Here is a 72,089-nt window from a genome sequence, read left to right on the forward strand (position 1 = left end):
TATGATGTCAGCTACCAGCCTCCGATTGGCTGGTATTGTGGTAAAGAGCTGGTCTCTGCGCCGCAATACATTTCAATTGAATGTGAGTCCAAGGACAACCATTCGGCTGTAAAGTAGCGCTGGCGACGGATGCCCCCTGGGCAGGCTGCAGTTGACTCTGGGGCTCCGATGTCTGTGGGTTACAGCCTCAGGGACTGCATGCATTAAGCATATTTGAGACCCCTGCTCTAATAACTCACATAATGCACTCCTATATCTATCTCTGACAGAGTAAAACTGATAGACAGCCTAATCAGCTTTAGTACATGGCACACGTGGGGGAGCTAAAACTGGTGAAAGTGTATTATTTGTATGGAATCTTACTATATGGGACTAGCTCAGCTTGCACATATACCTCAAGCTAATGTTTGTCAGCAGCACCACAGTTGCAGAAAAGTTTGCAAAAAAAAAAAAAAATTACATCACAACAAAGACCATGGCAAAGAAGTAGTGCCAGAATTTCAACCAGTGTGCAAATAATGGCAGGTAATGTATGTTGAGTTATTAACCCCTTTAAAGCCCAGGACATACTAATACGTATCTGCGCCCTGGGACTTAAGAGCCTGATACGTATTAGTACGTCATGGCGATAGCCGCTGGATGTCAGCTGATTGTCACAACTGACACCCGATACTATGTGCAGGGAGCGGTCCCGCACCGCTCCTGGCACCTTAACCCCCGCAATGCATGCTGTGATCGAAGTCGATCGCAACATTGTGGTGGCAAGGGGAGGTGATCAGGATACTCACCTCTCCTGCCGGCGTCCAACGCTGTCTGCCGCGGCTTCCTGGATGTTGCCATGATGACCCGATGTTATCATGACAACATCCGGGTCACCAGACAGCAGGAAGATACGCAGTGCATGACCAAATTATCTTCTGCATCTGCAGCGCATACAGCCTGTATAGCACAGGGATGGTGCTCCATCCCTATGCTATACAGGAGATCAGAATAAAAAAAAGTGAAAGTACCATAGTGGGACAAAGAACAAAGAATAAAAGTAAAAAAGCGTGTTTAAGAATGAAAAAAAAAAATTGTAAAAATATCTAAAAAAAAAATTAAAAAAATAATCCACCAAAAATAAAAATATAATGTACCCATCAATAAATATTATTATAAAACAAAACAAAAAAACAATAAAAGTATACATATTTGGTATCGCCGCGTCCAGGACGACCTGACCTATAAAACTGTCCAACTAGTTAACCCCTTTAGTGAACACGGTAAAAATAATAGGTAAAAAACAATGCTTTATCATCATACCGCCAAACAAAAATTGGAATAATACGTGATCAAAAAGACGAATATAAATAAAAATGGTACCGCTGAAAACGTCATCTTGTCCCACAACAAACAAGCCACCATCAGCCGAAAAATAAAAGTTATAGCTCTCAGAATAAAGCGATGCAAAAAAAATAATTTTTTCTATAAAATAGCTTTTATTGTGCAAAAGCACCAAAACATAGAAAAACTATATAAATGTGGTAATGCTGTAAACGTACTGACCCGAAGAATAAAGCTGCCTTATCAATTTTACCACACGCGGAACAGCATAAAAAAAAACAATTCCTGAATTGTTGGTTTTGGTTTATTCTGCCTCAAATAAATCGGAATAGAAAGCGATCAAAAAATGTCACGTGCCTGAAAATGGCACCAATAAAAACGACAATTCATCCCACAAAAAACAAGCCGTCACATGACTCTGTCGGCCAAAATATGCTAAAATTATACCTCTCAAAATATGGCTATGCAAAAACTAGTTTTTACAAAAAAAAAAAGCGTCTTTTAGTGTGTGGCAGCTGTCAATCATAAAAACCTGATACGATGCTGTAATCGCACCGACCCGAAGAATAAAGTCGTCTAATCGCTTATACCGAACGAGGAACGGCGTAAAAAATAGACTCTAGGGTTAGGGTTCTGCTAGGGTTAGGGTTTGGTTTGGGTTGGGCTAGGGTTAGTGTTGGAGTTAGGGTTGGGCTAGGGTTGAGGTTGGGATTTTTTTCAAAAAAAAAAAAAAAAATGGACGATATATCAACTAGGTTGAGCGCAAGTGCTCGCTACTTGAGTTTGCATCGGGTGCTCGGGTATGCACTGAGTATCGCAGGTGCTCAAGTGACATGCTCCAGTCTCCACCCCATATGCTTCATGGCCAAAAAAAAACCTTGCGGGAATTGCCTGCCATGCACGAGTGATCCCCGCTTGTTTTTTTTTTGCGTGTGTAATAACCGTGAAACATGTGGGTGGGGATTCGAGCATGTCACTTGAGCACTGGCGATACATGGTGCATACCCGAGTACCCGATGCAAACTCAAGTAGCGACATGTAATTAATATATAGAAAACTATATATTCTTAAGTTCTTTTAGGAACAATATATTCATAATCTTTCTATTTGATCCAATGCAGACCTTAAAGGGAATCTGTCATCAGGTTTTTACTACTCTATCTGACAGCAGCATAATGTAGGGGGCAGAGAACCTGATTCCAGCGATGTGTCAATTACTGGGCTGCTTTGAGCAGTTTTGATAAAATCACTGATTTATCTGCTGCAGATCTAGCAGTTCTCTGAACATTGTGCCCTGAATAACCCCACGCACACCACTTATTGGCAGCTTTCTGCCCATGCAGTGTCCACAGAAAGCTGCCAATCAGTAGTTGGCGGCAGAATTCATGACTATGGAGGATTACATGGCAGCAGGTTTACCAGTCCTCTAGTGATGATCTCCTGCTGATAACACAATGATTTTATCAAAATTATAGCAGCCCAATAAGTGATTCAGGGTTACTAGAATCAAGGTCTCTGTCCCTATAATATGCTGCTCTCAGATTATGTGGTAAAAACCTGGAAAATTACATTTAAAGTGTCTCTGGCAGGTATCTTATGGCATCTTAATATATTTGTTGAAGGAGTACAGGTTCAGCAAATCTATATCTGCAGTTTAAAGGGAATCTATCACCCCCTGTGAGATATCAGACTGCTACTATGGGCATACAGGGTATAGAAAAGTAAATCTATACTTACCTGTATGGCCCATGATAGAGGTCTGATTGCAGAGAAAAGTAGTTTTATCTTTTTGCTTTTCAACAGGCTTGGTGTCCGGGAGACGCCAAGCAATGCCCGCCTATCTGATTATTATTCCCCTAAATCGCCGCCTATCAGCCTAGTTACCATTTTCCCTCCCCCGCACGTCACAGGGCTCTGTAACGTGCACTTTCCCTCACCTCCTGGCGCATGTGCAAAGCGCGGCTCTTATAGAGCACGCTTTGTTTCCTCCCAGACGGGTTTGTATAAGCACAGTGCCGCAGTGCTCTATTGCGCAGGCGCCAGGGAGTCGCTGTGACTTCCGGCGCATAACAAGGTTTTCTGCGGCACTGTGCTCATACAAACCCGGCCAGGAGGAAACAAAGCGTGCTCTATAAGAGCTGCGCTTTGCGCATGCGCCAGGAGGTGAGGGAAAGCGCACGTCACAGCGCCCTGTGACGGGCGGGGGATGGAGGGAATAATAATAAGATCGGCAGGCATTGCTTGGCCTCACCGGACGCCAAGCCTGTTGAACACCAAAAAGATAGAGAAAATTTAAAAAAATAAAAGGACTGAATTGGGCTGTTTTTTTTACAACTGAAAAAAGTAACTGTCAAACACTATATAATGGACCAAATTAATCTTTTGAGCCTAAATAAAATAGGAATGTATTTTTATCTATTGTGAAACAGCACTGGCTCTCATACTTGCTGGAGAGGAATGCATGACATTTACTTGTGGTTAAAGAATGGTCGTTTCTCAGTTTAATAGAATTATTGAGCCTTTCAAGTATCTTCATAATCCACTTGTGTTGTATGTTTTTCTAAATATGGTTACACATTTAGAACGTTCAAACCCAATACGTCGTAATAAGAATACTATAGAAGGACTGTGTTTTCCTTACTACTATGGGTACTTTCTCAGACTTGATAGTTTATGAAGTCTAAGAAATGCTATAAAGCCAAGGCTAGATGCAACATTACCAGATGCAAGATTAGAGGGGTTGTTCAGTCTTTGATGAAATTCTGCTCTCTGTGTGACTGCCGACTTCTTAATTCTTACAGCGTGTGCACTGTATCCTGTCAGGATTCTCTGGTGCTGCCAGTCACATGACCGCAAGTATGTGATTTGTATAAATATGGTCAGGTGCCAACTAAACATGCTCAGCCTCACTCAATACCAGAAAATTGAGCACTAGTGATGAGCGAGTATGTTCTATTAACCCTTTTGCTGAGTATGCTCGGGCCGAGCTCCGAGTATTTATAGCTGCTCGGTGATATGGTTGAATCGCTCCCGTGTGCATGATTTGCAACTGTTTGACAGTTTTATTACATGTGTGGAATGTGTAAGAAATAAACATTCCTCACATGTATTAAAACTGTCATACAGTTGCAAATCATGCACAGGGAGTGATTCAACCATATCACCGAGCAGCTGTAAATACTCGGAGCACGGCCTGAGCATACTCGGTGAAAGGGTTAACAGAACATACTCGCTCATCACTACCGAGCACCTCTAGTTGGAAAATGGCTGGAATTATGCAAATCGCATATTTGCAGTCATGTGATCTCCGGCAACACCGGATAATCCTGACAGTCCGCAGTGCGTGTGCAGGGAGCATTCAGAAGACTACAGAACAGCTTCATAGAGCCAAATTGAAAACAAGCAGTTGTGAAGGTGCAGTTAATTGTTTGGCCCCATGGTGCACCATGGTCACTCTGTGCAGAGTCCATTTAAAGTCATATACTTGTATGCAGGACTTTGGGCTGTTGCCGTTGACTCAAAACATCCCACTGGCACCAGAGCTACAGGGAGCAGTTAGGCTGCGTTCACACATTGCGTATTTCCCTGCATTTTTTTACGCTGCGTATTTTCCTGCGTTTTTTTAAGCAGGTAAAAAAAGCACCTCCATTCACACACTGCGTAAAAAAGCGCAGCAAAAAACGCAGCGTGAAAATGAAGGGTGACATGTGTACTGTCTGTGTCGTGTGTGTACTGTCTGTGTCTATGTGTCCTGTGTGTCCCTAGCAGTGTATGTACAGACTATGGATACTCACCTACCCGATGCATGAGAGACGCGTCTGGTCCGTCCCGCGCTTGCAGCATCTGCCGTGAAGAGATCAGCTGACTGTCAGCTGACCGGCTTGTAATCAGCTGACCGGCCGATTACAAGCCGGTTAGCTAACAGCTGATCGGCTCACCGGCAGATGCTGGAAGCGCGGGATTGGAGCGGACCGGACGCCTCTCCCCTGACATCGGGTAGATGAGTATCCATCCTGCGCCTCCGTAAAAAAGCGATGGAATTACGCAGTGTGTGAATACCGCTGCGTAATTCCATCACTTATAATGGGCACAATAGAGAGAAAGCGCAGGACGCAGCTGCGTAAAGAATTGACATGCCAATTCTTTACGCAGCTGCGCTTTCCCGCTGCGTAAAATTACACAGTGTCTGAACGGCAAAGTGAATTTGCCATTCACTTTGCTGGCAGACACAAAGCACATTGCGTATTTTCAAAAAGCGCGCGCAAAAATACGCAATGTGTGAACGCAGCCTTACAGTGCAGGAAAGGTGGACATACATATAGGTTATACAAATGAACAGAGCGAAGTACAAAAGTTATGTATTTGAGGATTTTAGCACCGAGAAATATGCATCAAGGTTCTTTATAAAGAATGAGATTAGGCTTACAAAACTTGCTTAATTTAGCGAAGGCTACAAATTCACAAAGGTACTGCAGTGTTTGAGAGCTACAGAATTGATTCTAAGAGAATTATGTCGGCATAAAGTTTCCACTCCATTTCCAGAGCTCCCAAAAATAAAAGTAAACAAAAAAAAATATCTAACTTGGTAAGAATTTCAATGACCAGATCCACTGCTATATTTCTCACTTTAAGTGCTGTCATCAGTGTGAATAAGTTTTAACAGTATTAAAAGGTTATTCCCACAATGCGGTTCACTGACTCAAAAGTATACAACTAATTTGCCAAAAAATGACTTGAGTAAGATTTCACACAATTTTATTCGCTTTTACGGTATAAGTATGTTTATACTTCATTGCTTATATACCCACTGCTTCCATGTAAATAGAATAAGAAGACTGCAGCCAATCACAGACTGCTGATCAGCTGCAGAGGTCACGTGATGCTCCCAGAATAGCAAGGGGCTCAGTAGTATGGAGGAGAGACATCTTTCTGGGAAGTGTATTTCTTTTTCATTTTTATTACCCCACCCTAGACTATTTGAAAATAAGGCCATGTTCACACCTCATGTTTTTTTCAGGGGCTTTGATATTTTTTTTTTTCATGCAAATTTTCAGCTGCGTTTTGCAGCTGGGTAGTGAAAAAATGCCCAGTATGAACATAGCTATCAGGTTTTGCTGTGTTTTTAGTGAAAATAAGCAAGTACAGCAGTATGTGAAACACATTTATTTTTGTGATTTTACCATTTTGTCTTAGTCACTGAGAGAGTAGTTTGTATTAGTACAGTGTAATTAAATTAGTGATATGTACTGTGTAAACATTAGCTGAGCTACTTGTGAGATTGAACAATACCTGTGACTCAGGGAGGTGTGAAATTGAATAATGCCCTGACCAACTCAATAGCATTCCCCATAGTGTGAAAGTAAATAGTGTCATACAAACTCAATGGGCTGCCAGTCTCTTAGGTACACTATTCCTAAACAATTCACCTCCCACACTGTACATTTGAAATTCTGGTTAATATGGTTTCACATAGGTCTTGCATTGGTGACCTGTGTTCATGCTTCTGTGGTGGAAGCAAAGCTGAACTTTGGCTATGTTCACATATCATGTTTTTTTCAGTGTTTTTTGTGCCTAAACTAGAATGAGTTTTTTTTTCCACTGAACTATATATGTACATTGCATAAGAGACAAAAGGACAGTGAGAAAAACGCTGAAAAAATGCACCGCAAAAACGGCAACAAAAATTCTGAACAACCTACTGATGAGAGATCAGGTTTTGCTGCAGAAAATGAGCGCTGAAAAAACCATGATGTGTGAACATAGCCTAACTCTTAAATCATGCAAAACCTCAAGTGATTAGTGGTAAACTAATGCGTTCTTCACTATGCTACAATGTACATGAGGTATAGGGATCAATATTTATATGGGGAAAGTAGTTCAACTAGTGGCAGACATTGTTGCCCATATCTATATTACAAAAGCTTGCCTTTCAGCAGATGGCAACTCTTAAAGTTAAAGGTTAATTCTCATCTTCATGGCTGGGTAGTGCTTGTAAAAACAAGCTCTTTTGCAATTTACTGTTTATTACAATATTCAGGTATTTATTTAACTCCCTTATTTTTATTTAGAACCATTAAATCCACACAGCGCTTGATATATTAACTTTTCTATACAGCTCACTGCCTAGGCAGCTGACCACCTCTTGCTGTATATCTTGTAAGCACTGCACCAAAGCTGGTGGTATTAGGAGCTAACATTCCAGCCATTGGGGCCAGCTTCAAAGCAATAATTGTAAGGGGTTGTAAGCACTGAGAATGCTTGGCCACTGCTGTTAAATTGTAGTGGTGATCGGTCTCCTAAGAATCGAGCTGTAAACAAAAGTGTTACTATCTCAAGAATGACTGAAAATTTTACCAAATTGCAATACATTGTTTTTACAAGCACTATCCGACAAAACTTTGAAGTTCGGAATACTACTTTAAAATATTAATATTGTGAAGTGGGGAGGCTCAATCTCACAGAAGCAAAAACATGTTATACCACAAGATAATACATTGTACAATAGGTTTAGTATATACTAAGCAGACATGTGTCATGTAAGCTAATGTTTATACTTGTGTAGTCTCTATAGACGTATCGTGCAACAATTAGATGTAAATACTTTTATGCCCAAAAATGGCAAAAGTATACTAGAGGTGAGTGATAATTTTTCTGGTTAGCCAATAAAGGTATATTTGCAAGCTTTCAGAGCACAGTGGCTCCTTCTTCAGGCAAGTTTACAAATTCATTCATAACTACATTGCGATCATACCTCCACAATGTTAGAAGTGGGCCACCAATACAACCAGGTGTACTATAAGGCTGTACCTCAGGCTTTATTCACACCACACTTGATAATAATCTTTATATACAGTATTTGTCTGGGTAGTTTGTTTTATAATAAAGCCTTTCAGAACACACAAATTGCAGAAAAGAACATGCCAAAACATCTAGCTACATCCTTTCTGCAATATACTTTTTCTATTCTCAATTAACGCCTTTAGATTTTTTTTTTTGCCAATTCCTCATTTTAGCAACTTTAGCTGCTGATATGCTATCTTTATATGTTACGCGGTACAAATACGATCAGCTAAACATAATGCATAAGTTAAAGATACTGTCACATGTAAAAAAAAAAAAAAAAAAAAAAAAAAAAAAAACATCTAAGTGCACACTGTTTTTGAATTACAGCACAGGCTAACAGATTATGTGGATTCATTTTTTTTTTTGCGTAATGAATGCGGAATTTGATCAGAAAGCAGATGTCCTTTAAAAGCTGGGGGTCAGCTCTAACTATAGCACCTCTTATACCGCGTTCCAAATTAATATGCAGATAGGATTTAAGGGTCATAAATATGTATTTTTTTGTTTTTCAAATAAGCTCATGAATGGTATATATAGTCTCAGGGCTCTTTGGATTACAAACACCTGTGATCATTAGTTTGCCAGTTGAGCCCAATTAAAGGTAAACAACTTAAGTAGGATGTTCCACATTATTAAGCAGGCCACAGGTTTCAATCAGTATGGGAAAGAAAAAGGATCTCTCTGCTGCCGCAAAGAATCAAATAGTGTAAAGCAATAGATATTTAATGAAAATTTAACAGTGAGCATCATACTGTTAGAGACTTGTGGCTAATAAGAGAGCACAGATGGATTCGTGCAGATAAAGACATAATGAGGAAGGTTTCTGACAGACCAATTCATCAGTTTAAGAGAGCAGCTGCTAAAATACCATTACAAAGCAGCAAAAAGATATTGGAAGCTGCTGGTGATTCTGGAGTCCCACAAAACTCAAGGTATAGCATCCTCTAGGGACTTGAAGTTGTCCACAAACCTACTATTCGGATACCCCTAAACAGAGCTCAGAAGCAGACATCATTGCAGGGGGCCCAGACACGCATGAAGACTAGTTTACCAATGAGGGCAATGCAACCTGGATTGTGCAGGTGGATGGAGTAGTGCATGGTTGATAGATGGCACTATGTCCCAAGGCTGCAACATCAGCAAGGTGGTGCCGGAGTCATGTTTTGGGCCAGAATCATAAAGAGAGAGAGCGGGTAGGTCACTTTAAAGTCCCCGAAGGTGTGAAAATAACCAAAGCATGTAGTTTGAGGGACCACTTTTTTCCATGGTACAAAAACAACTCTGCTATCTGGAGAAAAATAAATAATCTTCATGCATGACAATGCACCATCTCAGACTGAAAAAACAAAGTCCTTCTCGCCAGTAATGCCTGAATCCAGTTCTGTCCAGAGCACAGAAAGTGTGACTGCAAAAAAAAAACCCATCTCATGCTGCAAAGAATACCTCAGAGACACTGGCTACTATGGGTACAAAAGGAGAAAAACTCATGGTGTGACTACCATCCTCTACTAACCTCAACCCTATTGAGCACCTTTGGAGTGTCCGCAAGTGAAAGATCTACGCGGATGGGAGGCAGTTCACATCAAAACAGCAGCTCTGGGAGGCTACGGAGCCATCCTGCAAATAAATTCAAGCAGAACCTATCCAAAAACTCAATTTCAAAAGGATGCAAGAATTGTGATATCAAGGAAAGGGTCCTATGTTAAAGGGACTCTTGTCAGCACAGAATGACTATTCAAGACGTCACACTGCTCAGTATTTCCCAGCGGGGCAATGATGTAAAAACGCCATCCCAATTTCTGGTTTTCCCTTAATCTCCACCCCCTCTTTGATTGACAGCTATGGCTTCATAGGGCCAGACAGGGGTGGAGGTAGATGGAAACCAAGCAGTTGGGAAGATGTACATAAATGATTGGCCCCGCACTGAAGCACCGAGTGCATGTACTTTGTTTCAACAGTTATTCTGTACTGACAGTCCCTTTAACAAGCAACATTGCCTGTAATTATGTTTTTGACCCAAAAAAGCTTTTGATTTCAGTAAATGCGAATGCTCAATGCTGCAAATTCAACAAAAGACCATTTTCAGTTATTTACAATCTATAAAGTGTGTGGAAACTGTTGTGCATATTTTGGAAGAGTGCATTTTAAGGTGTATTTTTTGAAAAAGATTGTTCTCATTGGGAGGTTTGGTCAATAAAATTTTATTTAAACTCTTAACAGTTGATGATTTTAACATTTTACTGACTCACTGGCATCAACCATTTAAGAAAATCAGAAAAATAGCATTTGCATAATAATTTGGAACACGGTCTAAAATCACTTCATGAAAAACATCATCTGAAAGATTAAAGAGTTTGTTCTTGCATTATACCCTTTAACCCCTTAGTGACCAGGCCAAAATGTTCAAATCTGATGTGTAACTTTATATGGCAACAATTCTGGAATGTTTCAACATAGCCCCGTAATTGAGACTTTTTTTGTGACACATTGTACTGTATATTAAATGGTAAATGCAAATCATATCAGAAAATGTGGCAAATTAAAAAAAAAAAAAAAAAAAAAGTCTTACGACTTAATTTGTACATTACACCCCTTCAACAAAGTACAAAACTGACCCGATCGTAAGGCCAAGTTAATAAATATGAGGATGCCAATGATTTTCAAACAAGAAAAACAAAACCAAATACAGTTTACAATTGCAAAAAGAACTTCGGCACTCCATACATGAATATATAAGAAATATTGTATCTAGACTAATGTCACTTTGAAAAATGAAGGTTTTTTGCGCATAATTTGGCCAATTTATGTGTGCCCATCAACCACAACAACGTCACCTTCGTATGATGGGTAACTACGCTACGCTACCACTGGATATGCCACTCTTGGGCTGTAAGCCTGTATAGACAATATGTCTCTGCTTGGGCTTTTAACCTACAATGTATGGGCTGGTAGAGCTAGTTAAAACCACCTGTGACTGAATGGGAGGGACACATGGTCAGAAAAAAAAAAGTGTCAAACTTCTAATAGAGTGAACACGTACCTGCTGCAATGTTTCAGGAGCAGGATCCCAAAAATGATTAATAGAAAAAAAGAAAGGGGGTCGCCCACTGGTCTATTCAGGTTCTCTGAAGAAAAAAGTAATCTCAATTGCAAAAAGAACTTCGGGACTCCATACATGAATATGTAAGAAATATTGTATCTAGACTAATGTCACTTTGAAAATTTATGTGTGCCCATCAACCATGACAAGGTCACCTTCATATGATGGGAAACTACGCTACCACTACGCGTCCATACAGGCTTACAGCCCAAGAGTGGCATATCCAGTGGTAGCGTAGCGTAGTTTCCCATCATACGAAGGAGACCTTGTAGTGGTTGATGGGCACACATAAATTGGCCAAATTATGCGCAAAAAAACTTCATTTTTCAAAGTGACATTAGTCTAGATACAATTATTCATGTATGGAGTGCCGAAGTTCTTTTTGCAATTGAGATTACTTTTTTCTTCAGAGCAACCGAATAGACCAGTGAGCGACCCCTCTCCAAATACAGTTTACATTCATAAATGCAATATATAGTTGATCTATATGGGATTGGTTTTGGTTTGCGCAGCCTTAGACTTGAGTAGGCAAGTTTCATCTGAAATATGGAAAAGATTACTGCATGCTGCAGGGTTTTTTTTTTGGGGGGGGGGGGTTATCACGAGGACATGGTCGGTGAAATAAAATAAAACCAGTCACTTGAACAGCCCTATTTGTACAATATAGGTCTGAGTACTGTCAGTCTGTTTTTTTCACAGACAGCGCTGGGAACTGAAAATACTGAAGTTTAACAGCATTGCTCTGCTATGAAATACATTAAGAAAATCAGAATTACACAAAAAAACAAAACGCTGATTAGATATATATTTTTAGAATTCTATTTCCTGTACATAAATATTGTCTGAGCTACTGTCAGCATTTAAAAACATAAGAATTTGGGCCATAAACAGGACAAGCGCCAATGCCGACTTCTATAGAACTGTTCTAGGCATGCTCTGTGACCTGGGTAAGGAAGGAGTAAGAGTTAAACTTGACATCAGGTATACATGTTTCATGGTCACACCGACCCTTTTGTCATGCACACAATCAATAAGAAATCAAATTTTTTGGACCTCCTCATTTTGCATGAACAAGCTAAAATCACCACAAAAAAAAGTGGCGACAAATGGCTTAATTTTCTCATCTCGATTTGGAATCATTACACAGACCAACCAGTGCTGGCAGAGGGGATACCAGCGCAACGGTCACAAGATGTGTTCTCAACACAACTACCCCATGGGAAGGGATGAAGGGATACAGGATACTGCTCAGAATAATGTTAAAATCAGAATTTTTGCTCTATGAAGCTTTTTTTTTCCCCTTTAAATAGAAGTGCTGAAACCCGTTGCAATTTCTAGTTAAAACAATCTTTTGTAATAAAAATGAACTGCTGTAGGTTGTATATTAACACTTTTTTTACCCCATTTTGCCAAAATAGGAACAGTTCATAAAGTGAAGATGTTTACTGAAACTGAGCAAACAAAACTTCACCATAAACACCCCCCACACCTCAAGCGTTACAATTGATCCTTTTAAATTCATGGCACTAGGCAAGGAACATTGAGAAACTGAAATAACTTGCTAAAAATAAAAAACAGACTTGCCATTTTTTTTGACAGAAGTAGGCCGAGCAGTAACGTGGTTTAAAAATGTGACATGGCCAATTAATTCAAGCCGGGCCATACATATCCAATAATAGCAGACAAGCTTTCTGGAAATGCAATTTCAAAGCTTTAACTGCATAGCCACTTTCCCATAAGACAGTAGTTTGCATACACAATTATTAAACAGTGATTGTTTGAAAACTTCTGTTTTTTAGCTATTGTTTATGGCCCATTTACACTCCAGTCAGTGTGAGGTCACAAATATACGTCACACGGGAGGTAGTGAAGGCATGATCCAGAGCAATTCTCAGAATGAGGCATGCCTCAATGATGAATATCCTTGTTGGTGCGATGTAGCCCTCAAGGAAGTAACATTCACAGAATTACAAACCACTTTCTAGCTGCAGTAAAAAGCACTTGCCCTTTAAAAGAATTAGGTACATCTCACTGGCATGCGTCTTTGGCAGAACATTATCCAGTCATGGACTAGAGTAACTCCAGAAATGTAAAACAAAATTGGTGTAACTTCTGCAGGATTTGTTGGGTGAATTTCACCATGCTCTATACTTTGGTATTTTCACACCATTGCACCTATTCAGTGTTCTCCGCCAGAAATCTTTCAGAAACACTTTGATGAAGCGTGGGCCTAGTGCCCAAAATATGCTTGGTTGTGGGTACATTCGCTGTGGCAAGTCAAGGCATTTAAACAGACTGGCTGAAGACAAAGGCCAGATCTGCTGTGAAACTACAGTTAGGACAGTCACATTATGCAAATAAACGTATTCTTAGGGTATGTGCATACGGTCAGGAGTCACTGTAGGTTTAAAGCTGCATGTTATGCGCTAAACCTGCAGCAGCCAGATGTTACAGCATAGTGGACATTGCCCAATGAGCAGAAGCCGCGCGGCTATTCCGCAGTGTCAGGCTCCTGGCCGTATGCACATACCCTTAGATTTCTGCTGAGGTTTTACTCTGATGCGAGTAGAGTTTCAGAAACTTCAATTGCACTGGACAGTGTGATGCCTGATAACTTTCAAAGCTCCTTCAGAGTCTTCTCCCCAGTGTAGTTTAGCTTAAGTTAGCTAGAAGACTGCCTGTATACTGGATGACTTTACATATAGTCATTGCAGGTATATACAAAATCCATAAAGGATTAATGTGCATTAAAAAGATGTCCCATCTAAGAACTATAAAACAGCAAGTGCCAAATACAATTCCCAGGATGTAGCTCAAAGAGGTCCTGGCTGACAATGCAGATGTGAACACAACATGCCTGGTGCTCATTTCTATAGGAAACCTGAACATTCAACAATTTTAGGAGCTCCTATAAAAAGAAATGTAGCATCCTTACATGTAGCCACTGCTCCATTCCTGTTGGCTCGTGATAAGGGTCCCAGTAGTGAGACCTACATCACAGCATATCCCATCAGTGTGCTAAGGCTACAGCTCCTATGCAGATCTATTTTGAGATTAGAAACAGACTAAGTGTTATCCTGGCACTGTAGTATCCTGGCACTGTAGTATTAAAAACCCAGCTGTTAAAATTTAGCAAGAATGATCAAGATGTGCCCACGTAGCATTTTACAAGCTTATTTGATGCGGAAATTCCACAGCGGAAATGCTTGTAAACCCGCACCCCATGGTCCCAAATGAGAATCTGCAAGTTCTATGCCCATGCTGAGATTTTTCCGCAGCGTTTTTGATGCGCACAAAAATCCGCAGCATGTCAATTAATTTTGCGTTTCCGCATGCAGAATAGCCTTTGCAATGCAATAAACACAAGGCAATTCTGCTTGTGCAAAACACATGTGAAATTCCGCATGCGTTTTTTCCAGGAAAGGACATGCAGAAATGAAGAGCAAATTTTCCGCTTCATTTCCGCAACGTGGGCACATAGCCTTAGGCAGGTTAAGAGATTGAAGTACAACTGCTCAGTAGCGGTCATGCAGATATTGGTCCATGTGCAACAAGGTGGTTTTGTCCAGGACCATTTTAGCTTTTCCTCTTGGCATAAAAACTGACAGGCAGGTGCTGTTTTACTCCCTATCTGTCCACCCTTGGCTCAGTGGTCACAGACCACTTCTGCTGCTTCATGTCAACAGAACAGCTTACTTTTCGGGACTGCTCTGTTGGTAGTGTGTGACTGCTGGAATCATGCTGATTGACAGCCGGCTCTCCTTCAGAGCCCCCAACTGAGCAGAAGTGTCGCAGCTGCTCTGTCAAAGTGACTGGAAGCTGCAGAATTGCTGGCTGGAAGGGTCCATGACTTCTGAGCCAGCAGAGATATGTGCTGGGCACAACAGCCAGGCAAGGTGTGGGTGTGTAAACGTTTGCACCATTTTGTATGAACACTCCATGAACAATGGCAAGCTGACAATTCAAATAAACTAACAGGACATAGTGAAATGCCTTCTTCCACAGACAGAAAAAAAAAAAAAGTTTAAGCAAGGTAATATTAAATGCAGTTCTCTGTTAACATAGAGAAAGTAGAACATTCATAATTTACCATTTCAAATTTACTGCCCCTTCACACACATTCCATAGAGTTAGACCATACGGCAGAACATTTAAAGAAAATAAGATTTTCCAGAGAAATGATGCTTCTGTTCAGACTAGACACATCTGAATTTAAAAATAACTTTACTTTGTGCATTCCATTTACAAACATATAGGTTCGTTCCTCAAGACCACAGAAACCCATTCCACATGGACTTGCTTAAAATAACGTGACACAGTAGAATGCATTAAAAGTCCACTTTAATTCTTCTGAGCCATTTCATGATCTCTTTTCATTAAGCATCTGTGGCCTCAGTACATAACTTTGGGATAAAAGGCAACTGGTAAACTGTCCATTACAGGTTCCAAATAAGTTCTTACTGGCCCCTACCCAGACATATCCCAGATAAAAGCTTTGATCAAAAATCGATCCACCTGCTTATTTTAAGCATATTAAAAGTAAACTATTTGGACCATTTCTATTTGTCTATGTTTTATACAAAAAGGCTACACAATGTTCCACTTTATTCAGGATACAATTAGAGTGATTATGAATTAGTGTTCTACACTTACTTGATCCTTAAAAATTAGAAACCGCTTTAGCAATATGCACTAACTGAACACTACAGAGACTTAAAATGTTACCGCAGAAAGGGAAAAGAAATCTAAATACTAAGAAAAGCAAGCTAGGTCAGTACCATTACAGAGATAACTTTTTTTATTTTATTTTTTTTATTTAAACAAGCAAGGCTAGTTTTTGAGAAGTTCCAGCTTGCAATCAATTCTTGTGCATTCTTGATGTACAAGTCACTTCCAAAATCCATTGGTATTGTTCCTCCGACCAAAAAAAAAGGACCAGAACATAAAGTTAGCTTCCATTGTTCCCATAGGAAACTCAGCTTGGTTAGTGTGTCAGGCACTTTGAGATAACCAGTCCACCCCTTGAGCCCTCTCTCAGCAACTCTACAGGCCAATCACAATGCAAATTCATTCTGACAATAACTGCAGGGGGAAACAGAAATGAAGCCAGGTTACCATTAAATATAGACTGACATAACAGATGTTGCATTACCAATAAGTGACAACGCACTTACCGAAAATAGATATATTTACAGGTCAGTGTCAAACCAGGCCAACTGATTGCTGTCACCTGGGGGCAGGCCATCCATAAGATCCTGAGCATGGCCTAAATCTGGCAAGCCATCTACTGGGTATTCAGCGCCGGGATGATGTCCTCCCATATCATGGTCCATCATTGGGTCCATTCCCATTGCATCTTGTCCATATCCACCAGCATGGAAAGACCGGTAGCTGGGATCTGCAAAAAGACATGGCATTATAAAGTTATATTGACTGCAAGAACTGAATTACTTCAGAGAACAGCTTCAGTAAGAGCTTTAAGTTCAAGAGCTCAGGCCCCTCAGCATTAGGGCCTTTCTAAATGCTCATTTGGCGCTTTACATTAAACACCTAAGTGGGACACATGTTTAGTGTACAACTGAAAAGACAATCTTCTGTAGGGCTATGGTTTAATTAAAGTTACAATTTTAATTCTTACAACTACAAAAAAAAACTTGGAGCTATAAAACAGTCATACGCATCTACTGGCAACTGCATAGCACGAGCAGAGCTCTGCACACAGGAAGCAATATTGCTGTTCCAGAAGTACATGTGGCCTGTGATTGGCTGGAGAAAAAAAACCCTCAAACTCACCATCTTGTCTATATCCAAGTGGTTCTCCAGGGGCGCAGATGTCAACTCCAAGATCTCCAGCCTGAATAGGAGGGGGGACAATTGTATTAGAGAAATAGCCTTATAAAACCTTTAAAAAAAAAAAAAAACTAAGTGATGTTGTACACAAGTAATCATTGCTGTTTTAAGATAATAGGGAGCTTTAGGTCAGTTAGACGAATAAGTTGCTTTATTTTAATCTTACACTGACATTTTAAGACCTTTTTGAACCTTCAGTGGCTTTAAAAAGGTAGAACCAAAAAAAAAAAAAACCCCACACGACAACCCATCAAGCATTCTCACCTCCAACAAGTGGTGTGGTTTGAATGTTGGCACTGCTGTTCCCAGCAGGTGATGTGACATTGTCACATGACCTCTGCAGCCACTGATTGAATACTGAAAGGCTGCAGGCAATCAGTGGCTGTAGCAGTTACATAATGTCAAATCACACGCTGGGAATAACACTGCCGACATCGTTGGAACAGCGCCGCTTGCGGGAGGCGAGATTTTTCTTCTATGGTGCTTTGTAGAAGCAATGATTGTTTTAGTTGTGGACAATTCCTTGAAAGGAAAATTAAGCTTTTGCAGGCGTACCTCATTCCAAGGCATTGGCTCCGTTCTGAATAGAGAGCTTGTAAGTTCAACTGACAAACGCTTCTTGTAGTCCTGAGGCTTGTCTTCAGACATACGGAATAGTACAGCGGCTGCGTATGTTGCTGCAGAGGGAACAAGCAATCAATTAACATAAGCCTGTGGTAGATAGGATATAATGACTAGGAAAAACTATATACATACATGGAGATATATATATACACACACACACACAAGTCCATTATATTTTGATGCACCCTTGCCAAAATTATAGAAGTGTGACTCCCAATTCCTATACATCTACAAGCTATGCAAAAGGTGCAATTGCAGGGAAGGGGGGAGAAGGGAGAGAACCTGACCATGCACATCTCTTCATTCACTGTCTAATGGCACTTCTGGACAGAGTACATCTCTCAATTGTCAGTCACAAAAATATGTTTAGCATTGCATGTGACTTGCTCCATGCAAGCTGGGCCCTCCAGAGTGCAGGTCTTAGGATTGGCATCCAACAATCAGATATTTATCATTTATATTGTGGACCTATGTGGCAACGATCGTATTGTGGCGATGTTGGGCCCTCTAAACAAACACAAAACAGCTATTACGACAAGTAAGCTAAAGACTTGGTAGTGCTATTTAAATAAAGCATGAAGTGCTAATATTTTTAAGAACTGTAAGCCAGAATATATGCAATATTCTAGGACTGGGTGATTTACACGGTTTTTTACTCACCAACTCCTTCATTTCTTGAGTGAAGCAGTTCTGTCAGAGGAGCAGTAGCACCTTCAGCCTCAATAGCTTCAGCGGCTTCCTTGTCTTGAGCCAGTTCACAGAGCACACCAGCTGCCACCCTTTGGATGTTTTCAATGGGAGAGTATAACAGCTAGAGAAAAAAAAAAAAAAAAAAAAAAAGGAATTTAGATTCCCAAATGCAGCCCCACATTACTTTAAATATCATTTCAGTCCCCCACCACAAAAGCAAAAACATCTTTAACACTGGCAAGAGCATTTCTTCTTGTTAGCATTTTGCTACAGTAAAGGTTTTACCCAAAAGCCATAAATTTACCTGTACAAAAAGTGGAATGGTATTTAGCCCTCGGATAACAATTCTGTTGTGCACATCCCGTGCAAGAATATGAAGAGCCCCTGTGCACCCTTCAACAATTTCTTCCATACGTACACCTTCCTATAAAAAAAAAAAAATGAAAGGGATATAACAATCCACTTATGGTAGTGTGACAGCAAATGAGAATTTTAAACTGCAACTTAAGGGAATCTGTCAGCATGCTTTTACAATCTAAACCGAGAACAGCATCATGTAGAAATGCCCAGATTTCAGTGACTAATTTTAAAAGCACTAATAAATCAGCAGACCACAGATTACTAGTAAAGATGCTGTTATGCAGTCCTCCATAGTCATGAGCTTTGTATAACTCCACCGCACATTGGCAGCTTCCTGCCTATACACGATGTACACAGAAAGCAGTCAGTGGTGTGGAGCGGGTTATACAAAACTGTTAGATCTGCAACCAATCATTTTATCAAAACCACATACAACCCAGTAAGCGATCTATTACACAGCTCTCAAATGGGGTATCCTGGTGCCAGATTATCTTTACTATTGTGATGAAAAGCTAACTAGCTATGGAGTGACAGCTGCTTCATATTAGCAATTGTGGAAACCACAGTAGTCAGACCTTCAAATGATCATACCCTTTTCTTACATATCTTATGAGCAATAATCAGTTAAAAGTGGGGAAAAAAAAACCTATGTAGTACAGCTAGAGAGTCAGAAAAGTAATTTAGAGTATTTTTAATAGAAAATAAAAGATCACTGCATTTGCCTACACTAACATTTGATTTTTATGCCATCTGAATATATCATACTTCATTATGATGGGGCGTGTTAAGGATTTTTAAAGAACCACCCAACATACCACAAACTGCTGCTGTGTTCCCCCCATAGATGTGCGACGTTGGGTGTCCTGGTGTGCACGGACCAGAAGCTGAACCAGCCTTGGAATAGCACCTTGTTCACGTAATGGTGCATGGTTAGCTGGGCACAATGCAAGGTTACGAATCAAGCCAACAGTTGCCTAAAAAGACAAGTAAGTCACTTCATAACGAAAAACAAAGCACTTAAAAGACTGAAGGTACACAACCACCCTGGCATGTCCTCTTTTTAAGCCACTTCACTCATTGTGAAACTGCTATAAAAACTGAAGAAATGTTGACCCAGAAAAATCAGCCACATTTCCTTAGCTTTCACAAGTTTTCTCCATGCTCCGAAGACAGACAAGTTCCATAGCTTTGTTGGTGTGAGTGGAGGGGGGAGGGCAAACCCATATGCTCTGCATGCAGAAAACCTTGTGACTACAAATAGCGAGTCTTATAGCATGTGTAAGACTATGCACACAGTATTTGGAACAAACTCCAAATCCAATTCAAAATGCCTCAAAAAGCCTGCAGACATTAAGGCTAAATACCTCATGAGTTTACCTTAATAAGGGGCCAGTGAGAGGGTGGGTGCAGTAACTTCACCACCACTGGGAGTCCATAGTGGAGTCGTACAGCATTCTGAGCCATCTCTGCTTCTTGGTGCCTGCTGGTAAGGTGACGAAGCGCACATATAGCAGGCTCTGTGATGTCCTCTCTGTCACCAGCACGTAGCACCGTGCGTACTAGTGCCTCAATACCGCCAACCTGACAGACCATCATCTTATTCTTGTAGTTGTTGCATGTAAGATTGGACAGAATACCAGCCGCACAAGTTACAACATTGATATCATCTGACCCAAGCAGCTGAACAAGAGTTCCTAGAAGACCTTCCATTCCCTCCTGCAATACAATCAAGTTGTAAAGCTAATGAATAGCCAGGGATAGAGGTATAATCCACACTAGAAGCAAGATGTAAGAAATGCTTACCTGTTTAGTTGCAGCATCGGAAAGATTTCTTAATGTCCAGAGACAATTCTGTACCAGACGCTGGCTTGGGTCTGTGAGGTGCAACCCCAAAGCTTGCATGCCACCTAGAAGACCGCAAGAAATGCTATTTAGCATGGCATGGACTATATAGATCCAAATAGATAGAGGACTACAATTTTGAGTTGATGTTTGCAGGTCACACAAATCAAATTGCAAAACAGTGTTGCGTGAAAACTACCAGTAACGATTCAATTATGTGGCCAAATTCAGTAAAAACCTCCACTAAATCTTACCTGCTTCAACAATAGCAGGCTTATTACTGGAGCAGACAGATAGCACCTTCAGCACACGACTTGTGGTCCACAGAAGTTTCTCATAATTGTAAGTCCTCATTATTGTGACCAGTGCTTGTGGACCACCACTTGCAAGAATTATTAACTAGTGGAGAAAAGAAAGAGGCTTAAATATTAGACATCTATCAACTCATTAACTACCAAAAGTGTAATGTACAGGTAAAGCAGGTTGCTGGCGCTGCTACTACAATCTTGAGCATTTTGTTACACTGCTCTGATCTCAAAACCCCATACAGCCATGTTACCACAACATACCTTGCTCTCTTGGTTCCCATAAGCTAAAATTTGTAGACAATCTGTTGTAATAGCCAAAAATTTGACATTTGTTTTGTTCAGCAGGGCAACCATTTTCTGCAATCCACCAGCTAAACGAACAGCCATTTTTGCACCTTCTTGATGCAAGAGAAGATTGTGCAGTGTTGTGATTGCGTAAAAGAGCACAGAATCCACAGGTGACCTGAGTTAGGGATTACAGAACATATTAAGTGCCAAAAATATATTAACTTACAGTAATGTGTTAATATTTCTAAAGTGATCTAATAAAAGTACACAAACCTCAATAGCTAATGGAGATTTGTGATTACTTTAAGATTGTCATTAACACCGTTCAGAGAAAACATACCCAAGCATTTTGACCAAAGCAGGAATGCCTCCAGATTTGAAGATGGCCAGCAACCCTTCACGATGATGAGAAAGGTTGTGAAGTGTACCAGCAGTACACCGCGCTGTTTCCACATCATTTGTGTTCTGCATGGTACGAACAATCGCAGAAACCATCTGTGGAGAACGCATGATAGCATGGCGGGAAGCTTCCTTTTTTGACAATTGATGAACCATAACTGCAGCTTTGTTAACCACAACCTATAGAACAACAAAAAAAAAAATAATTGAAAGTTAAGTGTTCACACTTAACACATTAAGCTTAAAGCCTTGGTAATGTTTAACACTAACCTTACATTTCCTGAATTAATCTTTGTATGATAACTGACAATAAATGCTGCTAGGCAACTACAGAAGAGGCGCTTACCTGATCCTCATCATTAAGCAGTTTTGTTAGCTCAGGAATAGCACGGGTAGCCAATTCCGCATCATCTTGGTAGTTTATCAAGTTGACCACAGCATGTTTCAGCATCTGGGAAGGTTCTGCCAAGCGCTGCACATTTGTAGGATGAGCAGAATCAAACTGTGTTGAGGGAATCTGCATGCCTTCGTCTAGAGTTTCTGGAAACATGGCAGCACGTACCCTCTGGGCTCTGGTCATTGCAAACTGCCCATCAATATCTGTAAAACAATAAACACCTTAGAATATGGAAGCCTCTGCAAATAGGAAAGTTATGAAACATTATTTTCACCTGTCACTTGATCTTGAGTGAAAGGCTGCGAGAAGCCCTGTTCCCATTCATACAGTACTTGTGATGTATCCACATCTTCCTCATCTGGATTTCCCTTCCCGCTGAGAGATGGGGCAGTTGTAGTTGCTCCAGAATGAATTCCAGAATCCAAATAAGACTGCTGTTGCCAGTGACTGACTGCAGCCTTCCGATCCGGCTCCATTGCCATGTCTAGCTCCATTAGGTCAGCTAAATGGTAAACACAAATCCCAAAATTAGAACTGACAGTTTCTTCCTTATGTTATAACTATTGCAACACAAATTAATGTCATGTGCCGTGTAGTCTTTATAGTCTATTAAAACATTCAGATGTTATTATCCCCCCCTCAAAATGTCTATGGCCTAAAAAGATTAATAGTCACCTTGATTTGCCATGTTTCAGTCCAAAACAGACTGCTGTAATATAGAAGAAGCCTTAAAAACAAAAGGAAAGAAAAAAAACTTATTAGAGCACACTTCAGTTAAAGACTGCATAGATACACAACACGCTTCCAGATTAGTTAAAATATTTGATACCAAGTTTACCATTAAGGCCGCAGAGTTTAGGTTCAGTTTCTATCAAAATGCAGAATAACTGCCAAACGCAACCTGAACATAGTAATAATCACTGTCATGCACATCAGCTCTCACGTGGAAGGCATCATGGATGAGCACAATTTGTGCATCCACACAGCACCCGACAAATGCTACGACAGTACCAAGTGCACGTTTAACTCCCTGTTAATTCTAGGGTCTTGATACTTCAACCCTCAACTGTTAGGCTACGTGCCAATGATGCAGAAATGAAGCGGAAAATTGCAGCTTCATTTCTGCATGTCCTTGCTCGGAAAAACGAGTGCGGAATTCGACACTCGTTTTTGAAGAGTTTCGCACATGCGGAATTGCCTTGCGTTTTCTAATGCATTGAAGAAGGCAATTCCGCATGAGTAAACGCACAATACTGTAGAATTTTCTGCACATAAAGAACGTTGCGGAAAATTCCGCAGCATGGGCATTGAAATTGTAGATTTACATTGGGGACCATGGGAGAAGGATTACCAAGCGTTTTACGCTGCAAAAACGCATCGTGGGCACGGACTCCAACACAACCTTCTAGCAGACAGGAATAGTGGAGCGAATGCAGTTCCTGTTCAGGAAATCTACAAAACTAAACTTGCTGCAAAATCCATTGCACACAATTCTCTCCAGCCTGTGATCCAGTGTGATTGTTCACAGAACAGTTTCAGCTTTTTGTGATGCAGCCCCATTACAAGTCAGGAACCAAGCTATACCCCTCCCCACTTGGGACAGAGTAATAGAAGTGCTTGCATCTTGTACAAATCAGCATGGTGACATTGGAAAATCTCTTCCAGAAAACAACTCCTACACATGCAGTGAAAAACAAATAAAACTGCAATTTCCTCTGAGGAATTTTTGAAGATGTTACATTTTAACAGGGTCTTAATTTTAGATTTAACAAAATGGCCACATTAATACAGGTACTCGCCAAGTAAAAAAACACCACTGAAAGTTTACTGAGGTTATACAGTACTCTGGTTGCCCAAGAGTCCAGAGCCTTTAGTTATTAGCATCTAAATTAAATGGTTTTCATAATGAATTTCTATTAAACACATATTGAAATCAATTTGGCTCCTCACACTTGTGTCTTCCAAAGCACATTATATCTTGTCTACTGCTGTCCGCTCCAAGACTTCTGTACAACTTGGGTGAAATTGGCTCCAAAGCAAACCATTTGCTTAGCAAGCATGTCTTATGTCATTTAAAGCACTAAACTATAAAGGTGTAGGCAGGTGGTGTAAGCACACTGGACACCTAGACTTTTCTGCATTAGATGACATCAGTCCTATTCACGCAAACAAGCAGTCACCAACGTTTACCTGTCAGCTTCTAAAAGGTACAGTATGGCTTCTATGGAGGGGCAGGAAGCCATCATTTAACCACAATGAAGCCATGCCAGTTATTGCCAGCCTAGCAATTGAATGACTAATCAATGGGTTCAAGGGACACAGCAATGGACTTTCTTCAAACCTAAATAAAGTGTTCCTTTCAGCATCTCATGCCACACCAGCTTTTACATTAAAAGGCCAGAAGAAGCAGGCTAAAACCTGATGAAACTTTTAAGTGCATTGTGTCCTCAATAATTAGGACTAAACAAAAAAAAAAAGGTCCCGCATGCAGTGTTTTTTCATTTGGCCAGTGACACAGGTGGCCAAGACTGGAAGGATATGGCTCGGCTGCGCTCACATTTTTGCTGTGTATACTGTCCATAGCCCCAGTTTGTTGGGATAAGTCAGTCCTTATCTTACAAAGAAGGGGACCAACTGCTATCGGAAACCATTTCAGAGATTTACATTTACAGTCCACAAACCCTTTCATCACTGCCATAGTCCATACTGACTGCAAACTTGTCCTATGACTACACCTCATTTTACATAAAACATTTTTAGGCTGGAAATTCCGGGGAAGAGCCTTCACTTGTCAAGGATAGGAAATGTTACTTGTTTAGACTACAGTGGAGGAGATCCACAGAGTCATGGGAGTAATCAGTTTGTAGCTAAAGGAAATAAGATTAGATGCTGGTAGGAGTAGTTCTATACTTGTATCCAACACAAGTAAAAAAAAAAAAAAAAAATAATAATAAAACAATCACTATAAATTATGATCTGAGCCCCTGAAAGCACATTAAACCCATATTCACACAAATGGCTTAAGGAAACCTACAATACTACTATAATCTTGAACTGGCTTTACAAGACACCCATGCTGAAAAACTAGAATCGAGACTGGGCAAATCGTCAAAAAGGGACTGCTGATATTTAGCCCGTTGACAACATGCCCACTATCACAGGATTATGGGTCTTCGTTATCCGATAAGTACCGCAATCCAGTAATAGCAGGTAAACAAATAGGACAGGTCATCCAAACATTAGCCATAAACACACATTTCCCATACAAATACATGACATCAGGGAAACTTTCTTCCATACACCAGACCAACATGAACATTACCATTTAGTACGCAAGTCAGTCTCCAGCACTGGGAGGGGAATAAGACAATGGCTGCCTTCACCAGTTACTCGGTACACATACATACTTGGTCACCGTCTGATATAGCCTCCTTTCCCCAATAAAAGAAGGGGATTATGGAAACCTTAGAATTGCTAATCACATTCATTCTCCAACATTTTGTAGTAGACTAAGAACTTCACTTTATTAGCCGTCAGGAGAACTGACATTTTACCTGGTTTCCACACAAATCCACAGCCAATCTGTCTAAATGCTGATGAAATGATCCACAGTATATTCTCCATGTCAACAAACTAGCCATCACATTAGATGCAGATGTCCCTCAATATCACTGCATATTGATTGTCAAGTTACTTAGAAACTGACCTGCATATTAAAGGCAATAGCAACATGCCAGATCATGTGTTCCCACACCAAACACCATACTATTACCACAGCTGCCGGCACTGGAACATACCCAACAAACAAGTCAATCTCACAAAAAAATAAAAATAATAATTTGGGCGTTGGAATCTTTAAGTCTAAGGAGCCAGAATCCCCTAGAAATTGGTGGCTCAGTGGTTAGCACTGCTGCTTTGCCTTGCTGGGGTCAAATCCCACCAAGGACAACATCTGCAAGGAGTTTCTATGTTCTCCCCGTGTTTGGAAGGAAACCCACGCATTCATACTTATAGGGAATTTAGATTGTGAGCCCCAATGGGGACAAGTGATGTCTACAGCACTGTGGAATGGAACTATAGGAGTAAAATAATAAGATTAGTGGTCAACTTCTAGGGATGTTTAGACACTACATAAACCCAGAGGGGAGGTTGTATGTATTAATAGAAAAATAACAATTCTCCAGGCAACACAGGGTTAAGACTGTCCTCAAATAACATTGATAAAACAGAAATACCAGGCTGCCATCTTCATGCCAGGTACTAACCATCCAGAGAGCATTAGAAGCAAGAACATCAGGCAACATGAACTTGAGTCCTACCTATATGATTTTTCAGATATCAGAACGATAATAAGCTTTAGTCCAAAATGCATTAAATGTGGCGAGAAGAAAAAAAAGTCTGAAAATAAAGTATAAACTAGGAGAAATCAGGTCAGTAGCCTTGATATAGCTTTAATTCCTATGGATAGTCAGTATTTATATAACCAAGGACTGATGTAACTTTCTGAAGTGGCCAAGATATAGAATATATTTTGGCAGCCAATACAGTACAGATTATCAGTGCTTGGCACCAACTCAATCCAATATCCTCATCTACAACACTGGGTTTAAATTAACATCTAGACTTTCGGAGAGGGGAAACAAAAATACAAGTGAACCTGTGGCAAACATACCAAATCTGAGGTGATCAGGGCAGGATTCAGACTCAACACACCAGTTCTGCAAGGAGATTGTGCCAACAGATCCACCAGCTATTACAAGCCTGACAATTGTGTCTATTTTCATAATAGTGTCAGGTCATATGGGAGTGCCCAAACAGTGTAAATCACCTACAACCCCACCTACACAGCATTCAGTCACGATTTAAAGAAAACCAAACACCTCCTTGGATGTGATCTGCAGCACTGGAGCAGAGGCAACAACCTTGGAGTTTTTCAAAAAAGTATTTGACCCATTGGAAAATCACATTCAAGGTTGTACAACAGGAGTCAGACGCTGACAAGATGCAGCGATTTAGGGCCATGAAGGTCCCTTTGTACTTCCCACAAGATCTCATGACAATCACGCTTCCAATTCCCAACCTACATGCAATGGACGGTTACTAGGTCAAATAAGATATCCAGCAGCAGGGAAAGGAGACTTTCACCACTGCTTGTGTCATGTGCCCCAGGTTACTATGGCGTGTAATACACAATGCAAAGCTGCAACCCTAGATGACCACAGACAGACCAGGGACCAGCAGCAGACACTGATCACGTTTCCAACGCCAGACATGCAGCAGAATGAGCACAGCAGCCATCAGGAAAGTGCGACCTGTACTGGGCAGGAACTCTGTATAAGGGCAGGGAGGAGGCAGCACAGGCACCTCCGCCCCAACAGCCATTCTCACAAAACTACACAGGAGCTCAGGTTACAGCAAAACCCAAAAGTAAACAGTCCCGAGACAACGAGCAGATAGAGCAGCCATGGGAAGATGGGGGTGATCACCCCGAGAGCAGGGACGGGAACACAAGGACACAACTGTGCGACAGGCGCCCCCAGAGCGCCCGGGGCTGCACACACAGGCACCGCACCGCACACACAGGCTCCGCACCGGGGGCAGAGCACCGCACCGCACACACAGGCTCCGCACCGGGGGCAGAGCACCGCACCGCACACACAGGCTCCGCACCGGGGGCAGAGCACCGCACCGCACACACAGGCTCCGCAACGGGGGCAGAGCACCGCACCGCACACACAGGCTCCGCAACGGGGGCAGAGCACCGCACCGCACACACAGGCTCCGCAACGGGGGCAGAGCACCGCACCGCACCGCACACACAGGCTCCGCAACGGGGGCAGAGCACCGCACCGCACCGCACACACAGGCTCCGCAACGGGGGCAGAGCACCGCACCGCACACACAGGCTCCGCACCGGGGGCAGAGCACCGCACCGCACACACAGGCTCCGCTCATACACCCTAGACCACGACCGCACACATACCGCTCAGTCCTGGACTCCAGGTTCCGGCTGCTATAACAATGTAGTCCGGTGATGGCCGCCTCCTCCTCCACCACCAACCCTCGCTCTCCTTATTCCGCGCCCCAACGTCAGGAGTAACGTTACATTGGGTTCTGTACCCGGAGGTACATAAGTCACACGGTAATGTTTAATAAATCCCCGTTATAAGCAATTTCCCTGTGGCTTCCAAGCCAGCCGCGTACCTCTCCGCTCTCTCCCTCCTCACAACGCGACACAGAGGCTTAAAATGGCGTCGTACACTCTAGTTTTATACTAGGGCGCTTCGCCGGTTCTGGCAGTATCCCTCCGCCTGCTCGGCACGCAGCGGGAGGGAGGTGGACGAGTAGGAAGGGCGGAGTGATACGAAAAATAGTCCCTCCCGCTCGAGTTGTGTGAGCCGTGCATTGTGCTGGTACCTCAGGGGGTGACTTTCCAGTCCGCTGACAACGCTCACTATACGCCACATATATTTTACATCATTACATTGTAAGAGCAGGGAGAGGTTCTCATGAGGAAAATAAAGCACTTATAATTGATCTGAAAACAGAATAGAACCGGATAGCGGTGACATATATAGTAGTGCAGCATATTCCTAGCTGAGCTTCAGGTGGAGGGCGGGGGACGCTTTTCCGCTGCTGCTCATTGTGTGGCTGAAGCTGGCTGGCGGAGTGATCCTAGACTGGTGATGCGGCCCACGCACCTTTTCCCCGGGGTTGGAATGTGGAGCTGGAGGAAGGCAGAGACAAAGCGGGAGGGGCGGGAGCCGGCCACTGCGAGGCAGGACGAACTTTTCTCAGGATGCTGCTTACTTACAGTAAAGTTGTCTCTTTACACCAAAATGACTGAGAATCGCTGGAGCAGTCCTTTATGATGCAAATATAAGGGAAAGTTGGCAGCTCTGGGAATTTCCATGGATTTCTGTCTCCAAATTCACCTAGAGAGGCCATAACTCTGTCATAACAAAGCCCAAATGAGACCCAAGGATGCATGTAACCTAGGACTGTCCTACATCAGCTGTTAAGCCACCTTCAGTATTTGGTGAGCTTACCTCAGTATATGCAAGCTACAACCAGGAGTGGGTGATAAATACAGAAGCAGTGACATGATTCTATTATACTTTTCCTCTGGCTTTGTCTTACAACTACTGATGTAAAATACTGACCAAATACTGAGCGTGTGAACACGGCCTTTCCGTCCCACATCAGCTGGGCATGGATCCTCGCCTATTGGTGGTAGCGATGTGTACATAGCTGGTGTCCAGAATGATGGACCTTCAGATTTTACCTTCGAGGGTTCCTGTCTCCCGAGAACTGCTGAATCCACACATTACTCTTTAGAGAAAAGCATTGAACAATGGGCTGCAGGTCCCCTTATTCCAGGGATTGTGGGGTCCCCAATTACTGAAATACTAGAGGATAACTAGAAGTGTATACCACACGCCATATATTGTACTATGGGCTGGTCACGCTCCTGCAGTTCATTCACATCTCACATGTTTTCTTTTCCACACATTTGTCAGATCAAAATGCCATAAATAGATTTCCAGCAGCGACATTCCCGGCTGGCCCGGAGCAGCAAGGTCCCTACAATGACTAGCTGGTATGCATTGCACATACACAGGGATAGTTAATGTTTAGTAGAAGCCCATCCATGTGCCGGGCTTCTAATATTGGAGATTGAGCACGTACCTAGACACGTGACGTTATTTCTTGTACCATACTCTTCTACCCAGTCCAGTAATAAAAATGATGGACGGCTAGTCATGTTCAGCTGGGGTGCTATTTCTATGATGGGCTGCCTATCACCTCTAATTCCACTTATCCCAAGGAAAATAATAGAGTGGGAACCAATCCAATTTCTGTATCCCCGTTGGTAACAGTCACCAAAGCCATGAGGTTACTGTGGCCAGGGTAACACAGTCCTTGACCTCAACATCTATTTTTCTGTATAGTATGGAAACCTACTGCCTGGAAACTTTACCAAGACAACTATTATACCATACAACTGTATTAAGTATTTAAAAAGGAGAAAATACCCAAAATAACACAAAGCAAATAAGGTAAAAGCCCCTCTTAACCATAAAATGACCAAAGTATTTTCAGTTCCTCATCTAGGAGAATTTGCATAAGAAATTAATCTGAAAGATTTTATTTTGCACAGAGTCGGTTTCAGTTAATCTCAATCTCCAGAATTTTTGTGAACAAGACAACCACATTGCTTGCATCTAAAGACAGTTGAGTTATTGCAATCATGTATCCAGTCTATCAGTGCTCTACAATGTATCAGTGCAGCCCAAGCTGTTCAACTCATTGCCTCCAGAATAATTTCATGAAAGGGAATCAGAATCAATCCTCCTAAGCTATCTCTACCAGCATGTAGGTGATAGGAAGCTGAATAAAGTGATACCTTGTTATCTGTGATCTGATTTTTTAATATGTAAATGAGCTGTTAAGATCTATGGGCCGGACACTGATCTGGATGAGGATCTGCCTCCAGTGCTTACTTCACATGAAGGGAGAGTTACCAGTGTGATGTGTGATGGCCGCTCTCTGCTCTCCTGATCTCACTGCAGAGCTGGGTGTGATTATACCTGACACATCTGCAGGTTCCTCTCAGCTTCCAGCTCACAGGCAGACAGGGAGTAATATTGTTACCATACAGCAGAGCTGGAGCTGCTAATGTGTTTGTTATGAGACAAAGTTCAGTTCTACTGTTCTTTGTTAGTTTAAAGTAAAATAAGATCTGGAAGCAGATTCTCAGAGAGATCTGTGTCCGACCCAAAGATGTTAACCGCTCATTTACATATTAACAAAATGTGCATTGCTCTGGAATAAGACATGATTATAGATATCAATGTATCATTTTATTCAGCTCCATATTATTATTTTATTATTTATTATTATAGCGCCATTTATTCCATGGCGCTTTACATATGAAAAGGGGTATAATACAAGAACAATTACAATAATTTTGAATACAATGTGACAGCGACTGGTACTGGAGGAGCTAGGTATGACCTATATAGACAGCTTAGGAGGGTTGATCCTGCAGACAGATTCCCACACATGGTTTGCTTTACAGGGTAAGAAAGCTTCCATACATTTACAGTAAACAGATCTTAAAAATGCTAAGGAATATAAAAAAAGTGTAATTATTAGTGTTGAGCGAATATGTTCTGTTAACCCTTTCGGCGAGTATGCTCGGCCGAGCTCCGAGTATTTATAGCTGCTCGGTGATATCTTTGAATCACTCCCTGTGCATGATTTGCGACTGACCGTTTTATTATATGTGAGGAATGTCTATTTCTTACACATTCCTCACATGTAATAAAGCTGTCAAACAGTTGCAAATCATGCACACGGGAGCGATTCAACCATATCACTGAGCAGCTATAAACACTCGGAGCTCGACCCGAGCGTACTCGGAACAGAACATACTCTCTCAACACTAGTAATTATACAACTTTGTTGTCACAGTATTGCATATAGATTTATAACATGCAGGTAGCCTTTTGACCCCAGTAGTTAAGTAGCACATACTTGTTTTGATCTTCATAAATTTTAATAGGGGGGCTACACAGTATGTGGTAAAAGCCTGGTACGATGGGTGCACAAGCGATGGATGAATACACTAAAGGTGTCCATACACCTTCAACAGCCGTTAGCTCAACAAGTATTTACCCCAACCCGTATACATGCATGCTCAGCCAGGTCACGTGTGCATGTGTATTCTATGGCAAGATGGGAGTAAGCCACTACCAGACACCTCTGGAGAAGAACAAAAGGAAATTTGCCATTGAAATCAACATGGCTTTTCCTTAATTCTCCAAACATTATCTGTTGGGGGACATTCAGGAATCCCTCACACACATAATGTAGTCGTTAGTCCTACCGAAATTGATGAGTTTGGACGATGGGTGTATCTAATTTCTATGAGTACCTTAAAGAATTTTCTACCACTTTGATATTGATGACCCATTACCTAGATAGTTCATCAATATGAATAAGATCAGTGGGGGTCCGACAACCAGCACCCCCACTGATCCACTTTTTTACAGTGTCTGCAGAAGGAACTGTGTGGTGTGGAGTAACACAGATCTGCTCTTCTTATTTGAATAGGAGCTTATTTGCAGTACCCAGCAGTGGCCATTAAACAGTATGACAGCTGATCAGTGGCTGTGCAGGACCTCCACTGATCTGACATTGATGATCTATTCTAAAACCCTTCCATACACAATACTAAATTACGCTTCACCCATCAATATTGATGGTTTGGCTGCCACTCTAATGTGAATGGGGGCGAAGGCCAACTGATTGTGGTGGGAGATGTTGATAAGCAAGTCCAGTTTCATACTGCTGATCACTTTGTTCTGGAGATAAGTCGCAGACAGATGTCTGTTGGTGGCATTCTCATAGTGTTTGGCTGAGAGAGTGCTCCTGTGAATGGGAGAGTCGGCTAAGATCGATGTTGGCTGAAGTGATCGGCCAAAGTATCAATTGGCGGACAGCCATCTACTGTGTATGGGTGGCTTAAGGATAGGTCATCAATATCAAAGTGGTAGAAAATCCCTTCAAGTGTGTAATCAAACACAACAGATTTGTTGCTGAAATTTCTAAACAGGCCTTGCAGAAATCCATGAAGAATGAACAAATCTGTTATGTGTAACAATACACTGAAAATAATTTTTTTTCCAGCCACAATTTCTACATTTTACAAGGGTCATTCATGTTTTGGGATGATGTATGGTAGTGAGGGTCTATGGCCGTTGGTAGTGATATTAGAAACCTACTGGCTGAATGTTTGTTTGCTATAGGCTGAAGGTTTTTCTCATTGGTCTTTCTTTACATCTCATTTAGTAATAAAAGGATGGTATGTAACAGCCATTCTGGTTTTTATGAAAGGACAGAAATGAATTCTGAGGACACAGTTGTGCTCCTACATATGTTCTCAACATGCCAGAAATCTCTGTCTTCTTGTATGCCAGCAGTGTTTCACTGAGGACATCTGGCTGCAGCTACTTCCTGCTGTATTATTGTACACAGGAAGAAGAAGAGACTCATTTCGATCTCTGTTCCACATATTAACAGAAGACAGGGCAGTGATCCTTGCCAGAACTGCCAACTTCTTTTTCTCTACAGTAGCTGATTCCAGGATTAGTTTAAAGCAACACACATCTTTCTATAAAGCAACACACATCTTTCTATAAAGCAACACACATCTTTCTATAAAGCAACACACATCTTTCTATGCGAATTCAGACATGTAGAGACTGTGTAATTGTGTGCATTGATGGGAGCTGCCGAAACAGAAACAGCTGTATTTCCAGGGAGAAGAGCGTATGAATTTAACGTAACAAGGTAATATATGTGTCTAGATGTCTGCTAGTATACAGAATACAGCAAATGTACTAACACTCAGCCTGAGATAGGGAGGGCTAGCTATCGTCTCGCTACTACAAAGATGTAAGAAGACAGGTCGAATAACAAAAGCATCTCCTTAATAAAAACTGTTTCTCTGATAATGTTTCCAACGATGACAGTGCAGTTTTTGGATGTTTCTTTTGGCCAAAACAACAGTGTATCCAAAAAGGAAAGCCTCACATTGTTCTACATGTCTGATCCAAGACAAGTTTTAATATTTCAAAAAATATTGCAAGGTCAGCACTGTGTGATCAAGCCTTTAGCCTTTATAGTCCATCCTGTTGCTTAGTATTTAGCCTGTGTCTGGGATTGGAGGTTACGCCCTTTATGCAGTCCATGTGCAACTACGGCACTTTCCCTAATAGCAGACAGCCCATTTATTGGTATTTGATCCAATGAAATAAATAGGATCTGCTGACAAATTAACATGTAGTCTAGACACACATCGCAGAAAAATTGCAGTTTGAGACCAGCCTAAAATTCTGTAACTAAATTCAAAATGCATTCCACATGTGTTTTATGCAGATTTCACTGTTGATTTTCATGCAGAACTTAGCCACAGATTTCACATATTGCAAAGAATGAAATCGACAGTGAAAATCTGGAGTATTTCCAAATCAATCCACAGCATGCCTCCTGTTTGTTCAAATCATATTCACTAACACAAGGATCCTTCATTTAAACCCAACATGCCAATTATTTTTTCTTCTGTTGTACTGTACTTTGATGTGAAATTTCAGTGCAGATTCTGCAACAGAAATTCTGTATCAAGCATGTATGAATCCACCTGAATGAGAAGGGTCTTACAACTGACTGGTTATGGGACAGGTTGAGGACACTGCACATCTTATGTAGAAGGCCAGATTTCCTGACATGTCTGTTTTTGAAAATACGTGTATTCTCCATGTAAATAATAATTCTGGGGCACTTACACTTAGATGAGGGAGAAAAACTAAATCTACAAGTATATCTTACAAAACATTCCGGTATAGTTCAGGCAGCAGATACCCACACATTATTCTACTATTTAAATCATTCAGCCTACAACTAAGGCCAGCTTTAGCCTTCCGGCATTCACCATTCAAGACGGACTGCAATGCGAGAACTGGCCATTGGTCTTCTGACCCAAACTCAACAGCCTCATATATGCCTGTTGCTTTGGGTGAGGAGATCTGTGGCCTGCCAGTAAACAATCCATACTTGGACCATGAATATTAGAAGCGTGAAGCTGGCCTAAAAGCTCCCATACATATTAGATAAGAATAGGCTGAACCTACCAATTTACTAATTTTGGCTGGCTGTATAATGTGTAGGGGCCTTCAGATCCCTCCCTCCCCATGACAGATGATGTCAGGGAAAGATCTGGCCTTGGAATTTCAACAGCTGATCCTTGTGTTTGATGGAGAGATAAGCTGCTACAAGAGGAGTTTAGCAGAAGCTATCCCATAGAGAAGACAGCAATGCTCCACTGGGAAACAAAAGAAAAAGCTCTTTCAGCCAACAGCTACCTTATGTGTATGGGGGCCCTTGGAGTCTTGGTGGCTCCAAAGAAATATCCATTCTCCCTATATCTGAAAAAGTCTTGCCTCAATGGGATGAGCATCTGCTAGATGTGTCTGGTACACTTCTCTCCGGGGAATATAATCGATTGTAATGGAAAATTCTCTCTTGTTCAAATTTACTAATGGCAGCTCTCTGTGAATTGTCTGCCAAACCACATCAACAGTAAATCTTATATTTCCTGCTTTGCATTTCAGATTCAGTGCTCCACATAGGTGACTACCATATAGCCTTGAGACTCCTTAGACAGCTGGTCACTGCCGCTGACATAGATGAAAGATGCACGCCAGTCAATATAGCTCACATTATTTTGGCATTTGCTGATCTTGCCACAGTCTCTCTGTATAGGAGCAAGTGCTTGTAACTGACTCTTATGGCATTTCTCAGCTAGATAAGATAACATTAAAGGGGTTGTCTAGCCAAGAAAATGTTGTTTGAAAACAAAACTCAGAATGTGTTAAAAAAATAACCAAAAGTTACGCACCTTATCAATTCCCCAGTGCTTCCAATCCAACACGGACATGTGACCTCTGCAGTTAATCACTCTTTGGCTGGGATGAAAAAGAAAAAGGAAGCAATGCTTTAGTGTACAAACACACGCCCTACTTTAAAAGAAATTTGTCTGATGGCAAACTCTTTTCAAGGCTTGATTCATATGCTATAAAGTCCGCAATAGAACCCTCCATACATCTGTAGTAAATCCACATGTATTGCTACAGACTAGGTGAAAGTTGGGGGACATCCATAATAAATCTGTGCTACAATAGAGCATGCCTCAGCTTCTAAAACACTAAGATTTGCACAGATTTTTTTCCACTGCATGTAAATGAGGTTTTCTAAACCCTATTCATATTCAATGTACAATAAGGGCTCATGCAGATGTCCATGAAGCTCAGTCTGAGCACGGACTGCAATGGATAGACTGTCTCTCAACCCGAACTTGATATCTTCATATATGCCTATGAGGTAGCCAAGTTCAGGTTATGAGACTCGCAGACAGTTCATGCATTGCGGTCTGTGCTTAGACCGAGTTTCACGGATGTCTGTAGAGTCCTAAGATTGTTTGATGTGGAAACTACATTGAAAAATAGCAAAAAATGCAGTACATGTGAAATGGCCTAAAGACTTTTTAATGCTATATCCTAGACAAACATCAAAAGTTTTTTCATCAATGGTATATAAAGTACGGTATATATAAAAAAAAAAAAAATACATTTAATGTATGAGAAAGTCAGTGCAACTATATTATGAATGACACACACAGGTACGCAGCATAGAATGACTCCTCTTGCTGGCACTGTTAGGGAGGGCCCAAATGCAAAGTTTCTCACCCATCAAGGAACAACACTATAGACAAAACAGATTCACTGATTTATGTGCAGGGCTGCAGGGGTCAGAGTATGACACATACAGAACACCAAGGAGAGAATCCATGTGTCATGCCCCCTCAGGCTCTCCACTAGGCATCAGTTTTGTCTGGTATGTCCCAAAAAAAGAGCTCCTACTCATTACTGAAAGGGACATGTGAGCAAGCATCTAAATCAGATGTCCCTGCTTTCCCAACAAAGACCTATGTTGAGGAAGAGTTTCTTACGCCATGGTAGTAAGTGCTAAATATGCTGAACTGTATCACCTTATAAATACATTCCTTAACATTGAAATTGCAACTGCAAGGAAGAAAAGTTGTAGAATTATGGAAATCACAGGATCGAAAGACATGTTAATGATATGCAAATGATAAAAAATGGAAACATATGTTCAAAACATCAATTTATTCAGTATGATCAACACTCAGAAATACACACACTACATGCCTTGGCATGCTATGAGGTCATTACATTTTTTCATCATATGCATATCTTTACCATGTCTATCTACCTGTGATTTCCATAAGGCTGCGTGCTCACTATGCATTTTTTAAGCCTTTCTGCAGCGGCAACCGCTTAAAAAACGCTTGGTAGAATGTCTGCAATGGTTGCAATCTGCAGCACGTCCATTAATTTTGCGGAAACGCAGCGTAATTGCCGCCATTGAATCGCATAATATCCACATGACTACACGTGCACATGCGGATATTAAGTGATTCAATGCACAGATGGTACCCGGGTCTGGAGAAGAGGAGACTCTCCTCCAGACTCGGGTTCCATAGTACCTGTAGTTAAAAAATAATTAAAATAAAATAAACATTATACTCACCTTCTGATGGCCCGCGGTGTCTTCGGCGGCTCGCAGTGGTGTAAAAGGACCTTTCATGACGTCATTTAGTCATGTGACAGGTCACGCGACCACCGACACCGGAGAAGGAGACCGGGGGCCATCGGAAGGCGAGTATAATCGTTTTTTATTTTTCACCTTTACTATTGATGCTGCATTTGCAGCATTGTAACTTGGTCACACTATATAAATCCATGCCGGTTGCATGGATTTATATAGTGTGACCAAGTTGTCAAGCATTTTTCCAAGTGATGCTAAAATCGCTTGGAAAAGCGCTTTACAACCCGCATGTGGAAATGTCAAGGTAAAAAAGAATGTATATATATTTTCTCTACTTTTATACGCTTTGCTTATGTACTAACCACCATTTTGTGTCTTATAACAATAAGCTTTCCTTGCTACATATTACTCAAATCGAAACTTAAACTAAGACAGTTCCAGTGTTGCCAAGATTTATTTCAGAGAAACGAAACAAGATTATAAGCTGACGGCTGCAATATCTGCCCAGAGACTGAGATAAGGAGATGTGGACCAATCAGGAGTGGCCAGACACTGGACTTTCATGGCTTACCCCGCTCCGGACAACCTCTTTCCCCTCCCATTATGTAGTGTATTTAGGTTTGTGTATGTAGGAATAAACACAGAACATTGCTGAGAACGTTGTCTGTAGTAGTCTTTTGAGCGTGCTCTGAGTTTGAACCAGCTTGTTGTCTGACTCATTCTTTGAATGGTTGACCCATGCTCATAGCCTTAATTTGGAGTGACTGGAGGACGAGTGGAATGTCATCACGACCCCCACAAATGGCGCTCAACGTGCGGCGTGGCTAGCGGTACGCCGCCCTCCCGGACCCATATTGCTGACTTCCCTGGTGGTGACCGCGGTGGCTGAATTTGAGGCCTGATCAACCTCCATCGAACACGGTAAGTTGAGATGTATTTTATATGTCTCACTTGCCTGTGTGTCAGCCGCAGCGGTTCCTGTTGGGTTGTCAGGTTGGATCTGGGTGGGTGACCGGTCGAGTGGTGAGACCTTAGGCGTCCCGCACCACGTCCTGAACCAGCAAGTGTTAAAACGAGTGACGTCGCATGCCTGCGCGTGCTCGTGTGAACACCACCTCCTCCTCCCCCGGTCACTGTACTTTTCTTAGATAGCTGCCTCCCGTAACTGATAGTCGAAGTTTCAAAGCATTCCTGAATTGTAGTGTAAGGAGGTGTTGTGCTGTCAGAATCTGTGACGAATTGAGAAGTGCTCTTCGTCTACCACAGAGACTGCTGTAAAGTCAAAGTTAGGAAAGGAGATAGAGAGTACACCTCAATCTATCTCATCAGTGTATTGAGGTGTACTCTACACTGACGGGTGGTGCCGTAGTAGGAAAGAAGACGGATTGAGGGGTACTCTTCGTCTTATACAGAGAAACCTCATAAGGAGGGGTTCTGCTGTCAGTCAGGGTGCCGTGGTGAGTCGTACTGTAAAGTCGCCATTCAAGGTTAGGGAAGGGATAGATTGAGGTGTACTCTCTGTCTTATCAGTGTATTGAGGAGTACTCTACACTGACGAGTGGCGACCTGTAGACTGCACCAGTGATCTGAGTCGCGACAGATCATTGCATTCTATAAGAAAATGTTGTGTATATTCAAATTTGAAAGATCTCGTAAGTTGCGGAATGCTGCTGTAGGAGTTAAGCCAATTAGTGGAGTTACGGGAAGGCAAGAAGAATGTTAAGAATTTGTATAACATGATAAGCTTATCCAGTACAGGCAGTCTTTAGTTTTCAGTGTAGAAAGAATGTGTTACACAGAAATTGGGAAAGCTAGGTGAGGACTCCTGCACCAGGCTCAGACACATCTTAGAGTAGATGGTGCAGGGGGGAACAGAGAATGCCGAGCCTTTGTTCGGATACATGAAAGCTGCAGAATGTGATTTGTTATGTGACCCTAAATTGGCCGTAACCCCGTTGATGCCTGTCACTACACCGAGCCCTCAGCCACCACCCTATAATGGCGCCGACGCTAAATTATCGGAAGGATGGACGTGTCGTATGTGCTGACAGCAGAACCCGCCCTGGGCGAAGTTCTGCTGTGTCTGTGGGGGGGGGGGGGGGCGCCCATGGCACGATGCCCAGCCTGCCCCCAAGAACAATCCCACTCCACCTCCTCCCTCCAACGGCCATCTGACTACACCTCTTACTTGTTGTGGGAGGCCCAGAAAGCCCCAATCCGGCCTATATCCACTACTAGATCCGTCCGGTGCATATTACCAGCCACCAGCACAGGTGGAAAAGCCCGCAGTCCCAGAGCACCCATCTGAAACTAATGTGACACCCTCAGCTCCAGTCCACGATGCTGAGACGCTTTCCCTGTTTCCTATGGGAGTTACCCACAACCCTGGGGATATCCTCCTCAACTCCCCAGAATTTCAGGCCAGACTGCTCTCCCTCCGCCAACATACTGTTACTCAAGACGATACGAAGCCAGATGAGGGATGGGCTCAAGATACTCCAGCCCCCCCCCCTCCTTTATCCCATACGTCTCCTATGGCATCTTCCACCCCACATCCATTACCCGTACTCCGGCCCTTGCTCCAAGCAACTGCTGAAAGAACACCACCCCCCAGCCCCTCAGAAGTCTGGGACCCCTGCCGCTCCCGGAATCTAGTAGACCCATCAGGACGCCCTGTCACTCTGTCAATAGGCTATGGTGACATCCTTACACATCGGGTGGGGGCCATAGTCAACCCTGCAAACACCCGTATGAGCCATGTTGGAGGATTGGCTCGCAAAATTTCCCTTGCTGCTGGTTCTACTCTGGCTGCAGAATGCCAGGCTCACTTAGCCGAAAACGGAGAGCTTTCACAAGGCCAGACCTTAGTCACCCGTGCGGGTAAACTGCCCGCTGATGTCGTCATACATGCAGTGGGTCCTATTTATGACTCCCGGAACCCTGAAGAGTCACGTTCCACTCTCGCATCTACCATCCGTTCCGTACTGCTTCATGCAGGAAAATTGAGCCATCAGGATATGCCCAGACGCACTTTAGCGATACCACTCATATCTTCTGGAATTTTCGGCTACCCACTCGGGCCGTGCATAAAGGAACACGTACTGGCCCTCAAGGAAGGCATAGAGACCCTCCCTCATGGATTGGACTCGATACGCATTGTCTGTGTCCGTAGTCCAGGAGTTCATGTTGCTATGCCTTTGGCCCTTGAGTTACTAGTGGCAACCTCCCCCCCGACACCGATTCCCAATGCGGTTCTGTTGCCTGAAGAATCCTCCCTAGCGGCCACCCCAAACACCACCAAGGAACAAGCGACGCTGCCCGGTCCTCAACAAGTTCCTGGACCTTTAAGGATGATTAAATATCAACCCTTTACCCCAGTACAAGTAGACACTCTGGTCTCAAAGCTTCCTGATCCCGATAAATCTCCCATGCAGTATGCTAGACGCTTGGACACAACCAGAGCCATTTATGGTGCAACCTGGGCTGATTTGGCAGGTATCACATCTGTGAAGGCCAAGGAATATTTCTTGCCTACTATCGAAAAGGTCATGGATTCCACAAAAGCAGGATCTCTTAGTACGTATGAATCCGGCCTAGAATACATGAAACAGTTAAAAGCCTGGGCTCAGGATCGCTTGTCAGATCAAGCTGGATCTGTACAAGATGTTCAACAAGACCCTGATGAATCAGTGGAAAGATATGCTGCAAGACTCAGCATGCATTTTGAGGATCTCGGATACAGTCCTCACGTCAAGACGCAGGCCGTCCTGTTGGTTCAGGCCCTAGTAGATGGCCTACAAGACGCTCTCAGAGATGAAGTCCTGAGAGTACGGCCCGAGATTCGTTCTTCTTTCAACGACGCGGTGGACTTCGTTAAAGCTTTCCAAAAATCAGTGCTAAAAATGGAAAAAGATATTAAGCCAAAGAAGAAAGCCGCACCTGCCATGGTATATCAAGCTCATGAAAGCTACCCACCCTCTGGCAACCAACATGGAATCAAGTGGGTAATGGTTAAAGGCACAAGTGATGATACTCCTCCCACATATAGAAAACAAGACAGAAGAAATGACAAGGGACCATCTAGAAACAGAAGACAATCTCGTGATTCTGAAGGACGAATGTTGTGTTGGGAGTGTGGTAACCCTAATCACATTCTCAGAGACTGTCCAACCCGCAGACAGTACCATGACCGCTCATTTCATGACGGTCCACACAACCATGGACCTTCCCGTGAACCATCTCATCTACGCCAATGACGGCCCGGTCAACCAGTGTCCACTTTCCCGGCTACGCACCCCACGGCCGCCTGTGGGACTGTCACTTTACAGGTGGACCATCAACCACTGGAGTTCCTGGTGGACACTGGGGCGGCCACATCTGTCATTTCCTCTGCACAGCTCCCTCCTTCTGTATCCCTATCACCGGATAGGCTCACCTGTGTCGGGGTGGAAGGCCAACATATTTCCTCTCCACTCACAGTCCCTGTGTCTGCAGGACCGTTCACCGGAGTACTCACAAGATTCTTGGTCTCTGAAACTTGCTCTGTCAATCTGTTGGGAGCCGATCTCTTAGAGCGGATGAAGGCAACAATTACCTTCGGAAACCATGGTATGGAGCTTCTTTTGCGGGACCCTCATTCCGAACAAGGGACTGAAGACCGCTGTGTTCTTAAAGCCTTCCCTCTCATGATGATGACCATACAACCTCACACTCTTCTTGATACCTCACAGTTCCCTCACTCTCTGTGGTCCAGTGGGCCAGAGGACGTCGGCCTCCTGCAGGTTCCCCCGGTCCGAGTACACCTCAAGCCTGGACACAGGTACCCACGGTTGCCACAATACCCCCTCAAGGCTGCACAAGAACAAAGCTTGGGTACCCAAATCGCTTCCCTCCTGGAATCAGGAGTCCTTGTCAGATGTGTATCTCCATGCAATACACCCCTCTTTCCTGTAAAAAAAAAGAAAACCGCTCCGGGAGAGCCTCCAAGATACCGGTTGGTTCAGGATCTCAGAGCCGTCAATGCAGCTACCATTTTAGAAACTCCAGTGGTACCCAACCCAAACACCCTCTTGTCTCAGGTGCCTCCAACGGCCACCTTGTTTACGGTGTTAGATCTGGCCAACGCCTTCTTCAGTATACCCTTACATGAAGATTCGTGGTTTCTTTCTGCCTTTACCTTTCAAGGAGCACAGCTTACATGGACCAGGACTCCACAAGGAGCCCAGAACTCTCCTAACCAATTCACTCATTCTATGAAGTCTATTCTGGAGCCATGGGTTCAAGAGAACCCTCAGGTCACCTTTCTACAGTATGTGGATGATCTTTTACTCTGTGGCATTGAAGAAAATTTGCCAGAGATGTCAGCATCCCTTCTCTGGTTTCTTCACTCAGCTAACTGTAAAGTCTCGAAACTCAAAGTCCAATGGTGTCTGCCCAAGGTCATTTTCCTCGGACATTGTATTTCACAAGGTGCTAGACATCTGACTGAAGAAAGAAAGCAAGCCATCATGGATATCACCTTCCCAACCACCTATTCCGCTATGCAGACTTTCCTTGGCCTCATCACTTACTGCAGGCAATGGATCCCTGATGCCTCAAAGCTCATGCAACCTCTGTACGACTGTCTTAAGAATGAAGGCTCAGTTTGGCTTCATGCTGAAGATCCACGTGTTTCTCATCAACAAAGACTATGTTTTGACCGCCTTAAACAGGCTGTTGTCTCTGCCCCGGCCTTGGGCTTACCAGACTATACTCAGCCATTTCACCTTTTTGTCTCGGAATCGGAAGGTCATGCCTCTGGAGTTCTAGCACAACGCTATGATCTTAAGTATCGGCCTTTGGGCTACTACTCAGCCCGCCTGGACCCTGTCGCCCGAACTGCCCCCATGTGCCTTAAGGCGGTCCACGCTGCTCACATCCTCCTTGACAAGTCAGCTGATATCATCCTTGGACATGATCTAGTTATACAGGCCGGCCATGATCTCTCAGCTGTTCTGCAACAAACATCTCCGAAACATCTAACCAACCAAAGACACCTGCGGCTGCAGTGTTCCCTATTGTTGCCCTCCAATATAACATTTATCAGATGTCTGACTATCAACCCTGCCACTTTGCTTCCACCTTCTAGGGGGGAAGGGGAAGAGGGTGAAGGTCCATTGGTGGAACCTCATGATTGTATAAAAATTTTGCAGGAAGAGACTTCTGCTCCAGAGAATATGGTGGCACATCCGCTCGCAGACCCTGCCTTGCACCTATGGACTGATGGATCCCGTTTCGCAGACCTTCAAGGGAAGTTCCACACGGGATATGCTGTCACAACAGACCTAACAGTCCTCAAGGCTGAAGCTCTACCACCATACATGTCTGCATAAGAAGCTGAACTTGTGGCTTTCACAGAGGCCTGCCACCTGGCAGCAGGAACAACGGCGAATATATATATACCGATTCCAGGTATGGACATGGAATTTGCAATGATTCTGGACTCTTGTGGAAGTCTAGAGGATTCATCACAGCTGCAGGTACACCAGTGAAACATGTCTCATGGATTAAGGCCCTAATGAAGGCCCTGGAACTACCCATTCAGGTTGCTGTTATCAAGGTCAAGGCTCATGGAAGACTAGAATCCAGAGAAGCCAGGGGCAACCACCTAGCTGACCAAGCAGCCAAGACTGCAGCAGTGGAGAATGTGTCATCAAAGTGGCAGGAAAAGGAAGAAGAGATGGGGGAGACCCTGCAAACCGTAGCTGTGGCGCTCACTAGAGCAAGAGCCAAAGAACAGCCGGCGGAAGACCATACAAGTCCAGCGGAGACACGAGTGGAATTCAGGGGGGTCAGGATGCCTGAAGAAAAATTGTGTGAGGAACAAAGGAAGACCCCCACTGAAGAAGTCAAGCAATGGAAAGCGGCAGGAGCCGTGCTGGCAGGTCGCAAAGATTCAAAGGTCAACTCGACTCTTTACCAAGTGGATGGGAAGCCTTGCTTGCCTAGACGCATGTACTCAGCTGTGGCAGCATGGGCTCACGGGCCTACACACAGAGGAAAGAATCAAGCCTTGGCATGTATCAAGAAACTGTACTTTGCACCCGGAATCTCTTCCACTGTGACTGCGTACTCAAAATCCTGCTCTGTCTGCGCTACCTGCAACCCAACGTGTACGGCACGGGTCCCTCTTCAACACCTGGCTAAACCAGACTACCCTTGGCAGAGAATACAAGTCGACCATATCCAAATGCCTAAAGCAGGAAAATAGGAGTACGTTTTGGTAGCCGTGGATATGTTCTCAGCCTGGCCCGAGGCCTACCCGGTTGTCAACATGACTGCTAAAGTCACAGCCAAGAAACTGATCACCGAAATTGCCTGCAGATTTGGAGTTCCCCAAGTCATAGAATCGGACCAAGGACCAGCTTTCACAGCAAATATCTACAAAGAACTTTGGAACATGTTGGGAACAGATTTGGGCCTCCACACTCCATACCATCCTGCCAGTTCAGGCAAAGTGGAAAGGATGAACTCCACACTCAAGACCCAGCTCTTGAAAATGACCTAAGATCATCCCCTCCCCTGGCCCGACCTACTCCCTATAGTATTGTATCATATCACACACACTCCTCAGGCCAAACATGGGCTGACTGCCTATAAAATTTTGTTTGGGACCCCACCCAAGATAGGAGAGATTAGGCCCCAAGAGTTGTCTGAAACACATGATAGAGTGGTAAAATTTGTGATTGCCTTGTCTAGAGAATTGACTAACACCCGCTCTCCAGTATCTGCTTCTCTCCCAGAATCTACAGGTGATGCAGTACATGATTTCATCCCAGGCGATCTAGTGTATGTGAAGAAGTTTGTCCGGAAAGACTGCCTCCAGCCGCAGTTCGAGGGACCGTACACTGTGCTTCTCACCACCCCGACGGCTCTGAAGCTTGAGGGCAAGAGCACCTGGATTCACGCCTCCCACTGCAAGAGAGACAGAACGAGTCTATAAAAGATGACTACCTTCTTCTATATCCTTTCCATATGCTTACTGTCTGTCCCAGGGTGGACAGCTACCACACAGGGGTAGATACCTCCTTCTTCTCAGGTTGGTTGGGAGGGCTCAAGGGATTCCTCCAACAAGTTTGTCTAGTAATGGGAGGTCTACTAGTATTGGGCCTGGTGGTCCTATGCTGCATAGTCCCCTTATACAGGAAAGCTATAACCAATGTTGTCCCAACCTCCGGGACCTTTCTGAATCAAGAAACCACATCTCTGTTACATGATGATACCAGTAAGGAAGATATGGAGAAATACACTTCTTTGAACAAGCCTGACCAGACCCCCCATGACAGAGTCCAACTGAAAGATTTAGTTTAGGATCAGTTGGGAGAACTCCATGTGTCATTTAGGGTAGGGCTCAATTATTCGGGGGCGCCCCATAAGGGGGCAGCTTCTAAAATGATTGGGTGAAGAAATCCACCTCCCCTCTCCCCACACATGGACAGTCTCAAAGGCCCCGAAGCAAGGGAAAGCTTAGTGTTTAGGGGGGAATGTCAAGGTAAAAAAGAATGTATATATATTTTCTCTACTTTTATACTTTTATACGCTTTGCTTATGTACTAACCACCATTTTGTGTCTTATAACAATAAGCTTCCCTTGCTACATATTACTCAAATCGAAACTTAAACTAAGACAGTTCCAGTGTTGCCAAGATTTATTTCAGAGAAACGAAACAAGATTATAAGCTGACGGCTGCAATATCTGCCCAGAGACTGAGATAAGGAGATGTGGACCAATCAGGAGTGGCCAGACACTGGACTTTCATAGCTTACCCCGCTCCGGACAACCTCTTTCCCCTCCCATTATGTAGTGTATTTAGGTTTGTGTATGTAGGAATAAACACAGAACATTGCTGAGAACGTTGTCTGTAGTAGTCTTTTGAGCGTGCTCTGAGTTTGAACCAGCTTGTTGTCTGACTCATTCTTTGAATGGTTGACCCATGCTCATAGCCTTAATTTGGAGTGACTGGAGGACGAGTGGAATGTCATCACGACCCCCACAGAAATGCATGCAAAAACACTACCCAAACGCCTCTACCTCGCAGGAAAAAACCCGGAGCATTTCTGCTTTGTGGGCACTTAGCCTAACTCTACGCCTTTTCCTACTTGGTGTTGCAATTTCAATGTTGAGGAGTATACTTATGATTTGCTATACATCAAAAATAAAACCACTATGTACTATTATACAATCTCAACTGTCCAATGAGACATGTGAATCAAAGGTGAAGTCATTTTATACAAAAAAAATCCCATAAGGGTTAAGCTGCATTTACACTGAAAAACAATTTTTTGTAAACAAGCGTTCTTCGAAACAAAAATACTCATTTAACAGGCTGCCGATCACCTGATGAACGAGGAAAACGCTCGTTCGTTGGGTGAAATGATCTTTTGTCCTTTTTAATGCTCGGAGTTCCGGCCAAAGGAGAGAGCGAGAGAAGAAGTGTAGTGGCATGATAAAAGCTGGCTGTGGTCACTACTCCATCACCACTACTGAAAAATGAGGTCATCAAGGGACGGCGGTGAAAGAAACTGTGGTAAATTACTGCAGCGCCAAATACTGATAAATCTGTTTCAGGGAAGACAAAGAAGTAGTGGGAGTGACAGCAGCCCCTTGTTGATGATACGTTTGACAATCCCCAGCGCATGCTGGGAGATTCAATTAAATTGTCATCGAAAAAAAAAAAAAAAACACGGAGGAAGTTAGTTTAGAGATGGAAAGGTAGGGAATTCTTAATTGAAGTACATTAGAAAACTGGTTAGATTATTAAAGTTATGCAAATAGTATGAAGTTCACTGTTTGTTTTGGACAAATCATTTAACTTGCCGTGTAGGTGTCCTGATTTTCAGTACTACAGTAACAACTATTTACATCCTGCCCACTGGTGCATATCTCACCATTTAGCTATTATCCATATATTAGTGTTATCAGTATGGCTACTTCACCTGGTGATTGTTCTGAGAATACACACCGGATGGAGGTTATTTCATATGCTCACATTTGTCCTATAAATACATTTGCTGAATAGACTGTTAGTCAATCTTTCCAGTCTCCTGATCGGACAGTAATCATAGGTCTCCATGTGTATACTAAACACTAGTGGTGAAGAAAAAAAAAAAAGAATGCTTGTCTCTAATGAAGTTCAAGCATAACAAAACGGAGTTGACAGGCCTCCATATACAAAGGTGACCATACACCTTGAATCGCTATTAGCCTAATGCTCCGGGATAGATTCAGGAGGCCCCCATAAACATCAAATGGCCAATCAGCACCAATGAAATTGGAAATTTACATGGAGGCCTCAAGATCACTGGCTAATGCTAGAAATTGTATCATGGTAACAAGCAAAAACTACTAATGAAAAGACATAGTTTTTCATCCCTGACATCATATTTAAAGTAATTTAAAGGGGTTGTCCATTACTCGGATAACCCCTTCTCAATCCACGTGTTTCCCCCTTGTAAAACAATAACACTTATACGCACCTCCGATGCCAGCACAGTTATGTCACACGATCCCTGTGGCCAATCAGAGCTGGCTTCTCTCTGCCTTTGGACAAATTACATACTGTACATCCAGATGAATTGGGACCACTCTGTGGACCCAACCCATGAGGCCCTGTAGAAGTCCAGATCCCTGTACTGGGAGGGGTTAAAGGGTGAGGGCCATGGTACATCTAGGACCCGTTAGATTGACTTGTGCAAAGCCTGTCTAAATAAACCCTATTAAATAGGACCTGTCACCATAATTTTTATGTTGAACTGGACACGCAATTTAATAATGGCTGGAGAGCAGAATAAAACTTTTATTTTTTAATTTTGCCTCTCCATTGCGGAGAAATTAGCAATCAAACTAGCTTGGTACTGCACATCCACCTCCTATTGATTTTAATAGGAGGCGGATGTGCAGTACCGTGCGGCAGCCACTGCAAGCAGACATACTTACTTGTGGAGCTGGCCTTCCAGCTGGCGGCCACCGCCATCGATAACAGCTGATCGGCAGGGGTGGAAGGTGTTGGACCCTAAGGCTAGCCATCAATGTAAAAGTAGTGGACAACCTCTTAAATGTTCCAATAGACTAGTTCATACATTAATTTGTTTCCTTTTTAAATCTATTTTATTGTGATTGGTCATTAAAAAACTGCATCGCATACATGAATACAGTCTTAACTAATGCGGTTATGACATATACTGGTGTGAATAAAACTCAAGATCCACATCAGATGAAATATAATTCTGTCCTTAGACAGTCATTAATGTCTCCTGAATGTTGTGACTAACAGTCCACACCCATGTTACACCACTGCAAGTCACTTCAGGAAAACGTGAAGCCAGCAAGACGCACCAGAGAGCTGTCAGCGGAATTAGCATTATGCAAACAGCTCTCTCTTGTTCCGTGTGGGAATTGCTATTTCAGTACTTTTCTAACTTATAGGTTTGGTGCAGGTGATTTTTTTTTTCAATGTCTTTAAGATCAATTGTCATAGTTTAGTATTCAGGGATTTACAGTCAGCTGATGTCGCTGCAGAATTGTGTCTGTACTCATTATAGTAATGACACTGGTCGGAAGCAGCTAGGCTTCCTCCAGAAGAGTCAGAAATGGTTTTTGTTTTTTTTTGTTTTTTAACTATTTCTTCTTTTTTTGTGCTTTTTTACATAGGCCTCAACAAGCACTGTGCATGAAATAGAAGAAATGGCAGTTTTGCTTCCTTTATTGGTCCCATTATTCAGGCAAAAGATCATGTGATTGCTGGGATACTTGCCCCTTGTGACAGCAGCTGGGCCTAATGAGATCCAGTACTACTCTGTCACAAGGTCAGGGCTGCTTCCTGCTGCGAATGTTTACAGGGGAAATGTATATTGCAACGCAATGAAAATGTTCCACAATTGTCTTTTCTGGGTGATACTCCGGAAGAAAAAAAAAAAAAAAAAAAGTATTGAGCCCTCTCACCCCTGCCAACAGCTCTAAACATATTTTACATACATATAGTGTATTTGCCATATTATTTGTCAAAATATACAGAATGCAATGAGCCTATTCATTGTTACATTTGTACCTTTTTTTTCCTCTAGTTTTTGGTGTTTTTTCGCCCAATTTTCATTTGCATCTTTTTAAAGTCTATTTTGTACGCCTGATTTTTTTTTTATGTTTTTACATTGTACATTGTTTGGGGTTTCCAGATGATTTAGCCAATACATCAATTGCGACTTTTTAAAAATTTGCAATATTTTTGTGCAAAGGTATTCCAGTCTCACCTGGAATGGTTTTTTTTGTACACATTTTTTTTCCCCACTTGCGCAAGCTTTGTGACTTTTAGCGAAACTTGCTAAAAAACAAAACACATTAATTTCTATATAAAATGACTTGCTCTTCATGTTTCAATCATTTGAGCATCTTTTCACCAATTTAGGTTTCCAAAGTGTCAAGGGGTTAACCCCTTACCAACATATGATATACTCGTAGTCTGGTATGTCATATGCCGGCGGCCTGACCTTGATGCGTGCTCGCATACATCTTTCCCGGCAAATGATAGCTGATTAATCAGCCATCATGTGCCTTTAACAGCCGTGGGTTGAGTGGAGCTCCGCTCGCAGCTGTTAACCCGTCATTCCACATGACCATCCGTGCGCCCGTGACATGATCGTCGGGCGATGATGGGTTGCAATAACAGCTTGTCATTTTAATTCTCCTATGAAAGCCAGTGTTTACCTAGTGTTCATAGGAGATCATGATTTTCTCTATACAAAGCAGTGCTGATGTACTGTTATGTAAAGCACAAGCAATCAGATGATCACAGCTTCAAGTCCCCTAAGGGGACTATTAAATACAGTAAAAAAGTGAGAAAAATGTTTTTAAAAATAAAAAACACAAGTTCCAAATCACGCCCCCTTTGCCCCATTAAAAAAATACACATTCGGTATTGCTGTATTAGTAAAAGTCTGATCAAAATATAAAATACATTAATCCTACTGGTAACCGACACAATGAGAAAGATAATCGAAACGCCAAAATTCGGGGTTTTGTCAGCTGCAACATTGTATCTACCCCAAAATGGTATCAATAAAAATGTAAAAGAAAAAAAAAAAAACATAAATCCCTCACACAGACCCATATCCCAAAAAATGAAAGCGCTACGGGTCTCGTAAAATGTAATTTTTTCCCACTTAAATAAAAAAAAATTATGCATGTTTGATATCTGCATAATCGTAGTGACATGGAGTCACATTGTCGTGTCAGTTTTACCATATAATGAACATCGTAAATAAAAAAACAAAATTGTGAAATTGCACTTTTTTGGCAATTTCAATTTCACACTTGGACATTTTATTTCTGCTTTCCAGTGCATTACATGATAACATGAATGGGGTCATTCAAAAGTACAACTTGTCCCGCAAAAAATAAGCCCTCATATGGCTGTATTTACGGAAAAATATAAAAGTTGTGGCTCTTGGAAGAAGGGGAGGAAAAAACACACACAAAAAGACCAACAGAAAATGACCCAAGTGTGAAGGGGTTAAAAAAAAAAAAAAATCACCTGACCATTCTATAGGTGTCTTCCACTCTGAGACACTCTATACTTTACAAAACAAGGCACTGGGAAGGCTCAAAAGACAATAGCACAAGAGATTAGTGCCCAAGATGCAGAGCGTTTTTGCCTCTCGGGCCGAAAAAAAACGCATGCAGATTTACATGCGTTTTTTTCTGCCAGGGAGAAGCGTTTTTTCAAGCGATTTTTAGCATCACTTGGAAAAGTACTTGACAAGTTGGTCACACAATATAAATCCATGCAACCGGCATGGATTTATATTGTGTGACCAACTTAGACGCTTTAAATGCTGCATCTATAGTTAAAAAAAAAAAAAGAAGTTAAAAATAAAAAAAAATCCCTGTATACTCACCTCTCCGGTCTTCTCCCGGCCGCGTCCTCTCACCTCGGCGTCCCGCGGTGTACTTGTAGGACCTGCGGTGACGTCATTTAGTCAGCTGATTGTCACGCAACCATCACCTGACCGCTGACGTCAGCGGTCACGTAGTTGAAAAAAAAACTTTTGGGGTTCAATTCATCAAGAGTGGTATTTTCTGCACCAGTTTTGATAAGGAGTCTAGTAAAATGCACCAAATTCATTAGGAAGCCCACTTCTCTAAATAAATTTGGGTCACCTTCCAGCTGCCGTGTGCCAGCATCAAAATTTACACCACTTATATTGAGCAAACACTTAATTTCAAACCGTTTTACATCAGATTTCTGGCATGGCGAAGTGCATCACAATTTACGCCACAAAAGTAGAGTAAATTACGTCAAAATGTACTCCAGTCCTGGACTGGAAACATGCGCCAAATTAGTCTTATTCATCTGAAGACGACCTATTCATATCAATGAAAGCAATTTTCAGTTGCAGAAATAAAATCTGCATAGTGGCAATTCATCCTAAGGGTATGTGCACAGGATGCCTTTTTCAGATGGGTCTGCAGTGAAACCAGCATGAAAAAGAGCCCAAAAACCACTCAAAGAAAATGAACATATGCGTTTTCATGTAAAATTGACTTGCTGCTCAGATGTTCAGTCTTTTAACCACTTGAAGGCCACGTGCACACATTGAGGATTTGGTGAGTTTTTTACCTAAGTATTTTTAAGCCCAAGGCTATGTTCACACTAGTCATTTTTTTATGCAAATTTTCAGCTGCGTTTTACAGTACCAGCAAAGTCTATGAAATTCCAGAAATCTCATGCACACACATTGGTTTTTGTTTCATCAGTATTTAGTGCTTTGCATCGTTTTTTTGCAGAAAAAAAAAAGCATATCACGTCTTTCAGCGTTTTTCACCCATTAGAAGTAATGGGTGATGAAAAAAACGCAGGTATCAGGTTTTGCAGTGTTTTTTGTGCCAAAACCTGATGAAATAAAGTTCAGAAAAAAAAATCTTATTCTATGTACATGCATAAAGAGACAAAAGGACAGTGAAAAAAACAAGCAAAATCCTGAACAAACTTTCCTGGCAAGAGATCAGGTTTTGCTGCATATAAAAAAAAAAAAAAAAAAACTGAAAAAATGCCTAGTGTGAACATAGCCTAAATAGATGCCAAGCGGTTAAACTAAGTGAGCATTTAATTCTTCAGATGTTTTCCACTCTACGTATGCTGTGGGAAGCTTCAGTAAACCGCCAATTGCACAAAAAAAAAAAAAAGTGTTAGGCTGGGTGCCCACGTAGCGTTTTTCAAGCGTTTATGCTGCGGAATTTCCGCAGCGGAAACGCTTGTGAAACGCTAGGTAATCCGCACCCCATGGTCCCCAAGGGGATCCCGCATGTTCTATGCACATGCTGCGGATTTTTCCGCAGCGTTTATGCTGCGTACAAAAATCTGCAACATGTCATTTAATTTTGCGGAAGCGCAGGGGAACTCCCGCCATTGACTTGCATTGAAACCGCGACTGTACATTTGTACAAGCGGCTTCTATGCGTCTCTATGTGCGGATGGTACCCAGTTCTGGAGGAGAGGAGACTCTCATCCAGACCTGGGTACCATTGTACCTGTAAAAAAAGAATAAAATAACAAATAAAGTTTATACTCACCTTTCCGAAGGCTTTTCTCTGAATGCCGGCATCGCTTGAGGACCTGCGGTGACGTCACAGTCATGTGACCGCAGGCCCTTCACCACTCTGTCTCGCGATATGCCGGCAGCCGAGAACGAGCGCTGCTGCACACGCCGGGGCATCGGGGGTGAGTATAGCTTTATTTGTTTTAATTTTTACGGTTCACACTGTATAAATCCATGCCGTTTGCATGGATTTATATAGTGTGACCTAGTTGTCAAGCACTTTCCAAGTGATGCTATCGCCTGGAAAGCGCTTGTCAATCTGCATGCGGAAACGCATGTGAATCCGCATGTGGATCCGCATGTATTCTGCAGGAAAAACGCATGCACAATCTGCATGCGTTTTTTCTACCAGGGAGATGCAGAAATGCTGCAGGAATTTTCTGCTTCATTTCTGCATCGTGGGCACATAGCCTTAAAAAAAAATAAAAAAAAAGGAGAGGGGTGATGAATAAAAAAAAATGTCAGCAGTTCATGAGGAGTCTTCATCTTGGAAAATTTGGTGGGTTTGCCTGCATGTAAAAGCGGTTGCGTGCATGAACCCCAATTGTCTGTTCTTTACTCCTTCCAGACATGCCAATGTATGGCGCTGGTTCAGCTAAACCAGCTCTACACACTGTGAGTGATAGCTGTGTTATACAGCCGGCATCTGCCTAAAACAGCAGCAAACCGGAGAGAGTTCTGACCACTGTTAACCCCTTAAATGCACTGTAAATTTCTGATTTTCAGGTGCATATCAGCCCCCGAGATGGTTTGCCTTGGCAGCCAGGGACATGCTGAAGTCCCCCATCTAAGTTCTCCTGTGAATCATAGGACACTTTCATTTTACCTACATACTGGAATATTGTGATATTGCAGTATATAGCACAAGCAAAGGATTACAGGTTCAAGTCCCCCAAGGGCTCATCCACATGTCAATTTTTCACGTACAAGTGCCATCTGTTTTAATAATAATAATTTTTATTTATATAGCGCCAACATATTCCGCAGCGCTTTACAATTCAATTTACAGAAATTATGGGCACTGTCCCCATTGGGGCTGACAATCTAGATTCCCCATCAGTATGTCTTTGGAGTGTGGGAGGAAACCCAGGCAAACACGGGGAGAACATACAAACTCCTTGCAGATGTTGTCCTTGGTGGGATATGAACCCAGGACTGCTGCGCTGCAAGGTTTTATTCACAAATAGCACTCGTACCTATGCCAATCTATGGGGCTGTACAAATCAGATTTTTTTCCTTGGATCGAGTGGTCCAAGCAAAATCATGGAGACATGTCCAATATTGATCCGAGTGTCAGATTAAAATTGGTAATGCAAGTCTATGGGTCAGTGAAAAAAATCTGACTTAATTCGGACGCCTTCCGCGTGCTGTCCAATTTTCACTGACAGGAGAAGGTAGACAAACCTTTTTTTTTTCTCATTGGTATCTATCAATGATGACACTCGGTCCCTTTTCTTATACATAAAAAAAAAAAAAGGGATTACGTCTGAATGACGCATAAGGAGACTAAAAATAAAGTAATAAAAAAATAAACATATTTTGTATTGCTGCGTCTGCAAAAGACTTATCTGTCAAAATATAAAGTTATTTAACCATCACAGTAACACCTGTATAGAAGGAAAAAAAATATTGATATGCCAGACCTGACAATTTGCCACACCACCTCCAAAAAAATACATTAAAGACTCATTCAGACAAGAGTATTATGTCCTGTCCGTATGCGAAACTGACAGTACACTCACCAATGCAGGTTAACATGAACATTTTTACACAAGGACCGATGGTCTGCGTGTGAAGAAAAAAAAAAAAAAGCACAGCATATACAACTTTGATCCGTATTCTGAATCAGACTCCCCCAATACCAATGGGGGTGTAAAAAACAAATCACATACGAGTTATCATCCACCTGTCATGTGTTTTTCACAGATCCATTACAATCCTAAAGATGGGAAACTGTATTTGTCCTGTATTATTTATTAAAATGTTCATGTAAAAAACGGATGCCATACGAACAGACAAAACAGACACATGGATTGTATAGGGACGTAAAAACCGGACGCTCAGATGTCATACAGATAACACGGATGAAAAGTTACCAGCTTCTCTGGACCTAAAATGTATCATTCTGCATACACTGGGCCTATAAAGCAATGAAACGCACCCCAGAATGGTACTGGTCAAACCGCCAGCTCCTGACACAAAAAAAACCACACAAGACCTCACAAAGCCCCACTGATGGAAAAAGGAACGCATTACAGCTTTCAGAAAATTGGGACAAACTTTTTGTTGTTTACAAATTTCAAAGCTGTTTTTTATCAATTAAATAAAAAAAAACTAAAATGTTACAAGTTTGGTGTCAGTGGCGCCATACTGAGCTAGGGAATCACTGCCCGCGGATTATTCAGGCAAAATGAACGTCGTAAAACAAGAAAAAAAAACAGTGGAGGAATTGCATTTTTTTTTTTCACCATTTCAACCCAATTAACTTTTTTTCCGTTTTGCAGTAGATCATATGGTAAAATGAACGGTATCATTCAAAGCAACGAGTCTTCATCTGCCTATATGGAAGGAAAAATAAAAAGTTATGGCTCTTGGAGAAAGGGGAGGATAAAACGGATGAAGAAAAACGAAATTTGCGTTGTATATTAATAATTAACGAAAGCCGGGCCGTAATTGCCCCATGAGGTCCGTAGGTGTGACCGCCGTTACCGATGCCTAGCACTGGCTGTCTGGAGGCGGCCGAGCTCAGCCAGGCACCACTCTCCGCAGGTCAGGCAGGTTTGTGGACTTCGGTCACCAAAGAGTTAACCACAAAAAGTTCTACACGGTGAAACTCCAGTGATGACCAGAGACCGCACAGATAAGGTGAAGTGTGGCTGGGCGACCCCCATCACTACTACTCCTCTCAGTTCCCAGCACGTCATAACAAGATGGCGCACAAGCCCGAGCTCGTCCACTAATTGCCGCCGCCGCCACCACACTGAGGGCTTGGGTTTAGTCAGGACCACACAGCGTCACTACATAACTGTAACCCCGCCCCCTCCGTTTAGCCGTGACGTCACACCAGGCTGACCTGACTGTAAGCCCCAGCAGCCGCAGCAGTGTAACCTGAGCGTACGGGCGCCTGGTGAGTCATGTGACCACGCCCTGGCCGGCGCTCGCCACAGTCCAGTGTGCAGACATCTACGTCCCAGTTCCTGGTTTCTGCCTGGGGGCTACGACTTTGTTTGAACTCTGGCGGTGGAATGTGAGGGCTGTCCTGTGTCCTCCTCCTCCTCCCAGCTGCTGTCTGCGCTGCAGAGTGCCACTGAGGTGTCTGCACAGTACAGCAGGCTGCAGACAGGAAGGATACAGCTCATAGCTGAACCCCTTGTTACCTCTCGTGCAGCGCAACTTCTTCCCTAACCTCAAAGGTTTTCATGCTGGTTTGGTGGTTGCCCCTTCTTGATGTAATATGTGGCTGCATCTGACCCAAGTCTAATGTACAGTAATGTAAAAAGAAAAGTTTTAGGCTGATGAGATTGTTCCAAACATCTTGGAGAGCCATGGATCTTCTGTGGGTGTAGGCTCTTCATGTAATCTCAGACAGACTCAATGATGTTGAGATCAGGGATCTGTCGGGGCCATAGCATCAATTCTAGAACTCGGTGTTCTCTTTCACACTGAGGATAGTTCTTAAAGGAGTTGTCCCCTACTCTGACCACCCCTTCTCTATCTGTTTGCCCTCAATAAAATAAAAACATTTATACTCACCTCCCGGAACTGCGCCATTCCATCAGTGTCGGCATTCGCTCTCCCGGTGTTTACGTGACATTGGGCACAGGGCTCGTGTGATGTAACAATCAGCTCCAGCTCTACTGTCTCTGCCTTCAGATCAAAAATCGGATGCCATATGGACCATCTGTATGGCATCTGATTTTTACAGGGACATTACAGTTCTGTAAGATGGGAAACTGTAAATCAGGCTTGGGGAACTTCAGGCCCCCATAAATGGCCCGCGACAACATTATCTTGGGCCCCAGGGCAGATTCCTCAGGTTTCCGGTGCTTGGGCCAGAAATTGCATTTTGAAGGCTGCCGTCCCTTTAATTTCTTTCTGCTCTATGAGCACACAGCATTCACTACTGAATGCTGTGGTGTTAAATGAAAGATTACGTCCTCATGTTGGCCAGTGCCAGTGTCTGGACGTACACCATGGGCAGAGTTAGTGCGTGATGAGCTCTCGTCCCACAGGGGAAGACAGCTGCGGCAGCCCCAGTGTCTCCTCTGATGGCTATGCTGCAGCCCCAGCGTGTCATCTGATGTCTATGACGCAGCCCCACCGCCTTCTGTGAGGACTATGTCACAGCCCCAGTGTCTTCTGTGACAACTGTGCCGAGGCTCCATGTCTCGTTCTGTGATGTATATGCCGATGTTCCGTGTCTCCTGTGACGTCTGTGCCGCAGCCCCGTGTCTCCTGTGACATTTGTGCCGCAGCCCCGTGTCTCCTGTGATGGCTATGCCGCAGCCCCATGTCTCCTGTGACGGCTATGCCGCTGCCCCATGTCTCCTGTGACGGCTATGCCGCAGCCCCGTGTCTCCTGTGATGGCTATGCCACAGACCCGTGTCTCCTGTGATGGCTATGCCGCAGCCCCGTGTCTCCTGTGACGGCTATGCCACAGCCCCGTGTCTCCTGTGATGCCTATGGTGCAGCCCCAGGCCTCCTGTGACGTCTAGGCCGCAGGTCCATGTCTCCTGTCACGACTATGCTTCAGGCCCCATGTCTCCTGTGATGACTATACCGCAGCTGTCTCGGCACTGCAGCAGAATATCCCGGGGCTAGGGGCTCCTTCCCTATCCATAAAGCTAGGGTCACCCTAGCTATCCCTGCTCCTCAGATTACTTTTGATGGTGAAGACACCGGGGCCACGTGCCTTGCTGATCTCCTAAAGCAGCCCTTATCTGTCCCCTCACCCATCCAGTGAAGAGGGCAGTTGTAGTGTATAGGAATTCACAAACCAGACTAACAACGGAAGACGTACAAGAATAAATGAAAATACCAGTCATACAAATATGCACTGGAGTGGAACACCGGGAAGTATAGGAAGGAAAAAAACTAATAGGAGTGGATGAGGATATGCACACAGACAAATCACCAAGCAACAGCCTTCCTAGCAACACTCCAAACGCATCCTCAAACAACCAAACACCTCCAACTCCTGGACCAGACAGTATGAAACTAACACTGGCAATTACTGATTGCCAGAGGTGAGTATATATAGCAGACGGGAGTGGCCAACACTGAACAGCTGAGACCATCAAAGCAGGAAAGCTCCAGGAGCTTTCAACTGAACAGATTAACTCCTACACTACTATCATAAACCTGCACTGTTTAATATGATGGTGAAGTGCTTCTAATCAGTGCAGAAGTACCTAAAATCAGACACTGTGGTCTCCTGGCCCTTCTCTGTCACGGTAAACCTGTGACAGGAGCCTCATGTCTCCTGTGATGAATACGCTGCAGCCTCATTTCTCCTGTGATGTCTATGCCGCAGCCCCATTTCACCTTTGATGTATATACTTAAAGCCCCAGTATCTCCTGTATGATTTGTATACAACGGTTTCAGTGTTCCTATGTGTTGTTTACACAGCAATCTTGGTGTCTCCTATGTGATGTATATACAGCAACCTTGGCGTCTCCTATGTGATGCATATACTGCAGACCTTCCACTGCTTGAGTTCTATAAATGTATTGTGAGCAGTGATCAATTTCCCACTGTGAGGAGACCTGCAGTGTAATACATATGTGTTCGATACAACTTACTGCTGTGAGTTCTTTACAAAACATCGCAAAGCGTCATCTGCGCCCCAGACTGTCGCAAATGTGAAAAAGCAGTTGTTATTAGCAACATCATCCATACCAGCTAAAATCACAGCCTCACCAAAGAGAAGCAGTTCCAGCCATCTTATTAGGGGAGAGTTAATTGTTTGACCAAGTATAGCAACGTAATTTTCAAGTTGATAATTTTGTATTGCCCCCGAAGGATGGTATAAATATCCAAATGGCCCTTGGAAGAAAAAAGATTCTATACCCCTACTGTAAATGGTCCTGTAAAAGATTAATAGCTGTTAGGTAAAAAAAACGTATTGCAGATGGACTACACAGGGATGACAAGTGAGAAAAAAATCATCCCAGTTTTCTGGATGAAAATCTGACCTTTTTTATACTCTCATGTGACCCCAGCTTAAGTGTTTTTATTTTAACGGGGGCAGACACTCAGATTGAGAAGGGGTTGTCCGAGTAGTAGACAACCTCTGTAATGACATTGGCTGAGTGTTTGGAGCCGTTGTTCTACTGTAGAATAAATTTGGTGCCTCCCTGATGGTCTTACATGATGGATAAGTATCCATACTTCTCAGCATTGTGGACAATGTTATTCCTGACCAAATCCCCAACTCCATTTGCTGAAAAGAGTGGTCAACCTGTGTAAACAGGCTATTAAATGACCGATCAGCACATCTGTGATATGTCATTTAAACTGACCGTTAGGGTATGTGCGCACGTTGAGTATTTGATTGCAGAAGTTTCTGCAACATTTCTGCATCTCTTGGCAACAAAAACTCTGGAAAAATGCTCATTTTTATGCGTTTTTGCATGCTATTTTATGCATTTTTGTACAGCAATGAATGCTTTTTGGAGGTAAAGATGTTTGAAAAAAGAAACATGTGACATATCTTTAACCCTTAGATTACCATCGGACCTGGGGCAAGTATATTGGGTTCATTTAAATGATTAAAAAATGCATGTTTTATTTCAAATAAAGTGTTTTATTCTTGGTGTGTGTGTTTATTTAACTGTTTGCTTACAGGTTTAATTATGAGGGTGTCTGGCTGACACCTCTTCATTACTAAACCTAGGGCTTGGTGTCAGCAACCGCTGCTTACACCAACCCCTAATCCCATTCACATATGAAGTGCCATTTCTGAGGCAGCTGAGGGCTGCTATTTTTAACCTAGGAAGGGGCAATTATGCCAATATGTTCCCTGGCTATTAATAACTGATGCCAAACTCTGATCAGAGTCTAATAAGAATAATCAAACCATTTTTCTCGGATGGAGAGAAAACGTTCGTGTGACCCTACCATGGGTAGACATGATTCTGTGACCAGCCGTATGCTTCTACTATCATGGTCTCCTATGAAAGCCAGCTATAGGCTGGGCTTTAACGGAGTACAGTTATGACAGGCACTGGGGTTTTCAGGAGACCCCTAGCCCCTTCAGGACCCAGCCTATTTTGACCCTAAAGACCTTGGCATTTTTGTCAATTCTGACCAGTGTCCCTTTACGAAGTAAAAACTCTGGAACACTTCAACGGATCCTAGCGATTCTGAGATTGTTTTTTCGTGACATCTTGGGCTTCATGTTAGTATTAAATCTAGGTCGATAATATTTGCGTTTATTTGTGAAAAAATCAAAAATATGGGAAAAATGTTGAAAATTTTGCAATTTTCAAATTTTGAATTTTTATTCTACTAAACCAGAGAGTGATGTGACACAAAATAGTTAATAAATAACATTTCCCACATGTCTACTTTACATCAGCACAATTTTGGAAAAAAAAAAAATTTTGATAGGAAGTTTGAAGGGTTCAAAGTTCATCAGCAATTTATCTTTTTTCCAGCAAAATTTACAAAACCATTTTTTTAGTGACCACATCACATTTGAAGTCTCTTTGAGGGGTGTACATGACAGAAAACACCCCAAAGTGACACCATTCCAAAAACTGCACCCCTCAAGCTACTCAAAACTACATTCAAGAAGATTATTAACCCTTCAGGTGCATCACAGGAACTAAAGCCACATGGAAGAAAAAAATGAACATTTTAATTTTTCTAACAAAAATTTTCTTTTAGCCTAAATTTTTTAATTTTCACATGGGTAACAGGATAAAATGCATCCTAAAATTTGTTGGTCAATTTCTCCTTAGTACACTGATACCACATATGTGGTCATAAACCACTGTTTGGGCACACGGCAGGGCTCAGAAGGGAAGGAGCGCCATTTTACTTTTTGAATGGAAAATTAGCTCCAAAAGTCAAATTGCGCTCCTTCTCTTCTGAGCCCTGCCATGCACCCAAACAGTGCTTTATGACCACATATGAGGTATCAGTGTACTCAGGAGAAATTGACCAACACATTTTAGGATGCATTTTATCCTGTTACCCATGTGAAAATTAAAAAATTTAGGCTAAAAGAAAATTTTTGTGAAAAAAAAAGTACTTTTTTGTTTTCACAGATCAATTTGTGAAGCACCTGTGGGTTCCAAGTGCTCACTATGCATCTAGATAGGTGCCTTGGGGGGTCTAGTTTCCAAAATAGGGTCACTTGTGGGGGAGCTCCACTGTTTAGGCACATTAGGGGCTCTCCAAACGCAACATGGTGTCCGCTAACAATTTGAGCCGATTTTCAATTCAATTTGTTAGCGGACACCATGTCGCGTTTGGAGAGCCTCTGATGTGCCTAAACAGTGGAGCTCCCCCACAAGTGACCCCATTTTGGAAACTAGACCCGCCAAGGCACCTATCTAGATGCATAGTGAGCACTTGGAACCCCCAGGTCCTTCACAAATTAATCCGTAAAAACAAAAAAGTGTTTTTTTTTTTTCCACTTTTTCATTTTTATGAATCAATTTGTGAAGCACCTGGGGGTTCCAAGTGCTCACAATGCATCTAGATAGGTGCCTTGGGGGGTCTAGTTTCCAAAATGGGGTCACTTGTGGGGGAGCTCCAATGTTTGGGCACACAGGGGCTCTCCAAACGCAACATGGTGTCCGCTAACAAATTGTCGGCTCAAATTGTTAGAAGACACCATATTGCGTTTGGAGAGCCGCTGTGTGCCCAAACATTGGAGCTCCTGTGACACCTGAGCGACCTCGCTCGCAGGCGCTGCAGGGGCGCGATCCCTCCATGTCACACACGCTGTGACACGGGTCGGGAACGAACTGATTTCCATGTCACAAACGGTGTGACACGGGTCGGAAAGGGGCCTAGCTGTCGTGGCAACGCGACTGCCATGTGTTAGTGTGATATCCTTTTTAAAAATGGACAGCACATGTGAATCGGTCGACAGGGGTAGGGGTACTCGGATACCGGGATGGATGGGTTACTTCTGTGGGGATAACGGTTGGTCGGTTCCTGGTTCCGTGCCCTGGACCATCAGTAAAGGGATGGGGGTCAGGATGATGAGAGTATTGTGTCCTCACGCCTCCTGTGGTAACTGGTAAAATCGGTTACCAGTGCTGTGTATGGTTGCTGAGGTGATCAGCATACGGCTTGTACGAACGCTATAGGCAGTAATGTCAAAGTAGGCACACACACACACACACACACACATTAAGTCTTTGTTTCAGTACCTTTCATTTACTGCGGTCCGGTAACAGGTACAGTTCAGGAGGGTAACCAGGTTTTCGGTGCAGGTAGAGATATTCACTCTGGAGATTTGTGAGGCCTCCTCTAACAATGTGTGCGTTGTTTGGGATCAGTCCTGCCTTAAGCTGAGCCTGCCACCTTTTACTTTCTTTGGGGTCCTTCACAACTGACAATGAGGACCTTTCCTTGGGGCTACCAATTCTCTTTCTGGGCCCCTGGTCCTATACTTGGTCAAGTTTGGCAACTTTTTCCCCTTCTTTTTCAGGGGTAGTAGATCCTCCTGATCTGTCCGGGTTTTCTATGCTATTCCTGAATTAGTAGCAATCTCGGACTCCGGTGTCCGGGTGAGCTAAAGGGATAATAGTTTTATTTATTTATTTCTCCTTCTAGCCTCCGTCCCTCTCTCTGGGGCGCTTCACAACACAGACCTGTTTCCTAGTTCAAGGCTTAACTGGTCCTCAGCCAACAGCTCTCCATGTCTCTCCTCCTTCACCCGTCTCTAGACTAACTGCCGCTTTGCTGTCTCCCTGGAAACTGACTCCTCCCCTCAGACCTGTGGTGGAAGGTGTTGTGTGTCCGCAAGTGTACATCTCTCCCTGCACCTATGGATCCTGTGGTAATCCTCCGCAGGGGTGCCACATTCCCCCCTAGTTAACTTCAGTCCTCCGGGACTGAAACATTTTTTTTTTTTTTTTGTAACAAAGATAACATAACATTAACATTTATATTTGTAATTTGAACAGAGTCTCAAAAATAAAATTTACAAAAATCAGGGATAATGGGAAAGATGGATAACCAGTCCATACAACGCTAGTCAATCTGCTGCAGGCTGTTAAAGGGAAAGTCTTTTTGCCACCACCAGTCCTGTGGCTTCGGTCCATTTTTAAAAATTTGCAAAAAGTTTCAGATGTCCAAACAGGTAAAGTCTCCGTAGGCTTAAAGATTCAAATAGACTTAATAATTCACAATACACAACAAAACATTTACTACGTGTGCCTCGGCGCAAGGGTCCTAGGTACTGCAGGGGCCTCTCCCGTTCATAAGCACTGTAGGCCCTTTGGCCCTGGGGTCACCTATTGGCCAAGATTTTGCTCTCCCTAGACCGCTTCTTACGCCAACTCTACTCACCCCTTTTTTTTATGTTGTGTACCTGGTGTAACCTGTTTTGGTCTACTCGTCACCCTTCTATATACTGACTTTAACTACATATTTACATTTTTGAACCTATTTACATTTCCCTTTTGTTATGGTTTACTCCCTGTATCTGAGTGGTGGGTGTCCAAAATTAATACGTGATGACCTCCGTAAAACTGGTATCCCACTGGTGCGTAAGCCTGGTGTGGAACGAACACTACTTACTGACTCATGTGTTGGTCTACGTAGCACAGGTATGCTGGAGTGTCTTCCCACTCCCCCAGTGGGAATGGCAGGTACACCGATTGCAGGATTCCCTAGCTTGGCTGCAGCAGGTGGTTCTTCTGCTCTTGATCCTTCTACTGGTTGTGGGAATGTCAACATGGGAATTAAATATGCTCCTTCTATTTGGGGCCAATCTGCGGATAACTCTCCTAAGATTGTCTTAATTGTCCTTGGCGTCTCTTCTTCTGGTATGGGACAAGGGATATACTCTTTTTGTTGTAAGGGTTGAGGACACTTCTTTAAGTGGTCTCGGGACACTGTTGCTGTTGTTTTTCCGCTATCCTTGCTGATTAGACAGGTTTTCTGGTTGTCAAAATTGGATGGTAATACAGTGTATGGTTCTTCTTCCCATTGATTATCTAGCTTATGAAGTCTCTTTTTCCTTTTCAAAACCAATTCTCCGGTGGTTAATGGGATTTCTTGTGCTTTTTTATTGAAATTGGTTTCTTGTCTTTCTGTGGATTTTGCTAGACTTTTCTCGACACACTCCTGTATTTTCTTGTATTGTTCTGTTCGTCTAGTATCCCAATCTGCACTTGAGGGGTCTTCCTCAGGAACTACAATGCCCATTTCAAAGTCCACTGGCAATTTTCCTGATCTCGCTCTCATCAAGTATGCCGGAGTACAATTAGTTGAGCTTACTGGGATGTTGTTATAGATGTCAATAAGATTTGGTAATTTCTCTGGCCATCTGTTTCTGTCTTCCAAGGGTAGAGTCTTCAGCAATTCTATTACCACGTGATTCATTTTTTCACACATTCCGTTAGTTTGGGGATGGTAAGGCGTGGTACGAATTTTCTTGCATCCATACAAGCTACAGAACTCTTGAAATATTTCCGCTTCAAAGGCAGGACCCTGATCTGTCAATACCTGTTCTGGATATCCATGTGGCCTGCAGAAATAAGCTTGAAAGGTTCTTGCTGCTGTCTGAGCTGTCAAATCCTTCACAGGAGCTACCACTAGGAATCTGGAATAGTGGTCCACCATGGTAAGAGCATAAGTATAGCCTGATCTACTGGGTGCAAGTTTGACATGATCCAAGGCTACTAGTTCCAAGGGCTGTTTGGTTATGATAGGCTGGAGTGGTGCTTTCTGGTTGTTACGATCTCCTCTTCTTAATGAGCATGGGCCACAATTTTTACACCATTTTTCTATGGAAGACCTCATGCCAATCCAATAAAACCTCTCAATTAACAGTATTTCCAGTTTTCTCCATACAAAGTGTCCTGCTCCATTATGGTACGCTTCCAATACCATTTGGACGTCTCTCTTTGGAACCACAACTTGCCATACCATTTCATGTGTCCTTGGATTGATATACCGTCTGCACAATTGGTTTTTATAGATAAATAACCTGCTACTTTCTTTCCACAGGTATTGGGCCTCTGGGGGAGCATTCTTCTCAATTTTGGAATCCGGTTGGGTTACCAGCCTCTTCACTAGGCTCACTGCCGGATCACTATCTTGGGTCTCTTTCCATCCATAATGAGGCAGCGGGTTTAGTGCAACATCCTGACGGTTCTGGTAGATATGGGTTTCTGTCATTTTCCATTTTCTACTTTTATGGAAAGCTGGAAGTTCTATTTCTTCCAAGTCATCTGTTTCTTCTTCAAGCCCTTGCAAATGTACTTGAGGGTTTCTGGAGAGGGCATCAGCGTTTGCATTTCCACGGCCTGTTCGATACTTGATGGTAAAGTCGTAGTTCGATAGCCGGGCCATCCAGCGCTGCTCCAATGCACCAAGCTTTGCAGTATCCAAGTGTGTTAGCGGATTATTGTCCGTGAAGATGGTAAATTTTGAAGCTGCTAAGTAATGCTTGAACCTCTCCGTGACTGCCCAGACCAAGGCCAGGAACTCCAACTTAAAGGAACTGTAATTTTCCGGGTTCCTCTCGGTAGGTCGAAGTCTTCTACTGGCATAGGCAATTACTCTTTCCTTGCCTTCTTGTATTTGGGACAGTACTGCTCCCAGGCCTACATTACTTGCATCCGTGTAGAGGACAAATGGTAGGTTATAATCTGGGTACGCCAAGATTTCCTCACCGGTCAGGGCCTGTTTCATTTGTTGGAAGGAGTCTTCTTGTTTCTTTCCCCATTCCAACGGCGGCTCTGCAGACCTTCTCTTCTTTGCTTGGCCTACTAGAAGATCTTGTAGGGGCACTGCCATCTTCGTGTAGCCCTTAATAAATCTTCTGTAATACCCAACCAAACCTAAGAACTGACGTACCTCTCTGACGGTGGTCGGCGTCTGCCAGTCCTGGATAGCTGTCACTTTTTCCGGATCTGGTGCTACGCCATCTGCGCTGACCACATGCCCTAAGTATTGGACTTTTGGCTTCAGCAGGTAACATTTAGATGGTTTGAGCTTCATTCCATACTTTGTTAGTGCTGTAAATACCTCCACTAGGTGTTCCAGATGTTCTTCATAGGTTTTGGAATACACTATGACGTCATCCAGGTATAAAAGTACCGTCTCAAAATTCCGGTGTCCCAGGCAGCACTCCATAAGTCTTTGAAATGTCCCCGGTGCATTGCATAACCCAAATGGCATGCTATTGAATTCGCATAGGCCCATTGGTGTTGTGAATGCTGTTTTCTCCCGGTCTTCTTCTGCAACGGAGACCTGCCAATACCCACTAGTGAGATCTAATGTGGAGAAATACTTAGCAGTCTTTAATGCAGCAAGAGACTCCACTATCGGGGGTAACGGGTAAGCATCTTTGTGAGTGATCTTATTGACCTCCTTGTAATCCACACACATCCTCATAGTGCCATCTTTTTTTCTGACTAAGACTAAGGGGGCCGCCCAGGGACTACAGCTATCTCTTATAACCCCGGCCTCCTTCATGTCCTGCAGCATCTCTTTAGCACACTGGTAGTGGTTTGGTGGGATGAGTCTATGTCTCACTTTAATCGGAGGATGATCTCCTGTGGGTATGTGATGGCGTACCCCTTTTATCCTCCCAAAATCTAATGGATGCTTACTGAATACTTGGCTAAACTCTTGTACTACCCGGTAAACTCCTTGCTTCTGGTGGTCGGGAGTGGCATCAGTCCCTATGTGCAACTGCTGACACCACTCCTCCAGCTGTCCCTTGGGGTTGTTGTCCTCCGCCTGACTTGACGGGGTCAAAGGCTCTAGTGTCTGTATGTTGTTATTACTGACAGTGTACAGCTTTGCTACAGTAGCATACCGGGGTAGTTTCACTTCTTCCTCACCACAATTCAACACACGGATTGGTACTCTTCCCCTGCGTACATCCACCACCCCTCTAGCTGTCAGCAGTGTAGGTCTATGCTCTGAATATACCGGTTCTACAATTTCCTGGTATTCCTTTCTTCTGATACCCATAGCTGCTTGGCACCATATCATTATTTCACTGTTTGGTGGTAATACAATGGGAAACGGGTCTGTTACCCGCGCATTGCCAATCTCCCCCCCAGACAGATTTACCTGTTGCTTGTGAATTAAGGCACAGATTTCTCTTTGAAGGACTCTCCTCTGCCCAATGCCAGCAGTCTCTGTAATCTGTTGGAGTAAAAACATCACTTCTTCAAGGCAGTTTTCAATCACATTAGTACCAAGGACCATGTAAGGATATTTGTTATTGGGGTCATCTTCTACCACACATAACCCTTGGCCTCTCAACTCCACCCTCCCCAGCTTTATTGTCACTTCTCTAAACCCCACCTGATTCAGTGGTTGACCATTAGCTGCTAAAATGACAAGACTAGAGTCTGGGGGGCTAAGATCAGCATCAGACCAAAATTGCTTGTAAAGGATATGTGGGATGGTGGTGACTTGTGACCCAGTGTCCAATAGGGCCGATGTGGGGATTCCTTCTAGCGTAATGTTGAGGTACGGGCGGCCTCCCACATACCGACTACGCCAGTCATATGGGCCCTGCTGTTTTATTCCTGGGGATTGGCCCGCGGACCCAGGAATCTCGGGTTTAAACGACATCCTCTTGCAAAGTGGCCCGGTTTGTTGCAACGAAGGCAAACAGGTTGTCCTGAAGAATCCGTGTGGTCGGTGGCTCTGCGTCGGAATGGTGCGTTGGTCCCCTGAACGGGCGACTTGTTGATCCCCTCCACGGGCGACATGGCTCTGCGTCGGAATGGTGCGTTGGTCCCCTGCACGGGCGACATGAGCTTTCTCCTCATCCACGGAACATCCTCAGGGGATTCAGCTAACTGGATTTTGCTTGGTGGTTGTGCCTCCGGTCTGGCTTGCAAGAGTTTTAGCACGTAGTCCATGTTTTTGGTTAGTTGTAACGCTTGATTACGTAGGTCATCAGCAGATTCGGGTGCGACATCTTTTCCTACCGCTTTTACAGAGTCTTTAGGGGTAGGCTCTAAGTTCATGTGAGAGGTATTAGCCTGCCAGGATGGGATTGCAGGTTTTGCAGGTAATGGGTCTCGTAGTACAGTTATAGCACGGTCCTTTAAGGTATTAAAATCCATATCTGGATGATCTAGGACCCACATGTGCACCTGCTGACGGTGAAAGTCTGATCTCAACCCATTCATAAACTGTTCTGCAAGCAATTTATCTTCGTCTTGCACACTTGCTGGATCTACCTGTTTTATGGACCGGAGTGCCGCTTGTAAACGTAGGGCAAAGTCTCTGATGGTATCTTGCGGTCTCTGCTTGCATTGGTAGAATAGCATCCTTAGTTCAGACTGTGTGCGTTTTTCAAAAGCAGCTTTGAGCTTATCAAACACATTTTCTATAGAGTCTCCATCAGCATCGCTCCAAGTCTCAGCTTCTAGCTCCGCTGCACCTATTAATTGTCCCTGCACAACTGAGGCTCGCTGCTTTCCTGTCATTGCATACATGTCCAGCACCGCACACATTTTACGTTTGAAAGCTGCTAAGGTACCGGGTTTACCTTCATACGTCGGTAACCATTTGGCGCCCGGTACATACGGCAAGGCAATTGGCATTATCGGGGCCATCGCTCCAGATGCTGTGGCTCCTTCACCAGCTGAGGAACCGGCTGCTGCGTCCCCTCCCTCAAGGTCTCGGACATCATCTGTTTCACTCATGACGGTGCCCCCCTAGTTAACCGTTGCCAGCCGCTACGATTAACTCCTTCAGTAACCGGTGACTAAAAAAAAAAACGGCGGGGCTATCCTCATGCTCCTTTAGTCGCGCCCCCGCCACTCTCTCCACTCTGTGACGCAGTTTAATTTCTCTATGACGCAGTAATGACGGCCCGTTTTACAGTACACAAACTTTCAATAAAGTCCAATTTAAGCACACAGGTATCCTGTTTGTGACGCCAAACTGAATCGGTCGACAGGGGTAGGGGTACTCGGATACCGGGATGGATGGGTTACTTCTGTGGGGATCACGGTTGGTCGGTTCCCGGTTCCGTGCCGTGGACCGTCAGTAAAGGGATGGGGGTCAGGATGATGAGAGTATTGTGTCCTCACGCCTCCTGTGGTAACTGGTAAAATCGGTTACCAGCGCTGTGTATGGTTGCTGAGGTGATCAGCATACGGCTTGTACGAACGCTAAAGGCAGTAATGTCAAAGTAGGCACACACACACATTAAATCTTTGTTTCAGTACCTTTCTTTTACTGATGTCCGGTAACAAGTACAGTTCAGGAGGGTAACCAGGTTTTCGGTGCATGTAGAGATATTCACCCTGGAGATTTGTGAGGCCTCCTCTAACACTGTGTGCGTTGTTTGGGATCAGTCCTGCCTTAAGCTGAGCCTGCCACCTTTTACTTTCTTTGGGGTCCTTCTCCACAACTGACAATGAGGACCTTTCCTTGGGTCTACCAATTCTCTTTCTGGGCCCCTGGTCCTATACTTGGTCAAGTTTGGCAACTCTTTCCCCTTCTTTTTCAGGGGGAGTAGATCCTCCTGATCTGTCCGGGTTTTCTATGCTATTCCTGAATTAATAGAAATCTCGGACTCTGGTGTCCGGGTGAGCTAAAGGGATAATAGTTTTATCTCTTTCTTTCTCCTTCTAGCCTCTGTCCCTCTCTCTGGGGCGCTTCACAACACAGACCTGTTTCCTAGTTCAAGGCTTAACTGGTCCTCAGCCAACAGCTCTCTCTCTCTCCTCCTTCTCCCCTCACTAGACTAACTGCCGCTTTGCTGTGTCCCTGGAAACTAACTCCTCCCCTCAGACCTGGGGTGGAAGGTGTTGTGTGTGCCCAAGTGTACATCTCTCCCTGCAACTATGGATCCTGTGGTAATCCCCCGCAGGGGTGCCACACATGGATAAGAAAAACTATTAACTTATGTGTGAATGTACCCTGATATTCTTGGACCTCCTTCAAATACAGTTGCATCTCACTAAATTAGAATATCATCAAAAAGTTAATTTATTTCAGTTCTTCAATACAAAAAGTGAAACTCATATATTACACAGAGTCATTACAAACAGAGTGATCTATTTCAAGTGTTTATTTCTGTTAATGTTGATGATTATGGCTTACAGCCAATGAAGACACAAAAGTCATTATCTCAGTAAATTAGAATACTTTATAACAACAGCTTGAAAAATGTTTTTAAAATCTGAAATGTTGGCCTACTGAAATGTATGTTCAGTAAATGCACTTAATACTTGGTCGGGGCTCCTTTTGCATCAATTACTGCGTCGATGCGGCGTGGCATGGATGCGATCAGCCTGTGGCACTACTGAGGTGTTATGGAAGCCCAGGTTGCTTTGATAGCAGCCTTCAGCTCGTCTGCATTGTTGGGTCTGGTGTCTCTCATCTTCCCCTTGACAATACCCCACAGATTCACTATGGGGTTAAGATCAGGCGAGTTTGCCGGCCAATCAAGGACAGTGATACTGTTGTTTGTAAACCAGGTATTGGTACTTTTGGCAGTGTGGACTGGTGCCAAGTCCTGCTGGAGAATGAAATTTCCATCTCTAAAAAGCTTGTCAGCAGAGGGAAGCATGAAGTGCTCTAAAATCTCCTGGTAGACGGCTGTGTCGACTTTGATCTTGATAAAACACAGTGGACCTACACCAGCAGATCACATGGGTCCCCAAACCATCACTGATTGTGGAAACTTCACACTAGACCTCAAGCAGCTTGGATTGTGGCCTCTCCACTCTTCCTCCAGACTCTGGGACCTTGATTTCCAAATGAAATGCAAAATTTACTTTACATTTACTTAGTGTCAATGACTGCCTTCTGGACATCTGTCAAGTCAGCAGTCTTCCCCATGATTGTGGAGCCTACTGAAACAGACTAAGGGACCTTTTTAAACGCTTAGGAAGCCTTTGCAGTTGTTTTTGTTAATTATTCTTATTTACTGAGTTAATTCCTTGTGTTTTCATTGGCTGTAAGCCATAATCATCAACATTAACAGAAATAAACACTTGAAATAGATCACTCTGTTTTTAATGACTCTATATAGTATATGAGTTTCACTTTTCATATTGAAGAACTGAAATAAATTAACTTTTTGATGATATTCCAATTTAGTGAGCTGCACCTGTATGATCGGCAATCTAGTTTTATTTCCGCGCAGTGCTGTTCAGAAATGGCTGAGGGAAAATGAAGATAAAACTGGTCCAAACTATGGAAAATGGGACTGTTAAAGTACTTTAAGTCAATGGCCACTTGTATCTGAATTTTGCAACAAATTTTGTTATGACTTTCGCAATAAAAAAGTGTGAAATCTACAGCAAAATGTGCAAGAAATTATGACATTAATTTCATTGTATTCGTTGTACGCACACATGTATCACATATGGATTACCATACCAAATATCTGTTACAAATAATGGCTTAACCTGGTCTTAAAGCTATTTTTTATTCTTTTTTTTGCTGGGTAGATACAAGATACTGTTGAGCATTGGCCATGAAGATTGTAAACCTGAGACAAGAATGAATTTTGGACATGTTTTTGTCAACTTTGAAAAGAATGTTTGAAAAATATTTTGACACCTGGTATCTGCAGCCTAAAGTTCAAACAAGCTTGAATCACGTTTGAAATAGCTATTTCCAAGCTACCATCATAAATATATATGCAGGTTTCACTAAAGAAGAGCAGTATCAATCAAAAGGAGTTTTTCTATTGGTATTTTCTGACAACCTGTCTGTAACTTACTTTCTAGGTCAAAGTGGCTTCAAGAAAAACTCTCAATGTAAAATTATATTTAACAGAATTGCTTAACAAATTTTACTATAAAATATACTTTTAATACAGTCCCCCAATGGAGTCTATTTGAAAATATTGAATTTAGTTAATAGATTTCTAGAACTGAATATGAGTAGTATTAAAAACTTTGATACTAAAATACTTATACCAAAGAACTTGATTTAATCCATCTTTTCCATTTGGAAAACAACTATCTATCCTGAATATAATTGGGCATTCTGGTTGTGTTTGCTGAACTCGTACTTTAGTATAACCAGAGATCTCTCCATTAGATAAC

General features: G+C 43.0%; 1 protein-coding gene across 3 annotated transcripts; it reads right to left on the reverse strand.

Annotated features, from left to right (window-relative positions):
- Positions 1–15,473: 15,473 nt before the first annotated feature.
- CTNNB1 (catenin beta 1) lies at positions 15,474–35,537 on the reverse strand. 3 transcript variants are annotated; one of them, XM_073678147.1, is made up of 16 exons: positions 35,490–35,537; positions 22,700–22,751; positions 22,299–22,526; positions 21,974–22,227; positions 21,569–21,807; positions 21,202–21,403; positions 20,887–21,031; positions 20,594–20,697; positions 20,168–20,506; positions 19,606–19,764; positions 18,735–18,854; positions 18,401–18,551; positions 17,672–17,793; positions 17,060–17,120; positions 16,441–16,664; positions 15,474–16,348 (listed from the first exon to the last, which is right to left on the reverse strand). In XM_073678147.1, the coding sequence occupies exons 2-15, from the start codon at positions 22,710–22,712 to the stop codon at positions 16,456–16,458; spliced, it is 2,346 nt and encodes a 781-aa protein (XP_073534248.1). In that variant the 5' UTR covers positions 22,713–22,751; positions 35,490–35,537; the 3' UTR covers positions 15,474–16,348; positions 16,441–16,455. The 3 variants fall into 3 exon arrangements, with proteins under 3 accessions (XP_073534248.1, XP_073534247.1, XP_073534246.1); XM_073678146.1 differs by lacking the exon at positions 35,490–35,537 and adding an exon at positions 28,229–28,332; XM_073678145.1 differs by lacking the exon at positions 35,490–35,537 and adding an exon at positions 28,008–28,295.
- Positions 35,538–72,089: the final 36,552 nt, after the last annotated feature.

This window comes from Phyllobates terribilis, unplaced genomic scaffold (assembly GCF_046119375.1).
Source record: "Phyllobates terribilis strain yellow unplaced genomic scaffold, ASM4611937v1 Scaffold_4__5_contigs__length_816908805, whole genome shotgun sequence".
NCBI classification, from domain to species: Eukaryota; Metazoa; Chordata; class Amphibia; order Anura; family Dendrobatidae; genus Phyllobates; species Phyllobates terribilis.

Bases quoted from the DNA above. Each gene is read 5' to 3' on its own strand.
- CTNNB1 (XM_073678147.1), bottom strand. The intron at 18,855-19,605 runs GTATGTTGGGTG...TTTTTTTTATAG, and splicing joins GAACACAGCAGCAGTTTGTG to GAAGGTGTACGTATGGAAGA. The intron at 18,552-18,734 runs GTAAATTTATGG...TTTTTTCTCTAG, and splicing joins CCATTCCACTTTTTGTACAG to CTGTTATACTCTCCCATTGA.